The 72,089-nt window shown below is 34.7% G+C and overlaps 2 protein-coding genes, 1 long non-coding RNA gene and 1 pseudogene across 6 annotated transcripts; 2 read left to right on the top strand and 2 right to left on the bottom strand.

Moving 5' to 3' along the window:
- Positions 1-17,192: 17,192 nt before the first annotated feature.
- LOC142556904 (uncharacterized) lies at positions 17,193-20,247 on the bottom strand. Its single transcript, XM_075668396.1, has 3 exons — positions 19,399-20,247; positions 17,468-18,521; positions 17,193-17,362 (listed from the first exon to the last, which is right to left on the bottom strand). The coding sequence occupies exons 1-3, from the start codon at positions 20,245-20,247 to the stop codon at positions 17,193-17,195; spliced, it is 2,073 nt and encodes a 690-aa protein (XP_075524511.1).
- Positions 20,248-34,054: 13,807 nt separating this feature from the next.
- Positions 34,055-47,419, bottom strand: LOC142504576 (uncharacterized protein C227.17c). 4 transcript variants are annotated; one of them, XM_075617442.1, is made up of 5 exons: positions 38,402-38,592; positions 38,044-38,114; positions 35,993-36,121; positions 35,734-35,852; positions 34,055-34,469 (listed from the first exon to the last, which is right to left on the bottom strand). In XM_075617442.1, the coding sequence occupies exons 3-5, from the start codon at positions 36,075-36,077 to the stop codon at positions 34,356-34,358; spliced, it is 318 nt and encodes a 105-aa protein (XP_075473557.1). In that variant the 5' UTR covers positions 36,078-36,121; positions 38,044-38,114; positions 38,402-38,592; the 3' UTR covers positions 34,055-34,355. The 4 variants fall into 4 exon arrangements, with proteins under 4 accessions (XP_075473557.1, XP_075473559.1, XP_075473558.1 ...); XM_075617444.1 differs by lacking the exon at positions 38,044-38,114 and adding an exon at positions 37,532-37,609; XM_075617443.1 differs by lacking the exons at positions 38,044-38,114; positions 38,402-38,592 and adding an exon at positions 47,182-47,419.
- Positions 40,500-47,175, top strand: LOC142504577 (uncharacterized). Its single transcript, XR_012804247.1, has 4 exons — positions 40,500-41,011; positions 41,128-41,173; positions 43,667-44,752; positions 44,826-47,175. It is a non-coding gene; the product is annotated as an uncharacterized LOC142504577 (long non-coding RNA).
- A 23,808-nt stretch (positions 47,420-71,227) lies between the features above and the next one.
- The window catches only part of LOC142556902 (prefoldin subunit 2-like), a 1,215-nt pseudogene continuing 353 nt past the window's right edge, over positions 71,228-72,089 (top strand).

Genomic DNA, 72,089 nt, shown 5'->3' with positions numbered 1-72,089 from the left:
TGGATATAATCAGAACTCAATCTAATTCTGTTTCGACGGCATAACAGCACAATCTCGATATACCCCAGCAATACAATATCAGCAGATACAAATCATAACTCATAATCAATCGATAAACACTATCTGATACCAAATCTGAAAATTATAACAATTTCATACGGTATCCGTTCTTCGATCCGGTTTCGATTATACAATTACAACAATCTCAGGAACAGATAATATCAGTCATATCATAATTCCTTCAATATCAGATTTTCAAATCATACAAGAACATAATAAAACTTACGTCCAGTTGAAATTTTTGTCGAGAGGAACACAGTACTCAACTCAAATTGAAAATCAGACGGTTAGATTTTGCACAAGATTTAAATTCCTAAGATGAAAAGCTTGAACCTTTCATGGAATTCTCTCGGTCTTCTTTCTCAATTCTGAAGGAAATGAAAGTCTTAACATATATAAAACCCCGGAATAGTTGGAGCCTTGTGAAATTTTCACCGAATGTATAAATTCTAACATCTCATGTATGTTTCAATATAATAAACCATATGAGTGCCCAAAACAAATATATTTTGATTGTCAAAATAAAATAAAAATTTTAAAACTTCCGCTGCGTTTGGGCACGAGAAAACCGAGATCCAACATATTTCCCATTCAAAGGGTAGCTCAAGTCTGTAACTCATAATCACAGGAATGCACTGGCTCACAATGGCAAAAAGTGACGGCAAGATGATGGAGTATCACCCGCAGGGTGTAAACAGAATTTTGATGTCATTGTAAATTCAAGCATTGTTTGTGTTGACCTGTTAATAATTTTTTTGCTTGGAGTGTCATCCCTCAAAGCTAATGTTTTGTGATGCATATTATCTATTCAAAACAGAATTAATTTTATGTGATAGAGTGTGGAGTATGCATTTCTATATTTGACTTCTAATCAGTGAAGATGCAAGTGACCTTTGGTAATTTTGCTTTGATTAGTTAAATCCCACCGGAACACAGCAAAGTATTTGGGGGTTCTCGCTTTCTGCCAGTGATTCAGTTATCAGAATGAACCATAGGTTGGCACATAAGCTTTTGAAGGAATCTGAGATTCCTTCTTCTTTAGATTGGAGGAGCAAAGGGGCTGTCACTGGAGTTAAATTATTTTAAAATGTATATATATTTATTTTATTATGCAATTTGAGATGTTTTCTCGAGTTTTAATTTTTTAGACGAATGTTCGATACCGAACCGGGAAAGGAGACCGGAGACGATTAAGATGTTAAAAATTTAAGATAGTTTTATTTTATTTTAAGTCGAGAAATTGTATATGTTAAAAGATTTTTAAATTTTAGCATTTTAGGGCTATATTTAATTTATCGAGTGAAGTAGAGACATTAAGCATTTAATTAGTAAATTTCGAAAAGTAAGGAATTTATAAACATCCACTAAAGACATAACATTCTTAATAATTATTTTATGACTTAATTAATTTAAAATTAGTTAGTATTTAATTTATGGGTAGAGTTTAAGATTTTAAGAACTCTTAATTTAACAAATTTTAAAAGTTGGAGGGCTTAAATTAGTAATTTAAAAGCTTGATTAATTAACCTAAACACCTAATAATATTCTAAGCAATATGTAAACGAGTCCTAGCCTTAATTCCTACATATCACACACATACTAGAACACCTACTTGGCCGAAAGTTTTCAAAGCTAGGGCTTGGAATTTTCAATTTTTCTTCCATCAGCAAGCTTAGCCAATCATCACACTACAATCTTTGATAAATTTAGTCACTTTTCAAGCCATAAACGCAACAAACCATCTCCGTTCGGCCTCCATTTTTTCTCGCAACGGTTATTGATATTTCATGCGTTTTTAACGCATAGGCATGTTTAAACCCTTCTTCTATGCATTGATATTGTTATATACTGTATTTTGATACAAATTATGCATGAAAACTTGTTGGTTTGATTATATGGATGCTAGAATTTGATTAAAACTCGTTTCGATATATATATGTATATTGCATGAACTTCTATGTTTTCTTTGAGTTTTGATCGACGCCTTCTTTGAGCAGTACCTATGGCTTGCTGCTACATATGGTCATGTTATGGGATGTGTTTAGATGTCTTTAAGTGGTCTGGGATGGGCCAATAGGCCGCTGGACAGCAAGAAAAGAAACAAGAACACAACCGTGCATATAGGGGCTAGATCACGGGTTTTCACGCCGGTTGGGTTTTAGGCTGGACCAGGGCTCGTGGCTAGGGTCTAGGTGGGATCTAGGGTCTCGGGGGTAGGCCTGATATGGGTTGGTTAGGGTCCGGTTGGAAGGAAATGACTGCTGGAGTCGTGAATACCTGCTTGTGCACGTAGGAGAGGGCGCGACTAGGGCCATGGCTTTGTAGGTTATAGTGGGCTGTGGTGTGTTAGGGGCTGGAACGGGTTGGACCAGAGTTTTAAGTTATGTCTAAGGGTCAAGTCTAGGGCTTGGTTTGGGTTTGTTTCGAGTTGGAATCAATAAGAATTCGTACGGAACGCATAAGTGCCAAAGTGTCATTTTTTGGGCAGCTAGTGTCTAAATTGTTCGTTGAGCATGGTACGGGGTTTGGTTATGGTTTGGGGCTAGTTTAGGGCCTTGGACAGTAGGTTAGGATGTTTTTTATGCATAGTTCAAGTCCCGAGTCGATTGGTATGTTCTAAGAGGTTTTATTTAATTCGGGATTTGTACGTGTCTGAATGCAACTTAGGCCATCTCCAACCAGAAAATTTATTTTGGAGTAATTTTACACTAAAATAGTGCGATTTCTGCACCAAATACAATACTCATCTTCGGCCCATTTACTTCAAATATTATACCAAAAATAATATTCTCGAAATATTCTTTTTATTTTACATATATTAATTATTATCTTTTATGCATTTGTATTTGAATTATGTGTTTCAAGTTGCATTTGTAAAATCCAAGAATTTTAAGGTTTATCATTTAAGTTTTATCACGATAGTATATTTTGGATACCAGGATTTATCTCATTTGAGGATGTGAGATTTGTAAGATTTTACCAAGATTGAGTGAATAATAATATCGTGTATATTATTATTTGAAATTTCGCAGATAAATGCCTAAAATTTGAGTTGATATGAAGATACCGGGATAAAAATCAGGCAAAGGATAATAAAATCCCTAGAATTCAAAATTTACAGTGTATATATTTGGGAATTTCGAAAATTGAGAGATAAAAGATTTAGAGTTCGAATTTATATCACGGATAGATCACGATTCTCGGTAAAGATTTGATTCAGATTCAAACGCGATATCACTCGATCACGATAGCAGCCAACCCCTATAAATAGGAGGGCCCTGTAGACTCGAAAATCACACCACATATCACACCAAATTTTCGAAAATTTGTGCTCTAGTCTCCTTAGGAGTTTTCGAGCGCAGCGAAGCTCTGCCGCCGTCCAACCAGTGAAGTAGGAATTTCGAAGAACCCTAGCCTTTTTGCGTTTTTCATCAAGAATTTAAGGTAAGTGGGCTTGTTTTAAATTATTGAATTTCGATGCATATATTTTCGGTTTTATAAAAATTCGGGCGAGTACAATTCTTCTTCTACACCCTTCTGGTTACGATATTTTGCATGAATAAATGTTTTGACACTGTGAGAATTCAATTTGATATGGGTGGGAATCCCAACCATACGTACCCTTACGCGGTGGGGGAGATAACCGCTATACGGCCTCGTCCCCTTAGAGGAGTAAAAATTAGGGACTGATATCAGTAAACCATTGAAAGTAGATGAATCTCAGTGTCGGGTTAATGATGCTCACGTGATAAGAATTATGTTTGCATGGTATGTATATTTCGAAAATTGCATGTTGTTTTGTTGAACTCGAACGGCCTCCACTTGCTGAGTATTTCCAAAAATATTCACCCCTTACAATCTTCCCAGATAAATCCGAAAAGCAGATTGAAGAAGAAGAATCGGAACAATTTTGGGGCTGGTGAATTGTTTTAATCTCGAGAGTTGCTAGTAAAGAGGTTTCTGAATTTTGGTACTCAAGTTTTATGTAAAAACGTTTCCGCATTTATTTCATTAGTTATTTCAGTTGTAAAGACTTTGGTTTTTGAGATTATGATTAATAAACTGGTATTTCGGTTTATACTATGCTACGAGGCTGGTTGTTTCAATTGTGTGATTGTTAAACGATGTCGGTGTCAAATCCCGAGTTTCAGGGCGTGACATTTTAGTGGTATTAGAGCCGTCAGGTTCATAATCCGAGTGGGAAAAATCGAGTTTCAAAAAAAAATTAAATTTCGAAAAAAAAAAATTCGGCCAAACAGCCCCTACGCGCGCCGCCGCGTTTTTCGCCAATTCCGGCCGCTTCCGGTAGTGTTTCTTTGATCGGAGACCAGATCTAGAACCGTCTCGATGAGACGAACAAAAGCCCTCAAACAATTTCATATTTCGCGTTCGGATGAAACGGGAATTTCAGATCTACGAATTTGGCGTATGAACCCTAACCCGAAAATTATTTTGTCCAATTACCCTACCAATCCTACTCCGATTTTCAATTCCTTATAGCCAACCAATCTATGATCCATGGGTAACTTTTACCAACAATCAATTTTGAGTTTGGATCAACCAATCAGGAAATGCCCAATTTCATGGAGTTAACCGAGTTGCGCGAGTTCCCCGCCAAATTAGGTAGTTTTCCTACCGATTCCTGCCGTGCCACCACCGGTTCTGTGATCCTGACCCCTTCGCCGTCATAAGCATTTGCTCCGACCATACTCCGACGAGTCAACCCGGAGAGTCAACCCGGCCGAGTCAGCGAGTCAACCCGCCAGCATACGTCCTTCGATTTTTTTTTTTGTAGGAAACTCCGAATTCGGTTCTGTCAACTGTTCTGAAACCCTCTCGACGAATTCTTTCAATCCATATGTTTATCTCTAGACTTTCCATTTTTGGAAAATATCTCGAAAAATCTCGTTAAACGCGTTTTTTGTAGTGCTTATCGGATTTTTATGGAATTTTATTAAGGAAACAATTAATATTGACCTATATTGTTGGGATTGTACTTATCTGATATAAGTTGACTTAAGCTTCTGATTTAAGGTGAAATATTTGATTTGGGGACAATAAATTATTTATGGGAAGAAAAATAAAAAACTAGTATGTGAAAATCTGAGATAAGAGTTATAATAAGTTTTGGATATTCCAATATGGAAGTTGATTTTGGGCAATAGTTAAATGTGTAAACATTAATTTGGGTTCTTAAAGAATGCTAAGCGTTAACTTTAAATATGTATAATTTTGGGTTACCTTGTCTGAAAGAAAGTTGGGAAACAATATCTTAAGGTTTAAGTAATTTATATTATTTTGGGATAACTCGTAGATTACGATCTTATATGAATAAAATAAATTATGAGATTATTGCTGGATATTGAGGAAAGTAAGGTTTAGTGCAAGTAAGATTTAACAAAAGCATTAATTGATTATTAATTTCATTTATACAAGGTTGAATAAGATTTTATTTTCTGACGATTGAGTTATAATTTTTGGGATTTAAATCAATAGGGTATAGATTGATATTGAATTAAGTTCCAAGATTTTATATGGGTTTTTAGTTTTGAGATAGTAATCGTGATAATTTCAAGATAGAATAAAATCATCGTCTATTCGTATATATTCAGTGCCGACTTGATTCAAAGCACTTTGATAAGATTTCGACGTAATCATATGGATGGATTGGTTATCTAAGAGCAGTGCAATAGCAGATTGCCGGAGTAAAAGAAAAAAAAAATTCAAACTTCGAAACGCGAACCAAGAAGAAATAAGGTATCATGGCAATGCCAAGAGACAGAAATACATTCTTTCTGCTTCCCAGACTTGGAAAGCCATTAAATCAGGCAAAAAAAAAAATTTACATAGCAATGGTGAACGAAGTGCAGGAAAAAAATTGAGCTCAAGCTGGAAGATACCCTAATAATGCGAGAATTTCCGAACGTTTTTCTAGAAGAACTCTCGGGGATAGTCCCGGACCGCGAAGTTGAGTTCGAAATTAATCTGGTCCCTGGTGCAGCACCAATTTCGAAAGCACCTTACCGAATGACGCCAACTGAACTCCACGAGCCAAAGGAACAACTCCAAGAATTGCCAGACAAGAAGCAATTTCAACTGGGTACGTCTCCATAAGGAACTCCAGTACTGATTGTGAATAAGGAAGACAGAAGTATGAGATTGTGTATAGATTATAGAGAACTCAATAAGATCACAATCGAGAATAAATATCTTCTTCCAACGATAGACGATTCTTTTCGATCAACTTAAAGAAGTTACAACATTTTCCAAGCTTGACCTGAGAAGATGCTACTACCAATGGAAGGTCAGGGCTGAAGATATTCTCAAAACAGCTTTTCGGACAAGATATGGGCATTATGAGTTCATAGTGATGCCTTTTGGACTGACCAACGCGCCTGCAACCTTCATGGACCTAATGAATAGAGTTTTCAAGCCATTCCTGGATCAATTCATAGTAGTATTTATTGACGACATCCTCGTCTATTCTTCCAACGAACATGATCACGAAGAGCATCTCCGCATTGCACTTCAGACCTTGAGAGAGAAGGAACTCTACGCTAAGTTTAAGAAATGTGAGTTCTGGTTAAAGAGTGTATCCTTTTTAGGACACGTAATCTCTGAAGCAAGAGTATCAGTGGATCCCAAGAAAGTCGAGGCAATTACAGAGTGGCCAAAACCTAAGAACGCCACAGACATCAGGAGCTTTCTTGGACTGGCAGGTTATTACAGAAAGTTTGTCGAAGGTTTTTCCTCAATCGCCATACCATTGACTAAACTCATTCAGAAGAACTCCAAGTTCATCTGGGACGAAGGTTGCGAGAAAAGTTTTCAGACATTAAAAGAAAAGCTCGCATACACACCAGTACTAATCTTACCCACTGAAGATAAGGAATTCACCATCTACAGCGACGCATCTAAGGAAGGTTTGGGATGTGTACTCATGCAAGAGGGAAGAGTAATAGCCTACGCATCAAGGCAGTTGAAACCGCACGAGCAGAACTACCCTACGCATGATCTGGAGCTAGCAGCAGTTGTATTTGCCTTAAAAATTTGGAGGCACTATCTCTATGGCGCCAAGTGCGGAATTTTCACAGATCACCAGAGCCTCAAATAGCTGTTCACCCAAAAGGAACTTAACATGAGGCAAAGACGGTGGATCGAACTCCTGAAGGATTACGACCTGACAATCAGTTACCACCCGGGTAAAGCGAACAAGGTGGCCGATGCTCTGAGTCGGAAAAATGAGAGCAAAATTACTCTGGCTTCACTCTCCACGAGACCATGTCTGCAAGAGACCGTCAAGTTAAACCAGGATCGAGACCCTGAGCTAAAGAAACTTAGGGGACAAGTCGAAAGCGGGAAGTCTCAAGATCTACAAACTGATGACAAAGGAGTCCTGTGGATGAAAGGGCGACTGTGTGTACCAGAATGCGATAACCTTCGCCAAGAAATACTGTCAGAAGCACACAAATCCAAGTTTTCAGTCCATCCAGGGAGTACAAAGATGTACAGAGATCTTAAAAGCAATTTTTGGTGGAATGGAATGAAAAGAGACGTGGCAGAATTTGTCTCTAAATGCCAAGTGTGTCAACAGGTCAAAGCAGAGCACCAACAACCTGGAGGATTATTGCAACCGTTGGAGATACCTGAGTGGAAGTGGGAACACATCTCCATGGACTTTGTGGTGGGGTTACCAAAGTCGAGGCAAGGTCAAGACGGAATATGGGTAATTGTAGATAGACTTACAAAATCTGCACACTTCCTACCCGTCCGTATGAACTATAATCTGGACAAGTTGGCTACACTGTATATGGATAATATTGTGCGAATTCATGGAGTACCAGTGAGCATCCTGTCTGACAGAGACCCAAGATTCGTCTCACGTTTTTGGAAGAGCTTTCAGGGGGCCATGGGAACTAAAGTGACTCTTAGTACGGCCTATCACCCACAAACCGATGGCCAAACCGAGAGAACAATTCAAACCCTGGAAGACATGCTGCAAGCCTGCGCTCTAGAGTTCAGTAGCAATTGGAGCAATCAGCTACCATTGATCGAGTTTGCTTATAATAACAGCTATCACAGCAGTATTGGGATGGCTCCATACGAAGCCCTGTATGGGAGAAAATGCCGATCACCCTTATATTGGGATGAAGTGGGAGAAAAAGCAATAGTAGGACCCAAACTCGTACAGATAACAATAGGCAAGGTTACAGTAGTCCGAGAGAAACTCAAGGCAAGCTCAAGATCGACAAAAGAGTTGGGCAGATCTGAAAAGAAGGCCAGTGGAATTCAATATCGGCGAGAAGGCCTACGTAAAAGTCTCGCCTATGAAAGGAGTGGTCTGATTCAGTAAAGCCGGGAAGCTGAACCCTCGTTATGTGGGACCCTTTGAGATTTTGGAAAAAGTGGGCACATTAGCATACAGATTGGCGCTGCCACCAAACATGCCTAGAATTCACAACGTTTTCCACGTGTCCCAACTACGGAAATACATCTCGGACCCAAGCCACGTGTTGGAAGCAGAACCGCTCATGATCGAAAGTAACTTGGGAGAAGAGCTGAAGTACGAAGAAGTTCCCATCAGAATTGTGGACACCAAGGACCAAGTACTAAGGCGACGTATCATTCCCTACGTCAAGGTACAATGGTCTAACCACACGGAAAGAGAAGCCACGTAGGAGCTAGAAGAAAGGATGAGGGACCAATACCCGTACCTCTTCGGAGACCAAGCCAACCCAAGTTTCGAGGACGAAACTTCCCATAAGGAGGGAGGGATGTAAAATCCAAGAATTTTAAGTTTTATCATTTAAGTTTTATCACGATAGTATATTTTGGATACCAGGATTTATCTCATTTGAGAATGTGAGATTTGTAAGATTTTACCAAAATTGAGTGAATAATAATATCGTGTATATTATTATTTGAAATTTCGCAGATAAATGCCTAAGATTTGAGTTGATATGGAGATACCGGGATAAAAATCAGGCAAAGGACAATAAAATCCCTAGAATTCGAAATTTACAGTGTATATATTTGGGAATTTCGAAAATTGAGAGATAAAAGATTTAGAGTTCGAATTTATATCACGGATAGATCACGATTCTCGATAAAGATTTGATTCAGATTCAAACGCGATATCACTCGATCACGATAGCAGCCAACCCCTATAAATAGGAGGGTCCTGTAGACTCGAAAATCACACCACATATCACACCAAATTTTCGAAAATTTGTGCTCTAGTCTCCTTAGGATTTTTCGAGCGCAGCGAAGCTCTGCCGCCGTCCAACCTGTGAAGTAGGAATTTCGAAGAACCCTAGCCTTTTTACGTTTTTCATCAAGAATTTAAGGTAAGTGGGCTTGTTTTAAATTATTGAATTTCGATGCATATATTTTCGGTTTTATAAAAATTCGGGCGAGTACAATTCTTCTTCTACACCCTTCTGGTTACGATATTTTGCATGAATAAATGTTTTGACACTGTGAGAATTCAATTTGATATGGGTGGGAATCCCAACCATACGTACGTACCCTTACGCGGTGGGGGAGATAACCGCTATATGGCCTCGTCCCCTTAGAGGAGTAAAAATTAGGGACTGATATCAGTAAACCATTGAAAGTAGATGAATCTCAGTGTCGGGTTAATGATGCGCACGTGATAAGAATTATGTTTGCATGGTATGTATATTTCGAAAATTGCATGTTGTTTTGTTGTACTCGAACGGCTCCCACTTGCTGAGTATTTCCCAAAATACTCACCCCTTACAACCTTCCCAGATAAATCCGAAGAGCAGATTGAAGAAGAAGAATCGGAACAATTTTGGGGCTGGTGAATTGTTTTAATCTCGAGAGTTGCTAGTAAAGAGGTTTCTGAATTTTGGTACTCAAGTTTTATGTAAAAACGTTTCCGCATTTATTTCATTAGTTATTTCAGTTGTAAAGACTTTGGTTTTTGAGATTATGATTAATAAACTGGTATTTCGGTTTATACTATGCTACGAGGCTGGTTGTTTCAATTGTGTGATTGTTAACGACGCCGGTGTCAAATCCCGAGTTTCGGGGCGTAACAACATTTGTATTTCAATTATGTATTTCAATTTAGTTACGAATTGTATTGTTATATTAATTTTTTACATTTGCATTAAATTACATTATTTATAAATCATTAAATCAAATTATTCCTTAATCATTAATAAGTAACATAAATAAATATTTAAAAATCAATAATTATTATTCTTTAATTTTTATGATTAAATATCTAATTATTAAAATAATAAAATAAATATTATACTATTGTTTAAATAATATTTATAATTTTTAGTACAAATATTAATAATAAATAAAAACAAAAAAAATTTAAAAATGGACCTCTGCGTAGGAAGGGGCCTGCGCTATTTTGCCCATTGGAAAAAGATTGGCTGCACCAAAATGGTGTAAAGGAGATGCCCTTAAGGGCTGTTTTGGATATAAATTTTAGTATGGTAGGGCAGCATATTCAAGGACGATTCAACGAGGTTCACGGTGTGCGTAAGTATTTATGACGTGAAAAATAATTATTTTTGAGGTATATAATTTGTCTTGTGGCCAAATTATGTCACGGGTTTGGAAGACGAAGAATTTGTCTGGGGACCTCTCCAACCTCTTCGTAAGAACTATGTTATGTTAGGGAGCGGACAACCAATTCAAGGGCCATGGTGATCCCCGCATGCCCAATACTGTGGTTTTGTTTTATGAAACGATTTATGTTATGGGCTACTTGCATTGAACATTGTTAGAAATCGTGTTCAACAGATGTGTGTAAATATATCAACAGTAGTGTAAACTCGTAAATTTGTGTTTTATCAGAATTAAGTTTTGTGTCAAATATTATAACATTTAAGACAACATACAGCGGAATATTAAAGTTTATAACACAAATTCACTTTAAATAAATAGATGAACGAGATTAAATATGCACAAGTATAAATACTTGTGTGCGGTGCAAATCACTAGAAAACCAAAACGTTTACAAAAACCTATCACTAGTGATTTTCACAAAAATCAATTTCCTCAACAAGTTGAGAAAATAAACGCTTTCTAAAACAACCAGCAATAATAAAGCATCAACTAAGAAAGCAAAAACGTGATGCCAAAAGAGGAGCCACGAAAACGATCTTCAGCCAACTTCGTTACGGATGTTATCTGCAGATGTCCTCAATATTCAAGGCAACACGCGATCACCATTTTTCAAAACAGCACGATCCTTGATGAATTATTTCTCTGATATTCACGGCGTGCACAAGTGCATATATGTGTGTTTGTATGTCTAGAGAGAGAGAGAGCTTCTTAGTTCCTTGATCTCTTATTTGTAGCTGTAGACTTTTTCTCCACAAAAAAACTTATTACACAAGGAAAGTAAGAGTTTTATTAGAAATAAACTCGCAATACCATATCTCTTTAAATCATTATCATAAATAGCATATCTAACATATATTTGCTTAATTATCTCATTATCTTAGAAAGGCAAAATCTCACAAGATATTATATGAAATCAAATTTAACAAGGAAAAGATATTGTTAGGGAATTAATTTAAATCAAGATATTTTATCAATTAAATTCGGAAATGTTATTTCCCTTCAATCTCCCCCTTTTTGCCTCTCTTGGACAAAATAAGATCAAACCATTTTATCCTTATTTAGCTCAAATCATCTCCCCCTGAGTTAGAGAATTTTTCTCCCACTGAATAAAATAAGGTTAGCACGGATGTTGTTAGAATTGTTGGCAACACTTGGGACAACACCTGCATCATTTCATTAAAATTTTACTAAGTAAGTACAGGTGAATACATCAGGCGCAGAGAGAGAAAAAAATGGAAACAACAGCAAAAATAAGTCGGCACAAAATAAAGAACAGATCAACCCTCCTTCTCTTCATCAGAATCCTTGGTCCCTGATGGACCAGAAATTGTTTGATCATTACCACCTCCCCCTTTTTGTCTTGGAAAGACGGCGACCTCCAAGAGAAGCCGAAAGTTTGCAGCCCCAGCTTGATAGTAGGCAATATCAGCTTGAGCTTGCTCAACCTTAGCCATAGCATGATCAAGATCAGCCTTGGCTTGCTCTACCTTGGCCATAGCGTGAGAAATGTGAGCGTTCGCTTCCGGTACAGAGATCATGATGTAGTCAGTGGTATGTGGAGGAGCTGGAGGGCTTGGCGGTGGCCTTGAAACAAGTGGTGCTCTGGGAGATTCAGTCCATGATAGGTCAATTCGTCGATTTCATTTGAAAAATGCAGGGGCAATCTTGAATGGTTCACCAAGGTCAGATAATTGCTCATTTATATCACGAACAAAACCTTGGGATATCAGCACCCCGTAGATGAGGCTTGGAAAAGGAAGTTGAGACCTCCGTCCGCATACTGAAGCACAGTGTTGAAAACCAGTTGGCCAAAATTAAACACTCCATCTGTCCCGATGGAGTACAAAACCAGGGCTTGGTGTCTTGTGACTGTGGTGGTGTTGGTGGAAGGGGTCCAATTTCGAATAGCCATTTTATGGAGTACCGAGTAGAATGAGGTTAGGTTGGAAGCTAGGAGCTTCTTTGGATGACTCGGAAATTGAGTAACAATGCCCCCAGTGAGTGTGGATGTGACTAGATGAATGTCCGGGGCAATTCCATCAACATCCCTCGTGGGGGTCTGGTACAGATTATTGATAACCGACGGATTGAAATTATAGATCCTACTTCTGACGAACACCTTCCCGTACTTCAATGAGCGTTCATCAGCAACTCTTGGTAACAGATTGGCGTAGAATTCCAAAACAGGACGGCGAGTAAAAGGCATGACTGCTGATACCGTGGAGTAGAGATTGCAATTTTTGAGGAACGTCACCAAATTGTGTTGCTCAAAAACATCAAACTCTATATTCCTTTCCTCAAGAAAAACTCGGTTTGCATATAGGTACCACTGAGATACCATATGTTCAGTGTAGAACTGAGTGCTGAAAGCACTATTAAGATCATAGTCAGCAAGGTCTATGTTGTCCGGAATGTGGGCAACATTGTCAGAAACATCCTCAGCAGCAGAGGAAACTTCATGATTCACAGCATCAGATGTGGCAACCTTATCCGGCACATCATGAGAAAGGTGAGAGGACGTACCAGAGGCAATGCTAATGGAGAGATCTTCTGAAGAGTCCCTCATCTCTTCATCACTGGAGTCACTAGAAGGAACGCTTTGTGTGGGCTCTGAGGTGGACGCGGCATACTTCTTGTCCTTCTTCAGGTTGGCCATAAATTGGGCCAAAGAGATTTCATCTTCACTTTCCTCAAAAAAAGATTGAGTTGCCTGTGTAGTGACAGGTACAGTATCCGAGGGAGACGCGTCATCCTTACCAGAGGATGAGGATGAAGATTTAGCAACACTCCGAGGTGAGGGTTTTTTACGAGCGACCAACTCGAAGTCCTCATCATTTTAATCGTCCCCAGAGGTGTCAGCAGGATCAATGAGAGATGGGCGAGTGGATGGTTGTCCCTTGAATCGGAATCGTTTGCCCGGCTTGAGGTCTGGGTTATACCAAGCCTGTCGTTTTGAACGTCTCTTTGGTGGTTGTGGTCGATTGGGAAACCTGAACAGAGGTGGATTTTCAAGGTCTGCAGGGTTACCTGGTTCTCCGGGCTCAATAACCTCCAAAGGTTCAAGCGTTAGGACGGGGGTATGATCTGGAGATTCTGAGGAGTGGGTGTTACTTCAGATGTTGCGGGCGTTGAGCCAACATCCTCTGTGTGACCCATTTCACTTCGAAAATCGTGACGATCAAAACCTTTTCCTGCCATTGATTAGCTTATCAGTAAGAACGAGAATCAAGTAGAGTGCAGAGAGAGAGAGCAATTTCACTAAGAGAGATATGCAAGTGGAAATTTCAGATAACAGAGTCTGCACAGAAATTTTTCGAGGGTTTGCTAGGAGAAAGAAATGTCGAGGATGGGGATTGTGAATAAAATAAATGAATTAAAGAATAATCAAGCACAATCAGTACAACGGTAACAAAGTGATCTGAAACTGCCGAATTCTAACGGTAAAAAAGAGGAACGGTGAAATCTATCATTTAAACTTATCAGGCAATTACTGAGATTATTTTCGCACAAAATTATTTAAAAAATTCCAGAAATAAACCCTCATCGAGTTTAACTCCACTATACATCGAAGATCACATAATTCGATTTTTCGCAAAGTCTGAATATGCATCGAATTTTACTTTGTTGAATTACTCATGTCCTTATGGCACACCAATATTCACGATGATATGTTTATGCATGACCTAATTATGCCTAATAACATAATGTAACAAAAATATAAACATGAAAACAAATATGAGATATGTTTACAGATGAAGTATTGTCATGAATGTTGGCAACATCCTCCGACGACACGCACAATTCCAAAAACATTTTGATTTTTCTCCACTCTTGGTGACTTTAGCAGCTATTGATCATAGAAGTGGTAGCTCCCACACTAGAAGAACAGTCTTCTTTTGGACTCCTCTAGGTAGCTTTTTCCATTTTCTTCTATTTTGATTTCTGTATTAAATTCAGAAGAGGTAGCTTCCACACTAAAAGTACAGTCTTCTTTGGACTCTTTTAGGTAGCTTTTTTCAATCTTTTCTTCTGATACAGAGCATGTTTTATAAGTATTTTCAGTTTAATCAAATCACCTTTCACATGGGACAAACTCATGATATACATGATTATCCTTCACTACTTAGTGACTCAATTCAAATATTTTTCATGTCCAAGTGTAATAAACAAGATCGATTAGGGAATTGTAAGTGTAACAGAAGATTAAGCAACATCAATCCAACACCTCATATCACAGTATGCATGAAAAATGCAGAATGTCTAATGTTTAAAGAAGCATATGCATGTTAAGTGTTGTCCGAGATGTTGTAACATCTGCGACAACATTTATGAATGATCAGGCAGAACACATGCTGAGAGATTTCCTAAGGTTGGAGAATCTCTCAAAGTCTAGTGCTTTTGTGAATATGTCAGCCAATTGGTTGTTTTTATTAACAAATTTCATCCGAATCAATCCTTTCTCTACTAGATCACGAATAAAGTGGTGTCGAATGTCAATGTGTTTAGTAAGAGAGTGTTGTACTGGGTTTTTTGAAATATTTATTGCACTAGAATTGTCACAGTACACAACTAAGGGTTCACTCTTAAGTCCATAGTCTTCTATCATTTGATTCATCCACAAGAGTCGAGTGCAACCACTTCCTGCTGCCACATATTCGGATTCAGTAGTTGAAAGTGAAACACAATTCTGTTTTCTACTATGCCATGATATCAAGTTATTTCCAAGGTAAAAACAGCCTCCAGAGGTACTCTTTCTATCATCCAAATCCCCTGCCCAATCAGCATCTGTCAACCCTACCAAATTTGAGTTGGTGTCGTGAGTATATCATAATCCTAGGTCAATGGTTCCAGCTAGGGATGTAATCGAGTCGAGCCGAACTCTTGAATGTTTGAGCTTGGTTCGTTTATAATCGAGCCGAGCTCGAACTTTATTTAACGAATATATGCATGACTCACGAGCTTATTCAAGCCTTTATCGAGCCTAAACAAGCTTAATAAATATGAATTATACATTTAAATTTTCATTAAATTAATTAAAAAGTAAATTATATATTTAAAGAAAAATATATTATTCTTATTAAAATTTGTAAATTTATTATAATAAATAAATTTAATAGATTTTTCTATATATCTCATAAATAATATGCAAAATCAATAAATCAAATATCAAAACTATTATTTTTTCATCTAAAAGATTACTCATGAACTTACCAACGAATTTGTTCACGAGCTAACGAGCCGAATACTGTAAAGCTTGAGTTTGGTTTGTTTATCTTAACGAGCCTCATTAAACGAGCTCAAACGAGCTTTTATCGAATCGAGCTTCGAATATCTCACAAACGGTTTGGTTCGTTTACATCCCTAGTTCCAGCTATGTATCGAAGGATACGTTTTACGGCTTTTAAATGAGAAATCATAGGATTAGATTGGTATCTAGCACACAAGCAAACGCTAAACATTAAGTCAGTGCGACTAGCAGTCAAGTACAGGAGATTTCCTATGATGCTGCGGTATAAGGTGTTGTCAACATTTTCGGCAGCATCATCTTTGGATAATTTTTCATTTGAGCCCATAGGTGTCTTCTGTGCTTGGTGTTCCCATTAGTAAATTTCTTTATCAAGTTTTTTACATACTTACCTTGACACAAAAAGATGCCATCATGCATTTGTTTGATTTGTAAACCAAAAAAGAAACTTAGCTCACCAACCATGCTCATTTCGAATGTGGATGACATGCACTCAACAAAATTATCAGCATGCTTTTGAGATGAGGAAACAAAGATTATATCATCAACATAAACATTGACAAATAAGGATTTCACCTTTGGATTTCTGAATAAAAAGGGTATTGCCTACTTCACCTCGTTTGAAGCCAATTTCAAGAAGATATTCTGTTAGTCTGTCATTCCATGCACGTGGTGCTTGCTTCAAACCATAGAGAGCCTTTTTTAACTTGTACACATGATTCAAATTATGTGGATCTTCAAATCCTTTAGGCTGTCTTACATATACTTCCTCACACAAGGTACCATTCAAGAATGCACCTTTAACGTCCATTTGAAACAATTTGATTTTCATGTAGCATGCAATGGCTAGCAATAGTCGGACTGACTCAATGCGGGCAACAGGAGCAAAGGTCTCATCAAAATCAACCCCCTCAACCTGTGTGTACTTGTTTCGAATGATGTTCCCTGACTCATCAGTTTTATTTTTAAAAATCCACTTTGTTCCAATTATATTGACGTGGTCAAGAGGTGGAACTAGATCCCAAACATCATTTCGAACGAATTCATCAAGCTCATCATGCATAGCATTGATCCAAAACTCGTCTTTTAAGGCTTCATCAACATTTTTAGGTTCACATTGAGATACAAAGCATGAAAATCTGACATGTGATTAAGCTGATCTCATGCATATAAGTCCAGCCATCTTTCGGTAATCGACTTTCTCTTTCTTTCGAGTTGGACTTCACCTTGCACACTTCCAATTATTTGAGATGATGGATGATTTCTCTGGATCTTAGTCTGCTGTGTCATCATCACTATTTGCTTTGTCCTCAAATTCAGTGACTTCAGTATCACATGTTGCGCTAGGTGTTGCAACATCTGGGGCAAGACCTGTATTTTCCAGTATGGTCGGGGTTTCCAGAAGATCATCAACGTCATCCTCAGCAGTTTTCTTCTTGAGATCTGCACAATCATTAAAAACAACATTAATCGATTCCATAATAGTCCTAGTTCTTAAATTAAACATGTGATAGGCTCGACTATTAGTGGCATATCCTAAAAACAGACACTTATCACTCTTTGAATCGAATTTAGCAAGTTGATCCCTGTCATTTAAAGTGTAACAAACACATCCAAAAATATGAAAATATTTGAGATTAGGCTTCTTTCCCATGATTATTTCATAAGATGTCATGGTTGAGACACTTCTCAAATACACTTTGTTTGAGATATGACAAGCCGTATTTAGGGCCTCTGCCCAAAAACGCTTTGAGATATTTTTTGAGGTCAGCATCACCCTTGCCATTTCTTGAAGTGTTCTGTTCTTGCGTTCGGCAATCCCATTCTGTTGTGGAGTTTTTGGTGCCATAAACTCGTGTGAAATACCTTTCCTGTCACAAAATGATGAGAACGAAGAATTCTCAAATTCCTTACCATGGTCCGTCCTGATTCTTCTCACCTTCAAACTATGAAAGTTTGTGATTCTTGTGACCAATTGTTTAAACACACTGAAGGTGTCTGATTTCTCCCTAATAAAACTAACCCATGAAAACCGTGAGAAATCATCAACACATACAAAAGAATATTTCTTACCTCCACAGCTTTTGACTTCCATAGGACCCATAAGATCCATGTGAAGTAACTCCAGACAGCGTGTTGTCCCAGATGTTGCCAACACCGGGTGTGACACGCGAGCCTGTTTTCCTTTTTGACACTCACCACACACATAAGGTATTCCAGATGAAAGATTGGGCATACCTCGCACTGCCTCATATTTACTCAGATTTTTCAAGGTTTTGAAGTTCATATGGCCGAGTTTCTGATGCCAAAGGTCAAGTTCAGTAATTTGTGCATGTTTGCATGAATGTTCTTCACCAATTTGGTAGCAATTGTCTGAAGACCTTGTATCTATCATGATGCATATGTTAGATTCATCAAAAACTTCACACGCATGCTTATTAAACTTTACATGTAAATTATCATCGCATAATTGACTTATGCTTATCAAATTTGAGTTTAGTCCTTCAACATGGAGCACATTGTGGAGCTTTGGTAGTCCTTCGACATTCAAAGTTCCCTTTCCAACAATTTTTCCTTTAGCTCCCCCTCCATATAGGTTACTCTGCCACAATTTTGTTCAATATAATCGATGAGATATTCTCGTGACCCTGTCATATGGCGTGAGCTTCCACTATCAAAGTACCAGTAACCTGCAGTGTTAGTTTTTAATGAGGTATAAACAATATTACAGTGAATTTTTGCCTTTGGTACCCAAACTTGCCTTACTGTAGGTCGATTCTTGGAGGTGTTGCGGAAAGTGTTGTGCAACATTTGAGGCAACATCCGGATTGACTTTTGGTTCATGCGGTCATCGCTGAGTTTAAAAAAATATGGCCTGATATGTCCAGGCTTAAAGCAGTAATGGCAGACATACATGCGTTTTCTTTTCTTAGAGACAGGTGCAGTGGATTGTCTTTTTGGTGGAGAGCTTTTGGTTGAAAGTGTAGGTTGTGGCGGTGTGAATGTCTCAGTTTTTCCTTTCACAAAAACAGTAGATTTTGAAGATTCACAAGTTTCATGTACACTGTCTTTGAATCCTAACCCTTCTTGTCATCTCTTCCCTTTGAAAGTATGGATTCAAGCTTTGATGTGCTCGAATTAAACTTGGACAAGGTTTCAGTTGCCTTTTGAAGTTCTTTTTTGGTCTTTCCCAGTTCTAAGTCCTTTTTGCTCAGAATTACTTCAAGTTTGGCAACCACAGCTTTTAGATCAGTGTTTTCCTTTATAAGAGTGGAGTTAAGCTTGTTTCTTTTGGTCCAATCCTCAAACAACTCTTCATAAAGCTTTTGAACACTCTCAAGAGTCATCTCTTCATCATCAGCTTCCAATTCATCATCTACACTCGAATTTCCAAAAGTTGTGGATTTTAAAAACACTGATTTTTTGCAGATGTTGCGGTCAGGTGTGGCAACACCTAGGGCAACACCTAAAGGATTCACCTGTAGCCTGCGATTTTTTGTCAATAATGCAGTCAAGGAGGTCTGATTATCTTCATCATTGGGTTTCTCCTCCTCGTCAGATTCTTCATGGCTTAGAGACTCATTATAGCCTTTGTTCTTTTGCAGTCTGTTGACACATTCATTTGCATAGTGTCCGAACCCCTTGCACTCTCTACACTGCACTGAATCATACTTCTTTGAGTTAAATTGTTCTCTGCCTTCATTCCTTGGTTGAGATTGTTGCTTGGCAGGAAATCTTTGTGATCTTTCAGGAGCAAGAAGACATGGAAATTTAGAGGGTTGTGCATCCTTCTTCTTGTCTCTGATTCTTTTCAAGTAATCCCTTAATTTCTTAGTGATAAAGAAGATAGAGTCCTCACAAAGGTCTGATTCACTGACTTCTTGGGATATTTGAAGAAGGTCATTGTGGGTGTCATTTGAAGCTTGGAATGCAATTGTTTTCCCTTTATCCTTCTTCTGCATGTCTATGTTCATCTCAAAAGTTCGAAGTGAGCTGATAAGGTCTTCCAAAGCCATTTGCTTTGTGTCCATAGCCTCATCTATCGCACAAATTTTTATGTTGAATCTTTCGGGCAAAGAACGGAGAAACTTACTAACTAATCGTTCATTAGAGATAGGGTCTCCAAGACTGAACACCTCATTAGAAATTTCCCGTAGGCGACGATCATATTTCAGTATGTTCTCAGATTCTTCCATCCTCATCATCTCGAACTTGGAAGTAACCATCCTTAGTCTTGTTCGTCGCACACTCTCAGAACCTTCACAGTGTCTTTGGAGAATGTCCCATGCATCCTTGGCCGAGACACAATTAGTAATAAGCCCGAACATGTTTGTATCAACTGAAGAAAAAATTGCGTTCAGTGCCTTTGAGTTGTAATTTGAAATCTGCACTTCATCAGCAGTCCAGTCACTTTTCGGTTTTATCAGACTATCACCATCTTCGTCTATTCTCCTTGGTGGAGTCCAACCGCTTAGAACATGTTGTCATGCTCTCTCATCTATGGATTTTATATGAAACTGGATTTTGACCTTCCATAGACTGTAGTTGGTTCCATCTAAGACTGGTGGCCGAAGTACGGTGTTTGCGAGTGATGGATCCATTTGATATTTCTGTCAAACAAAACAAAAACCAGAATCAACACTTAGTATATCAAGAGTAGGCTCTGATACCACTTGTTAGAAATCGTGTTCGACAGATGTGTGTAAATATATCAATAGTAGTGTAAACTCGTAAATTTGTGTTTTATCAGAATTAAGTGTTGTGTCAAATGTTACAACATTTAAGACAACATGCAGCGGAATATTAAAAGTTTATAACACAAATTCACTTTAAATAAATAGATGGACGAGATTAAATATGCACAAGTATAAATACTTGTGCGGTGCCTCATGGCAAAAATTAATCACTAGAAAACCAAAACGTTTACAAAAACCTATCACTAGTGCTTTTCAAAAAATTCAATTTCCTCAACAAGTTGAGAAAATAAACGCTTTCTAAAACAACCAGCAATAATAAAACATCAACTAAGAAAGCAAAAACGTGATTCCAAAAGAAGAGGCACGAAAACGATCTTCAGCCAACTTCGTTACGGATGTTGTCTGCAGATGTCCTCAACATTCAAGGCAACACACGATCACCACTCTTCAAAACAGCACGATCCTTGATGAATTATTTCTCTGATATTCACGGCGTGAACAAGTGCGTATATGTGTGTTTATGTCGAGAGAGAGAGAGAGAGCTTCTTAGTTCCTTGATCTCTTATTTGTAGTTGTAGACTTTTTCTCCACAAGGAAAACCTATTACACAAGGAAAATAAGAGTTTTATTAGAAATAAACTCTTAATATTATATCTCTTTAAATCATTATCATAAATAGCATATCTAACATATATTTGCTTAATTATCTCATTATCTTAAAAAGGTAAAATCTCACAAGATATTATATGAAATCAAATTTAGCAAGGAAAAGATATTGTTAGGGAAATAATTTAAATCAAGATATTTTATCAATTAAATTCGGAAATATTATTTCCCTTCAAACATAACTCTACGCAAAATGATTTACGATTCCGATTACTATGACGAGCATGAAAATATGATTTATGAAAATGTTTATGCAAGAAAGTCATGTTATGCACATTTATGTTTATATTATGCTATGTTTAAAATTGCATGGATTTTTATTACGTATTACTTGTTATTCACGGTTTATGCATGTTGAATCATTAGACTCACAAGACTTGATCGATGCAGATGATGTAGTTGAGGAGACGGGTGTCACCAGTGAGCAGGCTCGGGGACTAGCGGCAGTGCAAACTCGATGAACTTGTAGTTCACAAGAGTGTTTATTATGCACGTATAAAACTATTTTATCTAATTTTATGTCTTAGTATTTGTGAATAGTAAGTTGAGACTTTTTATATTATGTTGGATTTTTCAAATTATGGTGGATGTTATAACTTGGGATTTTTTTTTTTTGGATGTGAAAATTAAAATGCTGAAGTTTTTATAAATGTATTTTTAGTACAAGTGGTGACCGTTATTTTATTTTATGAGTTATATTTATAATAAATTATTTATTAAGAAAATTTTAAATTTTTCTGCAAATATGAGAGTAGTAATATTTTAAGACACGGTTCGTCACAAAAGTAGTCTTGCTCTATGATAAATTATTTAGTAAAAAATTAACAATTTATGACTTTGATGGGTTTCTCGTTGCTTATCATTTACCAATGCCATCAATTTTTATGTGAATTATTGTTTGTCGGATTAGAGGAGGTATAACGTACCGAAATTTTGGATACCGTATACCGTACCGAAATACTGATATGAGAAAAATGATACCGTTACCGTTACCGTATCGACTTTTCGGATCGGTATACTGAAGTTTCGGTACGGTATTGGTAAAATACATTCATAACGAAAGTATATATAAAAATATTCATTCTCTTGTAATTCCAAGGCCAGTGAGCATCAATACTAAATAAATCCCTCAAGACAGTCAAAGAGACCAAGATAGATATATATAAAAAAAATCCATCAAGACAATAAACATCAACCGCAACATGTGTCTGGAAATCCAAAACATCAATGAACACCAATAAATTTCAACCGCAACATGTGCGACTTCTTCATCCGCTATCTTTGCAACAATGTCTGAGGTCCTGTGATTTTTGAAGCATGTCAACTTTTTAACAAGTCGAGGTCCATCATCTAGTCCTCTAGCTAGCTGTAAGGTTAGGCGACAAAGATAAGACAATCTCAACAGTTTAAATTCTCAACTATGAGTCGATGACCGACGATTTCGGTTGGGAATAAATCTAGCAAGCGGACTAGGTCAAGTAATAGTATTTGGAGATGAGTCCAGGTATCGTACCCAAAGAGATCGATGTTTAATTACTAGAATATGAATTATTTTTCCTAATTCAGGCTAATAAAATTCAAATGATGGGAGATAAATTAATTAAAACTAAATAACACGATTTAAATAAATTAACTAAAGCAAAAAAATATCCAAATTATTAAACTAGACGAAAATTCAAATTATTTAAAAACGACTAAGGCGCACAACGGTACCGAGACAATTTATAATCTACGTGTCAAATTCATATTCAATAAATTAATTATTTAATTCACGACGGAATTCCCAAAATTATTTATTAAACGATTCCTCGAATTAATAAACCTAATTAAATCTAACAGTCCAATTATTTCTAACTGAATTTAATTAGATTCAACCGCATTAGATTGCTGTGAAATTCCAGTTTTTCAACCTAAAGTCGCACACTGAAATCGAATACTATTTCTAGTCAATTTAACCATGTGTTGATTGATGTGTGAAGCAAATATTAATCTATCGCCTTCCGGTTTTAGATTAACCAACAAATATTCTATTTAATTGGCCAGATTAAAAGAACACGTGATAAACGACATCAATCAATGAATAAAATAAATAATCTAATTGAATCAAACTCAAAACATCAAAAAATAATATGTCTCGGCCCTATCATGGCCTTAGTCTATAAAAATCTACTCCATAAACTTAAAATAAAATTGCAATTCACTGTTTAAATTCAATGCAGAAAACATGATTAAGAAGGAATGGGAAGAAATTCTCAGTAATTTGTAGCGTGTGAGGAATTCCTCGCTGGTTTTGCCTTCCTTCTTCCTCCTTTTTTTTCTTCTTCCGCGCTGTTCTCTATTCCGTCTCCTTCAGTACTTCTGTTCTCGGCTCCTTTCTTCTCTTGTACGCTTCTGCCCTTTTATTCTCCTCAATGGGCCTCTCCTTTTTTTTCTTTTTAAGCCCATATCAAGTAAAGAAAATGTAGATAAGATATTTGTCAAGATTTACATAGATTTCTCCAAAAATTCAATATCATCAAGGAACAAGAATATTTTATTTCCTTTGAAATCTAGCAAATTTATTTTATCTCCTAATTTAAACACTTTTCACTTTTTATTCAAATCTACAATTATTAATTAAATTAAGCACATAATTAGGATAAAAAGTCTAGATAAGGGCAAATATTATCAAATCAAATCCCTAAAATCTTTGTAAGATTTGGCCTTATCAATCCCCCCACACTTAAGCCTTTGTTCGTCCTCGAGCAAATCATAGAATAAAAATATAACCGAGGAATATTCAATGATTCACCACAACAAATGACACAATCAACACTTTTCAACCTACCAAATTCCGTCAAACTCAATCAAAAGATCACACTTCGAAAATCGTAAAATTCACTTTCGTTGCAACTTTAAAACTCAAGCATTCACTAGAAAAGATCAAGATAATGAGACGTGTGTAGTGTGGAAGTCAAAACTCATATTCATCAAAGGTGTTTTAGTTCAAGGAATGCTCATATTTTCTGGATTTTTTTTTTTTTTGAATAAATAAAGAAACTCTCCATAAGTTTATCTTTCATATCTTTCTCCACTAAATGTTGGAGGAATATGACCCGGTCAATAGGTCTTTTTAAGCTTATAACCTTAGGCCACGGCTCACGGCTACAATAAAGGTAGGGAGATTCAAAATGAGAGAAAATAAACAATTTAATCATACAGCGCACTCCTTCATCTCTTATCTTCCTTTCCTTATGGAATTTCACCATTCATCCACCTAATTTTTTCATCTTCCTTGTACTTTCATTCATATTCCCCCATATTTTCTTTCTCTTCCTCCAGTTTTTTTTTTCGATCTTCAACAACATTCCCTTTTAGGTTTTTCAATCATCACATCAATATTCCTCCTTCCTTTCTTTTTCATTATGTATCTTTTCATCAATCCCTTTCTCATTCTTCATGATTTTTTTTTTTCAAAGTCCTCCAACTTTTTCTTATCAATTATCAACACATGGGAGTTATTGAAAATTTTAAAGCGCTAAAGGGGTTTATTTCTCTCAAAATTAAGGTAGAGGAATAGTGTATGAGCTAAAATTGGGTAGTTGATGTGGGATTTTGAAAGAATACGAATGGGGGCTAATTGTATGTCTTTGACACACTCCATTCGATTTTTTATAGGCTCAAAAGAGGATACTAGGGATATAAATGATGCATTGGGTAGGCTCGAAAGGCTCAAACGGTCCAAGGATCGCCTAAATCATCCCTAATTCATTCTCCTCCGTATTTTCGCCTCGAAAGTTAATCAGACAAGTTCTAGATTGTTTCTTTTCTTTCTATTTTTTTTTTCATTTTTTTTTTCATTTTTTTTTTCATGAGCTCGCCTCCTGCTAATTCACAATAATTCATATAAGTATGACCCAAAGTGCATAGATGATGTCTCAAAACATGATACAAAACTAGTTTGTGCTCAAATCCTTCGGGTACAACTAAAGATCATCTCAATCAATTCTAGGTGTGATGTAATTTCTTGAGTGTTCAAAAATCTAGAAAGTCAATTAGTGTGTCATGTAATCACAAATGCGGTTTCTCAAAGAATAACCAAAAAAAAAAAAATTTCATGCTCGAGGATTAAACATTGAAGCACATGCTAAGTGTGGTGACGTAAAACAAACACAAATCAAATCCCCCCCCCCCCCCCCCCACACACACTTTAGATTTACACTACCCTCAGTGTCATGCCATTCAAAAAGAATATAAAAGTTGGATGCAGAATAGCAAGAGAACACTTCCCTAACAGTGTTTCTTTAAATTCCATGGACTGTTACATGGGGATGGTAGAATTCCTCAGTGCTGGAAATTTTTATTTCAACAGTTTAGCTTTTCCAGAATCTAAATCATATTCCTTCATTCCAATATTCCCTACACACATCAAAATCACAGAGAATTAATCTAATAGAGTAAAAAATAAAAAAAATAAAATGAAACGAAATAAAATAAATCACTGGGTTGCCTCCCAGCAAGCGCTAAATTTCTTGTCTATAGCTAGACAACTCCCTTTATGGATTAGGTTGGATCGTGCAAAGGAGTACTCGGCTCCTCTTGCTCCACAATTCCTTCATGAAAAATTTTCAGTCGATGTCCATTCACCTTAAAGGGATTTCCAGAATCTCCACGGATTTCTACAACACCAAAGGGAAAAACTTCAGTAACAGTAAAAGGCCCGGACCATTTGGAACGAAGTTTACCTGGCGTGAGTTTTAAACGAGAGTTATAAAGAAGAAATTTTTGTCCAGACTCAAATTCCCTGTGCACAATCCTTGCATCATGCCACTTCTTTGTCTTTTCCTTGTAGATTTTTGCATTCTCTTATGCATCAAGACGAAATTCCTCCAGCTCATTGAGTTGTAGAAGACGCTGATAACCTGTAGCTTGCACATCAAAGTTCAAAAATTTAGTAGCTCATAATGCCCTATGCTCTAATTCAACATGAAGGTGACAAGCTTTTCCATAGACCAAACGAAAAGGGGAAGTTCCTATAGGGGTTTTGGATGCTGTTCTATATGCCCACAACGCATCATCCAATTTACTAGCCCATTCCTTCCTCGAAGATCCAACGGTCTTCTCAAGAATTTTCTTAATCTCCCTATTTGACACTTCTACTTGACCACTAGTTTGAGGATGATAAGGTGTGGCCACCTTGTGCGTGACCCCATATTTATCCAAAAGAGATTCAAAATTGCGATTACAAAAATGTGTTCCCCCATCGCTAATAATGGCTCTAGGTGTGCCAAATCTTGCAAAAATATTTTTCTTTAAAAATTGGATCACAACCTTAGAGTCATTGGTTCTACAAGCACTTGCTTCCACCCACTTGGATACGTAATCCACAGCCACCAAAATATATTTATTTCCTAAGGAATCTGGAAATGGCCCCATGAAATCAATTCCCCGCACATCAAACAATTCACAGACTAAAATATTATTCAATGGCATTTCGTGTCTCCTTGAAATATTACCAACACGTTGGCATTCATTGCAATTCAAAACATAAGTGTGTGCATCCTTGAACAGTGTAGGCCAGTAGAATCCAGCTTGAAGGATTTTTGTGGCCGTTTTACTTGCCCCAAAATGTCCTCCAGTTGGACCACTATGACAATGAGAAAGTATAGAACTTACCTCTTCCGCTGGAATACACCTACGAATAATGTCATCTGCACAAATTCTAAACAAAAGAGGATCTTCCCAAATATAATATTTTAAATCTGAAAAGAACTTCTTTTTCTGCTGATATGTAAGATGAGAAGGAATAAATTTGCATGACAAATAATTGACAAAATCAGCATACCATGATAAATTAGAGATGCCATAAAGTTTCTCGTCAGGGAATTCATCTCTAATTACATACTTACCTTCCTTGGGCTTCTCCAATCTCGATAGATGATCAGCAACTTGGTTTTCAGTCCCCTTGCGATCCACGATCTCTATGTCAAATTCTTGCAGTAGAAGGATCCATCTTATCAATCTTGGCTTGGCATCCTTCTTGTTTAAGAGATACTTCAAAGCTGAATGATCCGTGTGGACTATCACTTTACTCCCTACAAGGTATGGCCGAAACTTGTCCAAAGAAAAAACAACAGCCAGCAACTCTTTTTCTGTGGTGGAGTAGTTCAATTGAGCTCCTGAAAGTGTCATGCTTGCATAGTAGATTACATGCAAGAATTTGTCTCTCTTTTGCCCCAAAACAGCCCCTAAAGCAATATCACTTGCGTCACACATGAGTTCAAAAGGTAGATTCCAATCTGGTGCGACAATGATTGGCGTGGTGGTCAACTTTTGCTTTAATACCTGAAAAGCTTGTAAACAATCCTCAGAAAAAACAAAAGGAACATCTTTCATTAGCAAATTAGTTAAAGGCTTAGTAATACTCGAGAAATCCTTGATAAATCGCCTATAAAAACCTGCATGCCCAATAAAGCTACGAATTCCTTTGACATTAGTGGGAGGAGAAAGCTTTTCTATGATCTCTACCTTAGCTCTATCCACTTCAATACCTTTTTCAGAAATTTTGTGACCAAGGACAATTCCTTCCTTTACCATGAAATGACATTTCTCCCAGTTAAGTACAAGATTCGTTTCTTCACATCTCTTTAGCACTTTTGACAAATTAATCAAACAAGAGTCGAAGGAAGAACCAAAAACAGAAAAGTCATCCATGAAGACCTCAATAAGCTTTTCAACCATATCATGAAAAATCGACATCATACAACGTTGAAAAGTAGCGGGAGCAGTACACAAACCAAATGGCATTCTTTTATAAGCAAATGTACCATAGGGACAAGTAAAAGTGGTCTTATCTTGATCTTCGGGGTCTATGGGGATTTGCATATATCCAGAATAACCATCTAAAAAACAATAGAAAGCATGACCTGCCAAACGCTCAAACATTTGATCAACAAAAGGTAAGGGGAAGTGATCTTTTCTTGTGGCATCATTCAATTTGCGATAATCAATACAAACACGCCACCCAGTCACAGTTCTAGTGGGGATTAATTCGTTATTTTCATTTTCAACAACAGTGATTCCCCCTTTCTTAGGAACAACATGCACAGGACTTACCCACTTGCTATCGGATATAGGAAAGATCATACCTGCATCAAGGAGTTTGATTACCTCCTTTTTGACGACCTCTTGCATAGCTGGATTCAATCTCCTTTGAGGTTGAGTGGTGAGAGAGTGCTCCTTCTCCATTAAAATTTTGTGCATGCACATGGATGGATTTATTCCCTTAATGTCAGCTATGCTCCATCCAATGGCATATATGTGATCCTTCAGCACTCTCAAGAGCTTATCTTCCTCATCACCTGTCAAGGAAGAAGAAACAATTACTGGCAGTTTATGTTCTTCCTTCAAAAATAAATATTTTAAATGAGGAGGAAGTGGTTTGAGTTCGAGGAATGGGGGTTCTTCTATGGAAGGTTTAAGTGATTTTGGAATATGTCCAAGCTCCTCAATCTTCGAATTCACCGATCTTGGCAAAGGCTTTGATCCCTCCAAGTAGTTCATACATTCCTCCACTTCTTCTCTGCTGGATTCCGTGGACTTTGGGCTAACCAAAAGCTTTTCCAGTGGGTCTTCAATCAAAGTATCCTGCACACTACACTCAACAATATCATCAATAGCATCTATTCTATAACAATCAGAAGATCCAGGATATTTCATACTACGAAAGACATTAAAAGTTACCTTCTCATCATTCAACCTCAAAACTAACTCACCTTTTTGCACATCTATGAGAGCTCTTCCAGTAGCTAAGAAAGTACGACCTAAAATTAGGGGGATCTCACGATCCTCCTCCATGTCTAGCACAACAAAGTCAACTGGAAATATAAATTTATCAACCTTAACCAAAACATCCTCTATAACCCCTCTAGGATATTTAATAGACCTATCAGCAAGTTGAAGGGAAATAGTGGTTGGTTTAACTTCTCCAATCCCCAATTTCTCAAAACAAGAATAAGGCATAAGATTTATGCTAGCACCAAGATCACACAATGCCTTGTTAAAATTAGAATTTCCTATAGTGCAAGGAATGGAGAAACTACCTGGATCCTTAAGCTTTGGAGGTAATTTATTTTGCAAAATAGCTGAACATTCCTCAGAAAGCTTAACAGTTTCAAAATCAACAAGTTTCCTCTTTTTAGTCAAAATATCTTTCAAGAATTTAGCATAAGAAGGCATTTGAGCCAAAGCCTCTACAAAAGGAATATTTATGTGCAATTTCTTAAAAACTTCAAGGAATTTTGAAAATTGTTGGTCCAATTGTAGTTGCCTTGCTCTTTGAGGAAAAGGAAGTGTATTAATATCAATATTATCATTAGAATCAAATTCCTTACCTTTCTTACCTGTCTTCCGTGTAGTCTGAGTGTTCTGTTCCTTAGCATCTTCCATTTTTGGTTTCATTCCTCCATCATTCTTTGCCTCCATATCTGTAGAATTCTGCCTCTTTGGTTCCTCTTCCTCGGCCTTGATCACTGTACTCACTGCATTCACTCCTTTCGGATTTTTCTCAGTATCACTTGGTAGTGTTCCAAGGGGTCGATTTGCTAATTGATTGGCTATTTGACCCATTTGAGCATCCAACCTTCGTAAGATAGCATCATGATTCTGCAGTCTCGTCTCCATTCCCACAACATGTTTCATCATAAAATCCTCATAAATTGGTCTTTGATCTTCTTGCTTGAATCCTGGAGGTGCTGCAGGTACCAATAATCCTTGTTGTCTCACTTGTTGAGGAATGGGCAGTGGAGGAATATGTGTTGGATTAAGGGAATTCTCCGTATTCTTTCAAGATAAATTAGGGTGATTCCTCCATCCTGGATTATACGTGGAACTGTATGGATTTGATTGTTGTCTCCATTGATTCCCCACAAAATTCACTGCTTCTTCATCAAAAATGGGTTGTTCCTCGATGACTATTCCTTGGACCTGATTTGCTTGATTTGATTTCAGCTGAGAGAATTGATGGGCCAACCCATCAATCTTAGCAGTAAGTGCATTCAACACATCCATTTCAAGAACTCCAGCCTTCTTTTCTCGTTTAATATATGTCCAACCCGCACTATTTTCAGCCATATTTGAAATTATTTCAAGTGCAACTCGTGGAGTCTTCCTGTATAAGTTACCATTGGCTGCTGCATCTAGCATGGAACGCACAGAAGGATCTACTCCGTTATAGAAAATCTGAACTTGTTCAGATGAAGAGAAACCATGTTGAGGACACCTCCTCAACATCTTTCTAAATCTTCCCCAAGCTGTATGTAATGTCTCCCCATCCTTCTGGCGAAAAGATGATATATCCATACGCAGTTGTGCTAGCTTGGTGGGTGAAAAATATTGATTCATGAACATTTCCACCAAACCATTCCATGTAGTAATAGAACAAGCTGGTAGATCTCTAAGCCATTCTGCTGCTTCACCATGCAAAGAGAAGGGGAATAGTCTCGATCTTATGGCATCCGTGCTCACTCCATTGAACTTGATTGTGTCACAGATAGATAGAAATCCCTCCAGATGTGCATTAGGATCCTCGGTCTGCGATCCTCCAAATCTCACTTGATATTGTATCATTTGAATGATGGATGGCTTCAACTCAAAATTATTTGCTTCCACAGTAGGGCGAGTGATGCTAGAACCATAACCTCCAGTGGTTTGTCTAGTGAGATCATAGACAGTGCGATCATCTTCCTCGTTGTCCATTACTTCCATCCCTGCTGTTTCAACTTTCTCCTCTTGTTTTAATTGTTCTTCCACGTCAAAGTCTGAGGATTTCTCCCTTTGTGCTCTACGTCTCCGTCGAAAAGTATTCTCAATCTCTGGATCAAACGGCTCTAATTCCGTCTCTCCTCTAACACGGGTCATGCACAGTAAGATAATCCCTGAAAATAAATAAACAAACTTTAAACGTACGCATATGCGTAGAATCAACAAAGTTAAATAAAAACCTGATAAATAATAAATCCTAATATTAAACAATTCAATCCCCGGCAACGGCGTCAAAAACTTGACCGACGATTTCGGTTGGGAATAAATCTAGCAAGCGGACTAGGTCAAGTAATAGTATTTGGAGATGAGTCCAGGTATCGTACCCAAAGAGATCGATGTTTAATTACTAGAATATGAATTATTTTTCCTAATTCAGGCTAATAAAATTCAAATGATGGGAGATAAATTAATTAAAACTAAATAACACGATTTAAATAAATTAACTAAAGCAAAAAAATATCCAAATTATTAAACTAGACGAAAATTCAAATTATTTAAAAACGACTAAGGCGCACAACGGTACCGAGACAATTTATAATCTACGTGTCAAATTCATATTCAATAAATTAATTATTTAATTCACGACGGAATTCCCAAAATTATTTATTAAACGATTCCTCGAATTAATAAACCTAATTAAATCTAACAGTCCAATTATTTCTAACTGAATTTAATTAGATTCAACCGCATTAGATTGCTGTGAAATTCCAGTTTTTCTACCTAAAGTCGCACACTGAAATCGAATATTATTTCTAGTCAATTTAACCATGTGTTGATTGATGTGTGAAGCAAATATTAATCTATCACCTTCCGGTTTTAGATTAACCAACAAATATTCTATTTAATTGGCCAGATTAAAAGAACACCTGATAAACGACATCAATCAATGAATAAAATAAATAATCTAATTGAATCAAACTCAAAACATCAAAAAATAATATGTCTCGGCCCTATCATGGCCTTAGTCTATAAAAATCTACTCCATAAACTTAAAATAAAATTGCAATTCACTGTTTAAATTCAATGCAGAAAACATGATTAAGAAGGAATAGGAAGAGATTCTCAGTAATTTGTAGCGTGTGAGGAATTCCTCGCTGGTTTTGCCTTCCTTCTTCCTCCCTTTTTTTCTTCTTCCGCGCTGTTCTCCTATTCCGTCTCCTTCAGTACTTCTGTTCTCGGCTCCTTTCTTCTCTTGTACGCTTCTACCCTTTTATTCTCCTCAATGGGCCTCTCCTTTTTTTTCTTTTTAAGCCCATATCAAGTAAAGAAAGTGTAGATAAGATATTTGTCAAGATTTACATAGATTTCTCCAAAAATTCAATATCATCAAGGAATAAGAATATTTTATTTCCTTTGAAATCTAGCAAATTTATTTTATCTCCTAATTTAAACACTTTTCACTTTTTATTCAAATCTACAATTATTAATTAAATTAAGCACATAATTAGGATAAAAAGTCTAGATAAGGGCAAATATTATCAAATCAAATCCCTAAAATCTTTGTAAGATTTGGCCTTATCAGTCGACTTGTTTCATTCAACTTTGATTTGGATTATTCCAACATGATGAGTCTAAACAGAAGTTAAATTCTTTATTTTGATATGGTATCGATATATATCGTTTTATATCAAAAAATATCTTATATTTTAAAAAATTAAATTTATTATTTCAAAATATTATTTTTTTTAAATTTATATATATTATTTCGATATTTCGGTATATACCTAAAATTTCAAATTTTATACCGTTAGTATCGTATCGAAAATTTCGGTATACCAAAAATTTCGATAAATTCGTTATTTTTCGGTACGGTAACCTCGATATACCGAAAATTTGATATTTTTTCTCACCCCTAGGTTGGATATTCCAAAGATTCGTTCTCTTTGAAATAAAATCTGACTAGTAAAAATATAACTCCAACATAAATAGATTTGAAAAACAATAATTCAATGGATTTGATGCATACCTAATTTCATTATATCATATAATTAATTTAAAATATTAGTTGCTTATGGTTAACCAAGAAAAAATGTGTAATAATTACACTAAAATAAATATAAATAACATAAAAACTCGTACGAAACTGTCACGAATCAATTTTATGAGGTAGATTTTCTATCCAATTCATGAAATTAATTTTTTTTATTTTAAAAGTATTTATTTTCATGAGTCGAATCAATCGTCTTAGGAGATAAATTTGTAATATCCTCTCACAAAATAAATAAAACTTGAATTTTGATTAGAGTTCATTAGTGTTTAATTTTCAGCATATTATAATATATTATGTATATTAAAGTTCGTGAACGCTAAACGAAATAATTATAACTCGATTACGACCCAAATACATATTCACAAATATTCGAGCTCAGTACAAAGTCGATGGTCTTAAATACAAATCAAATAATATTTCATTTGGCTTTATTTATTCGCAATTATAAATTCAATAGTGTCGCTCCCTAGGAGCCTGATCCTACTACTATACAATTAACTAACTATCTCACCCATCAAAATATCTTTGTATCATTTAGGTTATTCTTGGATCGAAAGATAATTTCAAATCCGATGAATTTTTATTGAAATTCACTGTACTGTTAATCCATGTAAAAGACCTATAAGACTTTTGATCCAATGGTTAAAAGTTGAGATCCTAAGACTTGTTGATATCAAGTTCGAGTCTCGTTGATTGTAAGTAATTTTCTTAATTTATTTAGGTAAATTTAGTTGTTTCTTTATACCGTCTTTGCACGAGATAAGCAAATCTCGGGTTCACGCTCAAGTCCCGTCAGCAGTGCAGATAGTTGTATCTTTGTAGTCTAGAACAATATCATATTTGTACTCTAAAAAAATCCATAAAAATGCAATGTTAATGATGATGAATTTGAAATACACCCAATATGGCTCTCATTCCAAATTCATTGTTGAAATCTCTCTCCAAATCAAATCAAATCATTAAATCCAAAATCAACGTCAGATATGTGAAATTACATTGCATTAAACCAACCAAAACGCCTTTAAAAAATAAATTTTTTATTTAAAATCTATGTTACAGTGCCTGAAATAGAAGTCCTGCGCTTCAAAGCACTCTGAAGCACAAATGGTGTACTCGCTGCGTTTTGCGCCTAAGCACGTTTTTAACAATAGTGAATAAAAGATACTGGATTGTTCCATACAGAGGGGAAAAAACCTCGAGGCTATAATTATAAATTTGAGATATTCCATCAATGGCCGAAACAAAAAATTGAAACAAGAAACGTACACTTAAGAAGAAAATTCTATTCTAGCTCATCCAGATGTCCAAAGACTTTTTTCCAATTTGATGCCGCTTCCTCTGGAGACCGATATGACCAGATATGAGGCTTGGATTTCTCGCGCGCATCCAAAATCGCCTTCATTCACAGTTACTTATTATCAATCAAAATTCAGATTAACAGCGTAGGACAGCATACATATACCATGTAATTAACTGCCTGCAGTTAATCGCTTCAAAATCTAACGAAGATGATAAGAAAATGTAACATAGTTTTATATTACTAACAGACTCTTACAAAATTAATGTTTGAGAGTTTTAAGTGAGAGTGAGCAATGTGAGGAGAAAACAGGTGCTAAAACCTAATCGTAGCGCATTCATTAAATGCACCATCTGGATTTTTATTTCACACAATCATTCACTTGGGGTGACACGAACTCAAGATCTGAATTCGAAGAAACAAATTACATCACCTCTAATTAAATAGATCGGCGGGTAAGAATAATATTTTTAATGGATGAAAAGTCATATTTTCCAGAAAACCACACAAGAAACACGACTCAAGTGAGGAAGATAAATCAAATCACAATGGGAAATCATAAAGAGGAAGATGGGTTTTATATGAAGTTCTTTACTCAACAATAGTTGCAGTTAACTATTCACTAAAGCAATTAAATACAGAAGCAATCATAGAGAAATTTTTCACCTAATAGCATTAGCTATCCTGGAAATCCTTACAATTTGGAGTATCATAGGCTGAAGGGATACAGTGCTAGATTTGTGTATGATTTAAGACCATGCGTTTGTCGTTATATCAAAATCTAACTCTTATCTGTTTAACCTCTTAGTGGCTCAAGTATTACATCCTCATCATTAAATCAAAAAACAACTCTAATTTTTGAACGTGTAGCAATTCAAGCATCACATCTCAAATACCATTCGAGTAGGAACTATTATTTAATTTCGACAATTTTCAACCAATAATTACCATAACTAGCCAATCATAAGAATTGAACACAAGATACCAATTATTGCGCCAAATTCTTGTCATACGGGTAGTTGTCATTGGTGCAAATAGTTTCATTCAAATATTTTACATCGTACATTAGTATAGTCACCATATTTTGATTGTGGCGCCAGCATAATCAATTCTTGCTCTATATCATATTGCAAACTAGAAGATAGCATGAGATTTCAAACCAGTAGTTTATGCCAAAAGATACAGTACTTGAGATGGGCGCGCCCTAACAGCAATGCATACAATACTCGACTCTCGAGACTCTCTTTGACTATGACACCCTAAGTTATGATAGAAGTACCAAGAAAATTGTACCACAACCAACCCTGTTGAAAGAGCATTACAAACTATCTAATAAAAAACAAATATTCAGCTAACCACACACCTCTACTTGAGCGGGAGTTTTGGTTTTGAGACTCAAACAATCAAAAAGGTCCGCCCACTTTGCCATACAATTGTCTAATGCACCGAGCCGATAGTACTGTTGCATTTGAGAGACTGGAGCTGTCACAGAAACAAACTTCATCAATTCGAAAGATCACAAAATCTCCCGAAGATATTCAAGTTAACACAATCTCAAACAACTGGTGCGAAGTTCAGTGCCAAATCAAACTAAAAGAACAAACGAGAGAGTGGTGGCGTACAATAGCAAAACCACATAGCGTCAAAACGTTTGACGCACGACTGTTGCGACCGCTTTGCGGCGGAATCTTCCTTCCTCAGGCTCATGCGATCCGATACTCTACACCTACTCCGAGGTTTCAGCAGATTTACTGTAGATTGAAATAAATATTATTTTATTATACAATATTTATTGTCTTAAAAAAAATATCACAACACATTATGCTAAGAATGGGACATGATCAGGATGACATGGTTTTTTTTACATGATCGCCTAAATTAAATATAGATTATAAGTTTTTTAATAAAAAATAATTGTGAAAAAGATAATGCATGAATACTAAAAAAAATTGGCATGTAGGACAGGTATTTTACAACTGATTAAACCAGTGTTTTTAAACCAGACCGGCCGGTTCAACCAAGATGTCCGGTCCGGACTTGGTGTAAAAACCATTTTAACAATCAAACTGGTTAGAACCGATCAAAATCCATTAATACCCGGTCGGACCGACGGTAAACCGATTAAAAACCGGTCCGACTGGTATACCAATTTTTTTTTAATTTTTTTTGTAGAATTTGATTATTTTCTTCAATTTTTAAATTATATGTTTAGTTATATATATGGTTATTTGAATTTTGTTAAAAAAATTATTTTATCATTATTAGTGCTTATTTTATTTTTATTTTTGTATAAATATAAGTATATTTGATTATATACATGTTTTTAGATTTAAACTTTGAAAAATATATATATTTTTTATTTATATATATATTTCAGATCTTTGTTATTTAAAATATATTATTTATTATATTATATTATTATTTTATATATATAACAGTTTTCGGTCTGAATGTCCGGTGGAACGATATGAATGGTTGAACTGTTTTTACAAGATAGGCTGGTTCGATCACTGGTCCGATTAAGAAAACATTGTTTATTATATCAATTTCAGTTTTTTTTTTTAAATAAAATTATTCTATCAATTTAACCAAACAAACAGTGCTAAAAAACATAGACGCCTCAATCTTTCCTCCTCCAACTATTTATCATGCAAATCCGTGACTATCAAACTGCTTGTGCAGCTAGGACAGCAGGACACAAAGGAAAGACACAAGCACATATTTTCCATACAAACGAAGGTGTATTTTGTTTCAGTTCTCCTAGAAGATCAGAGAGAAATCTACCTATCAGACTACCATCTTCAGTGAATCATTTGAAGTTCTCCCAGAAAATCAGAGAGAAGTCTATTTACTACACAACCATCATCAGCGAATATCCATAAAGAGTAGTTTACTGGGACAAATCCACTAGATCCATAAGCCCGTAACGGAAGATGAATAGTTTATGTAGGTGCATGAGTGCATGTATCACTAAATAGTTACTAGCCAAGACCACAGAATGGGTAAAATGGTGAAGGAGTCTCCATTTACCAAGTTGGGAATAATACAGGGTAACAAACTAGCACTAAAGATAAACAATCACTTGAACATTTAAATAATGCTTTAAACCGACACTGCACTAAGCATGATCGAATAAAAATTTTAAACACTCAACAGTTTACCAACTAGAATCTAATGAGAATCCATCATTCAACAGGTTCGAAGGAACTGTCTATCACCATTGTGATCATGAAATCATCCTACATGTCAGATCATCAATTACACAATAATACATGAGCACCAGTGTGGTAACAAAGTCCTAAATGTTGGAACAAATGACTCTAGGTTGCCCCAGCCGGTTCAATAATGGCACTCAAGTAGATCTCAATCAGCAAAATCAGATATTCATACGTCCATAACTCTGCCAGAGTGGGATCATCGAAAAACAATTCAAAATCGCAACTATATAATCGAATTTTGGCAGCCAGTATGACACAAACCTAGAAAAATTTCCATCTTTTCACAAAAACTGCCCGTAGCATCAGAAACCACAGACCATAGTATAGCTGAATTACAGCAATAGATTGAAAATTCAGGTTTTAATGGATGGTTCTATGAAGGAAAATCAATCCCTCGTTTGCATTTGAAAAATTTGGGGAAAGTACACAGAATCAATATGAAAAGGATAAAATACCAGAAAGATTCAATCAAGGCGACGATTCCTGAACAGCCGTCCGGTCAACGCCGACGAAGTCTTCTTGGCAGCTATATCAGAAAAAAAACCACCACTTCATACTCGCACAAAATAAAAAAATTCCTCAGGAAACCCTTTATCCCCCCCTCCCCAAATTAAAAACACCACAATCAACTCAGTCACTGATGGTTCTTTTTAAGAAACCAAGATTCAAATAAACAAAGCACTCAGATTGAAGAATGAAATTTCATTTACAGATTTTTCTTATGCATTAATTCAATTCAATTGATGCAAACAAAGAAAAAAGAAATCTCCGGGTTGATGTTTCGATATTCGTAAATATGATGCTGAAACTTACAGAGAGAGCTTTCCAAATATGTGGTCGATTACAAATTTCGGAGACCGACAACGGCGAATCGGTCGATTAAAGTGGTGGCAAGGGTTTAGCAAATACTTTTGAGTAAAAACGGGAGAGAGTAGCTGTGGAAATCGGATTTGCAGGAAGTGGAGACTGTGATTCGTTGAATGGCCTGCTGTGGAAATCCACAGCTAGAAGGCCCGTTCCCAAGGCCCAGAAGTCCAATAACACGACAACAAAGCAAGCCACTAGGCCTGCTCCCACTAGGGCCTGCATTGTCTGAGAGAAGTGTGATAAATCGTAGGGCTCAATGAAAAAAGACATTACGAATTTATTTATTTTTTTAATTTAGGTGGGACTATAGCCGCCCTTGGGCTATATGGAAAATCGAGTTGGCAGTTCCAACCTAATGGTGTACTTATTACGTAACTACTAAGGCGTTGTTTGTTTCGTTAAATTAGTATAATAATTTTTTAAAAGAAAACTGAAATTGATATAATTAGAAGTGTTTTATAATCGAACCTATAATTCTACTGGTCTACCTTATAAAAACGGTTCAATCGGTCGTATCATTCTACTGGACGGTCGGACCAAAAAACTATTATATTATATAAAAAAATATAGTAAATAATATATTTTAAATTTTAAAGTTCTTAAATAAAGCTTAAAATCTAAACAACATACCTATAATCAAATATAATTAGATTTTATTTTTTAGACAAAAATTTAAATTAAAATAAGTTCTAATAATACTAAAATAATATTTTTAACAAAATTAAAAATCCAAATAATCATATAAATAATTAAAAATAAAAGTTAAAATGTAAGAAAATAATCAAATTATAAAAAAATTAAAAAGTCGTGAACCGGTAGGATCGGTTATTAATCGATTCACCGGTTCACAGCTGGTCCAACTAGTTCTTACTGGTAAAAAGGTTGTGAGTGATTCTGACCGGTGATGAGGAATGTAAAATTATATTTACGCAATAAATTCTATGTTAAGATAAATTTTGAACTTAAGTTTTTTTTATTACAAAGTAAACTAATCTGACTTGGTTAAATTGACAAATGCAGATCACTCAAGAAGTTTATTAGACAAAAATGAACTAACAAGACTATCAGAAATTATAACTAAAATGATATGACAATCACACTCGCTTTAACGCCAGCTGACTTACTCCGTGTTGATCAACACTTGAGCTGAATTAAACAAGGACAGGTCACACTGTTCCACAGACTTATCTGAAGAAATTCTCTGTGTTCCATAGTCAGTTAGCATATGAGCTTATCAGCAAGATAGTAAAAGTATATGTTGGATATTTCTTTCAGCTATAATCCAAAGGAATTTAATTAGTAAGTACTATTTTTGGATAAAGAACAAGGACATGTTGCACTCTCTGTATAATTATCGGGTATTCAGTACATCTGTGAGTATCGTCTTTATTTATTAACATCAGTGACCAATATCTATAAAATGGGATGCTTCAGAGTTAAAAGAAGACTATTGTTTCATTGATAATAATTTCAGCATCTCTTCAAAGATACATTATGAGCTTATATTGCACATGCTGCAAAGTTTAATTAGATCATTTTAAGGATCATTTTGTGCACACTTTGTTCTCAATTATTTTTGTATGCAATAGAATTATTATTGAGTGATAATTATTGTAAATATCACAAGGTTGTTTTTGAACAAATTGAACTTTATTGAAGTAGTTGCTAGAGTTTCAACTTAATAGGTGTAATGACCATGGGATATCCTGATATTGAGCTCGCTCTGGAGCCTTTTTTTGTAAACAGACTCCCTCTGAGGCCTTCTCCATCAAAGGATATCTCATGCGCCGTCATTCGCAGAATATCTAACCCCTTAAAATTGATTTCTTTCGCCCGCCCCCCCCCCCCCCCTTTCCCTCTAGGTATTTAAGCCTTGAGGTACAGGGTTCGAGTGTTGGTGGAGACGAAAGAAACTACTTTTCAGCGGTGAGATATTCTAATAGTGATGGCACATGCGTAAGCCCGTGAGGGAGAAAGCCCAGAGGAGTCACGTTTACGAGAGAAGATCCCAAATGGATCCCTTGATAAGGATAAAAAAAATGTTTTTTCAACGACCATATGCTATCCCGATCTTGGGCTCTCTATGGGGCCTTATCCCATAAACGAGCTACCTCTAATGCTTTCTCCCTTACAGGCTTTCTCATACACCTTCACTCATAGAATATCCAACTTCTGAAAAGTAAAACATTTTCTGAAAAATGTTAGGCGTCTTATCATCAACGTAGCAATATCACAATGCCACCAACATAGCAAGCGGTGCCTCAGCGCCATAGTATTGGTGCCTAAGCGCCATCCAACCTGAACAAAGCTGTAGGTACGGAGCTTGAGCGCCAAAAGGTTGGAACATGAGCGTCATTTGACAAAAGTGTGACTTTTAAATACGTTTTAGGCATTTAAAGGCATGGAAATCAGATAACTCCATTTCTTCATTTCTAACACCTAATAATCGAGAAACGGGCTTAGGGTTCTTCAAATTTACCTCCAAGATGGCTCACAAATCACATATTTCATCAAATTGAAACTAGATCCAAGATTTACGCATGAAACTCTTTGTAGGTATGTCCTTTATGCAAATAATCCTCGGAATATGTAGTTTAGATGCATGGGTATGTTAAATTGTGAATAAACTTGGGAATTATGTACATTGATGAAGGATCTCCTCACTTTTGCAGCTTAATAGAGGTTCATCTATCGTTTAGGCCGATTCGAAGTTGTATTGTAAGTAAACTCATTTCTTGCTACTCGTAAAAGAGATTGTATCTATGATATGATTAGAATTCCATTTAAATATTTTAGATAATAAGAAAATTCATGTTGATGTACATATATGTTTATCATGTTGAAAAGAAACGGGAATATAATGGAATGCATGCCAAGTGGTTGAAAGAATGTCTCATCCAAATGCTTGATAGAGTATTTGAATGTTTTGTAATAATCAAAGGCTTGCAAGAGATTCCCAAGGTCAAGAGTTTCAATCGTACACCAACATTAGGCAAGATTTTCCAAGTTTCTTGAATGCACCTTTCAATATAATTAATGTATTTGATGCTTGAGAACTTTTAATTCATTTTATTGATTGTTTGCAAGGTTTAAGTTTTTCACTCATGCATATATTTTTACTATTGTTCATATTTTATGAAAAATTATGAACATGTGTTACTTCCATGTAATTAATAATTTTATTAGCATGAATTAAATTTTATACCCTGTGTGTGATGTTAAAATATTTTAGATATTTGATAAGTTTCTTGGTCGCGTAAAAACTCTCAGAGACGTAGTTATCAGACGAACATAACTCTGACATTAGTTGACACATGTCATTGTAATTTCGCTCGGACATGTTGTGTTAATGTTTCATCTTCAATAACCGAGCGAGCACAGACAACACAGAATGACCATGGGGATTTCCATCCCAAATTTCTTTCTCGGCTGATTTAATGCTTTCATACAATGATTTAATAATACTGTTTGGACTTTCAAGAACTTCGGGAAAAGTATTTATTGTAGGATTTTCTTCACCAAAATTATCATTCTCATTTTCAGGGTTCTCTTCAAAGTTAACATTTTCTTCAATAGTATCAAAAAAACCCGGAAATGGAGTATGATCAATTCGTGGTGCAACACGATACGAAGATGACGAAGGAGCATCCATATTAAAATTAGGATAGAATGGATGAATGTATTCCTCTTCATGAAAAAACCAATTGTAGTAATTAGGTACAAATCCATAACGACCGAGATGTACCTTAACGGTATCTTCATCTAAATATATTTTGTTCTGACATTTTTTTCGACTGCAAGGACAATGTATATTTCAATTTAATACACACTCAGGATGACAAAGTGCAAATGTTACAAACGACTCTACACCAACACAATATTCATTCGTTAGAAATCCATTCTCCAACCGACGATACATCCAATTTCTATCGTTATCCATTTTATCCTACAAAAAAATAAATAAGATGTATTTTACTGAATCGCTATCATTTACTCATTAATTAATAAATTAATACATAAGTAGGCAGATTTAATAATTTTAATGTTGAAAATTAATTGAATATTTAAATTATATAATATAATATTTTAATAATAAACATGTAATGTATAGATTTAATTCCTAAATAACATGCAATAAAAACAAACTAAACTATGTATAAATCTACAACAAACTTACAATCTGACTGTAGAAGACCCCAGAGCACTGTGCACGCGCAAAAAAATCAGCCGGAAAACGACATGCACTACAAGCTAACAAACTTCATAATCTTAACCAACACTCATAAATTTACCAAGAATTAAAGCTTAAAAATTTACCTCAAATCGAAACTAAAATCGCCTAACAGAGAGAAAAATATCACAGATGTGAAGCGGTGCAGAGAAAATGGACCACATAGTATTTATAGACAATTTGCGACGATTTTTGAGAAAACTGTCGCTATCGGCGAAAGTTTTGAAATCGTCGCCGATCTAAGGCTGCACTTCTGGAAAGGAGAAGGGGCTGGTTTTATAAATTGTCTGCTAATTAACGACAGTTTATATAGAAACGTCGCTAATTAGCGACAAATAGCAATGGCTTTTCAGAAAACCGTCGCTATTAGCGACAGTTTTAAAACCGTCGCCGATCTAATAGCGACGGTTTTAGCGACGGTTTATATAAAAACGTCGCTAATTAGCGACAGTTTTATTAAAACCGTCGCAATTTTTTAAATGACGACGGTTTAAACAAAAACCGTCGCAAGTTTTTAAATGACGACAGTTTTTGTAGTGTTAGCCATGGGAGTAAGAACCCTCGGGATGAGCTCCAAAATGGACTACTCTAATGTTGACGATGTGGGTGCCGGCTCTGGTTAATGCGGCTGCGTATTATGTTTATGTAAGGGTTGTACAACTTAGCATGATCATTCCACTCATGTTTATGTGTGCTCGATGTGTTGTCCACTTGTTCCACTATATATCATCCCTATATAAAAGTGAAGATGTCATATTTGAGTTACGAATGTTATGTTTTAGTTAAAATTATGAAAATGGATGCTATAGTTATGTTCCTCTTCTATTAAATTTATGGCTAATTACACATGTTCCTACCTCTGCAGTTTTAAACTCCTAATGTCATTTCCTACGAATGTTTACGCCTTTAGTGCACTGTACTCGTTCATATTCCTTATAAGCTTGTTGAGTCATTAGATACACTATACTTGTCTGGTGCAGGTGAGCCAGAAATTGATGTAGTTGTTGGTGACTTCGTGTTGGAGTAATCGACAAGATGTAGAGGTGTGGTGGAGCATGGACCTCGCGGTCCATAAGAGATCCATTTATTATGTTGATGTTCAAAACCTTTTTTTTATTTGCGTGATGATTATTGTTTTTGATTTATGTTGTATTGAGAGAACTAATTTGGTGCATATTAGATAATTGATAGATTTAAGAAATATAGTTGAATATTGTGATGTTTTGTTTTTGTTTTTGTTTTTTTTTTTTATTGTTCTTGTTTTCTTCTGTGGAGCCCGATAAACGATTAGGGCAAAAATTTCTATTGAATTATTGTATTAGTGAATTTTCAAGATGTTTAGGATCATATACATGTATAATCATACATATATAATCACTTAGAATAATTAGAATAATTTTTTTAAGAAAAATTTTATTTCTTTGCATTTTCACGCACAAGTTGCACGAAATGAAATGTTTAGACGCCTTGGGCGTTACAATAGGGTTGGTGAACCGAGTATTTAATATTCACTTTGTATCTGAGTTATACCGATCAAATCTTCTAGTGGAAATTTTCTGGAAATAGAAGGAGAGATATAAAAGCTTAATATTTGAACTTCCATAAACAAATTCATATCCCTTCCCTACTTACTTATAGTCATTTGTTCTTATCTTATATGATTTATCGGATTATTTAAAATATTCACTTTGTATTTGAGTTTTTTCCAAACTGATATGTTTATTTTCCGAGTAATAAAAAAATATCAGTTAATTTAAAAAGAGCTTATTCATCTCCTTCTAAACTCCTTCTCGATCCGAGTAATGATGTCAGAAAATTTCCGATATCTGAATATTTAATATACTCTTATGTCCTCATTTAACAAAACCCAACTATTTTCTTAGGAATAATATGACGACTAGAAAATTTGAATGCAAGCACATCTTTCAGCACAAGATGATGATATGTGATATGTCATCACAGAAGAAACTATGAAGATCATAAAGCAAACACAACTATTGCTATCACAGAAGGTACTCCCCATAGGCCCATATTTATAGACAATTTGCGACGGTTTTTGAAAAATGGTTGTGTGTGCTGAGAAAAATGGACCGCATAGCCCCATATTTATAGACAATTTGCGACGGTTTTTGACATAAGGATTGGCCAATGTTATTATCAGAAACGCTGTGGGCATATAGAACATCTAAAAGGACTACCACTAGGGTTAGTCCATTTTCCTTTACCTTCGGTCATGATGCGGTGCTACCATTGGAGATTATGGTGCCATCAATTCGAGTGGAAAAACATAACGAACTCTCCCTGAACATTACAGTGAGGCAATGATCATGGAGTTAGAAGAAGTAAATGAACTAAGAATCCAAGCATATAATAATGCCTTAGTGTTACAGAAGCAGAAAGTGACAATGATTTATAATAGGAGGATCAATAAAAAGAGCTTCCATGAAGGAGAGATTGGTTGGAAAACCATACTGTCCTTGGGAACAAAGGACATCGATTTAGGCAAATGGTTCCCAAACTAGGAAGGACCATTCAAGGTGCATAAAGTCTTGTAAAGAAATGCATATTGGCTATCATGTTTAGATGGTCAACCACATAAAAGATGCATAAATGGCAAGCATCTAGAGTCATACTTTCGAAGTATGAGGGAAGAAAACGAACGAGAGAGAGTAAAGAGAGCAGAGGACCTTGTATCCAGTGAGGAGCTGGTCTTTTGGCTACTTTGGCATATATCTTTGTTTTTATTATTTGAATATTTCAAAATATGATGGAAAAAGTTGGCTCTACGGCTACTTTCGGGAATCAAGCTTCTGTTCGAACAATAATGATTCGACTCCACAGTATGCTTCTGGTTACATGGAAAGAGATTTGGTACGTGGGGAGTCGGTCTTACGGCCACTTGTGCATACATTTGATTGATTTTTCTGTTATTCTTATTGAATATTACGAAAAATCATTGATAAAGTAGGTTATAGAGCAGCTTGCGTAAAATGGTTGTTTGCGTGTGCAGTAATATTCCATGAGGTAGGCCTCTGGGCCACCTAAAAAGTGTGGCATATAAAGATAGAGAGCAGAGAGTTAAGCTCATCTGGATAGACAACGAAGAATAAAGAAAGAACATAGCATAATGAGAGCGCTATACAAACCAGAAAAGGACCTAAAAGTTTTATTTTGTTATAAGAGTAGGCTTACTAGCCACTTTTATATATATTGTGTTCTTTGTTTTAAGACTTCATTTGAAGTAGGCCTTAGGGCCACTGGTGTAAATATTTGTTGTTCAATAATGAAAATGATTGAATGAAGTTGTCCAGTAGACAACTTTTATCATATTGGATAGTTTTGTTTTACTAGAGAATCAATTGAGAAAAAATAATGAGTGGGGAGTTTTTAAGCCAACCTATTGTTTTACTGGAAATTGGTGTAATGAGTAAGATTAATTGGATAAGGGTATAAGAACCAATGGGAAACTCCTTTCCAGCACCAACATCCAAATCACATTCAACTCCTCTTCATTTCCCAGCCAACATCCAAAATCACATTCAACTCATTTTCATTTCTCAACCAACATCCAACAACCAAAATGCCAAATCAACAATCACCAAATATAAAGGGGAGTCACCACATGCAAGAACAATAAGTAAATGTGTACGCGGAAAAGGGACCCGACTTAAGTGCAATGCATAGACGTGCATGCGGAAAAGAAATCCATCTGAAGTGCAATGTACAGACGTGAATATGGGAAAGGGGTCCGACAGAAGTGCAATGCATAAATGTGTTATTAAACAAATTCTTAAAAATTGGGTATGCTATGGATGGAAGATGGTGTTTTGAATAAATGCAGTACATAATTTTCACGTATGGGTTCAGATTTACCAGTTTTGCACGATGCTGCAAATTAACACAAATGTGTAGATGTCAAGCTCACAAGGGAGTTGAGGCCAACCTATGGCCAACTCTCAGTCAAGTGTTACCTCTCATCAATAAGTTTACCAACACCGACATATAAAAGCAGGACTCATTCAAGGATAAAAAGCCACATACAAAGGCCAACCAATGGCCTAAGGCCCCAATATCATCTAATGTCTTCTAGTTACGACTGAATTCTTACACATAAGATGGCCAAAGCAGTGGCAGGTTCTCATGAACCCATGTGACCATATCAGCTGAATTTCTCGGACAATACAAACGGGTCCAAGATTGTCAAAATACGTCATAAAATGAAAATGGCTAAGATGACATCGAAAAGCTATTCCAGAAGACAACTATCGGGAAATCATATTATTCGAATAAGCTTGAAATTGCATTTTGATGTAGGAATTAAGCCTGATGTTGAGAAAGAAAGATAAAACCCAAGGGTAGAAGGTTACCCATCCGGATGGTAGGCATGACATTAGACAAAGGGATAGATGCATCTTTTGTCACTTAACCATCAAAACACACCAAATTCCAGTGAAACAACGATGGGATCGAGCGAGTACTAGGGATAACGACATACCTGTTGCAGTCGAGCGACACCAGAGAAGAACTAGGTGAGGAGAGCAGACACTTTCCGTCAAAAGTAGAAACCGTCGACCGACCTGTGATGGAGGGAAGAAGAGATGGCCGAGCGCAAGATGATTAGACAGTGGCAGAGGCGAGAAGAAGTGATCGGAGCGTGGAAACGATGCAAGGGTTTACAGGGGAAGTCCAGGATGGATTTGGGGCTAGGGTTCCTGATCTTAAAATCTGGGATGTGGATGGTGAGTTTTTAAGAAGATATATGAGATTGGGAATGATAATGGAAGTCTTCACAGGAGAAGCAACAGAACTTTTTGGTTAATTAAAAGAAAGCAGGCTTATGGATTTTGAATGTGGCATTTGGGAATTTGACTTACACGGCTGTTTGTCAAAAGCAGGCCCAAGTTTGCTGTTGAACTTGGGTTTTTTGTTGAGCTCTATTAACGATAAAAAGAATTGGGCTGAGAAGTTTATATACAAGCGTTTCGGCTCATTGGGTGCCTGCGAAGGCATTTGTTGGAGCTCAACTTTAATTAAGGCCGAAGTGAATTGGACCCAAAGACCAAGAAGAAGAGGAGAAATAAGATGCAATAAGATAGCCATCAAGAATACAAACTGGTTTGAAAAATTCAACTGCGACATGTAAGGAGATTATGGAACAGATCGTAGGAAGATCGTGAATAATGGATTAATGGAGGCGCTGCTCTTCATTTTTGGAAAAAATGATCTCATTGGCAGAATGGAATAAACAGACATATCTCGCACAAATGCTAAAAAACTCTGCAGAAATTTCATAATTCTAGTCAAGCATTTTTATTTCACTAGTTCAAGTCACTTTCTTTCAAATTTCAGCAACGTTATTTTATATATGTTAATATTTTATAAATTTCTTACATTTTATTAAAAATATAAATCATATTATGAGTTTATCTCTCAATTTACAGTAGTTTTTCTTTATTTTTCTTCGTTTCTGATATTATATTTGCTTATGAAATTAGAACACGTGATCAAATTAGGAATTCATTCTTTTTTGAATTTTAGAAGTTAGATTTTTCATTATTTTGCACAAGTTGGTGTATCTTTGCACTTGGCACGCCCGCATCACAAAAATATTGTGCAAACATAGACATTTGGTAGAGTTGTCGAGATCGTGTACTGCGTGAAGACGAAATTAAAATTATCATTTTTCTCCATGTAGTTTGAGCGACGACAGCTGATTATTGGGATGGAAAGGAGAGCGAGATAAAAAAAAAGGTTGCGGGTAGGAGATGTGAGTGGCCCATTTACCACGACTTGATTCAGTATTTGTTTGACTGTTTTTTTACCTACGTTGTTTTTCCAAAAAAACATTAAAAAAATAAATTGTTCTTTAAAAATTATATTTAAATAAAAAATTTATAAACTTTTATGTTTCAATTAATTAAGATTTATTGAGCTCAATTTAACTAAATTGAGTATGCCCAATTGCTCTTATGCTTGGAAGCCCAAAACCCAAGCCCATTATCATGCAAATTAAAATCTATAAATAAGATACCTAGACTTAGGAACACACACATCAGCCGATTTTTACACACACAACACACACAAAATTCGAAAGTTATCAAGGAGGAAAAGCTATGGTTCTTCATCGCCCGTTCGTCCTTTCTCATGCCCCTTGCCGACGATCGCGTATTCGAGCGTTTTAAAACGCAATGCATGTTTTCTAAACCCTTTGGCGCATCATTAAAACCATAATATGCATGTTTCAATTGTTTTTGCATGAAAAATATTTATGTTCGATGGTTTAACGGTATGACGATTATTTTCAAAAGTTTTGAATGTTTTTACGTATATATGAACGTATTATGATTCCCAACAAGTACGCTGCCAGCATAGGGTGAAATATGGTTAGAACATGAATGAAATTAAGAGGAAACGAGGATTGGATAGTAAGCTAAGGGATGCACGTGAGTTGCAAGGAGAATCCTAGGGTTTTGGAATGGTTCACACATGATTCAAGGGGCGGCTCGGTACATGGCTATGCAGAGTTCGGCTAGGTGGCTGGGCTGGACGTGGTTAGGTGTAGGGAAGAGTCCTAGCATGGCTAGGACTCCTTGGTCGCAGCCTAGGAGGAGTCCCTTGGGGTGAGGACTCCTCGCGCGAGAGCTGTGTGCTGCGCACGGCTGCAAGGGGGCTCGTGGCACAGGTCTGGTTCAGTTCAAGGTGGTCCATGAGGGTCTAGGCAGGGAGTGATCCGTGCTAGCTCGAGTGTGACGCAGGTTTAGGGGTTGTGTGTATATATTTATATGCTATGACTCCTACCTAGACTAGGAAAGAACTCGCGTGTCTATGTCTCGATCAAGGGGCTAGGTGCGTGGGTTAGGATGAGTCCAGAGGGTTCAGTAGGGTCCATGAGAGGTCTTGTCAGGTTTTGCCTCGAGGTGGCTCGACCATGGTCCAAGAAAAATGAGAGTTGGCTCGGTGAGTTTAGCTTAGGGGTTCGAATTTAGTTTTTTTTTTTAAAAAAAAAGAGGGGCTAAACAATGGTCCACGGTGGTTGGTTCATGGTTCACAAAGGTAGTTTAGGTAATAAGAAGTCTATGTTTAAAATTTAGGAAGAAAATATTAAAGTTTGAATTAATTCGAAAATTAAACGCCTCACGAATTAGTAAATAGAAAATTAAAATGAAAACCTCGAATTTAAGCTAAATAAAAATGTTAAAAATTAGATTTAAGCTTAAATAATTATTTGGTATAAGCCCATGTCAATAAAAGTAAGAAAAATTCAAAATCGAGAAATTTTACGTCTAGGGGCAAAACGGTCATTTACACTTGGATACTACGAAAAAGGTTGGAAGCGTCCCAAAGGGTCATAACGCATGTTAAATGATATAATATGATGAATTGGATGAAAATATGATATTTTATGATTTATGTTAAAGCTGTGCAATTTTTACTGTTAAAATGCTATTTTTGAAAGTCATGATATTTTATAATTTAAAATGAAAAGAAAAAAAATATTTTGAGGGATGTGAATTAACTGTGACAAATGATAGATGATATGTGGGGGATCTGTTTTAAGAAGTAACGATGAACTTACAATTTTAATGGGAAGTCGTGAGGGAGAAAGTTTTAGAGGGATCCCGTTTACGGGAAAAGGCCCCAGAGGGAGCCCGACGATCGTATTTTTATGGTGGTGTCTAGTGTCCGTCCCCATGGCCCATGTGGAGCTGAAGACTGATCAGTCGACCAGAGTATAAAATGCTAATCACTTTCAAGGATCAAACTTCACCCAAAATGATAAATGATGCAAAGCTTTACGATTAAATGATTTTACGATTTTATGATAAATGATTTCTTTATGCTTAAAATTATTTTAAATAAAAGTATGATTTTAATCATGTGTTTGTATATGTATTATTTGCTAGTCATGTTTAGAACGTGCTGAGTCATTAGACTCACTAGGTTTGAATGTTGCAGGACTTAATGATATGAGAGAGGCGCTGATGCTTGAGTAGATCGAGTGCGATGGTACACCCCCAGGGGACATTTATTTTCCGCATTAGCTTGATAGATAAAATGATTTAAAAGATTATTGTTAAAGAATTTATTAGAGATTTTTGTGCTTTATTTTGATGTTAGTTGATCTTTTTAAAGGCCGACGTAAGATTTTTGGTTATTTGTCAATTTATGGATTTTTATGCACTTGAGATTCGATTTGTTAAACTATTATGATTTATGGAAAGGTTAAGTGGTTTTATTTGTTAATTTTTGAGTTTATGATTTATAAAAAAAATAAACAATTTAGTAGTGGACGTTTCAGTTGCGCTCGACATCACGGGAACAAATTATATGTCATGGACTCTCGATGTAGAAATGCATCTCGATTCCTTGGGTCTAATAAAGAAAATTGTATATCATCATCACAAGAAAAAGCAAAAGCTATGATATTTTTGCGTCTACATCTTGATTAAGGATTAACACGTGAATATCTAATTGAAAAAGATCTCATGGCTTTATGGAAAGAATTAAAAGAAATATTTGAATATATAATGGAAGTTATACCTCCGACCACTCGTGATGAATGGAATATGTTAAGATTCCAAGATTTTAAGAAAGTCAGTTATTACAATTCATCGATGTATTGAATAATCTCACAATTAAAATTTTGTGGACATGAGGTTACAGAATCGAAAATGCTTGAAAATTTTTTTTTCCACTTTTCACACATCAAATATAACTCTACAACAACAATTTAGAGTACGTGAATTTGCGAGATATTCTGAACTTATCACATGTCTTCTAGTGGCGGAAAAGAAGAACGAGCTGCTAATGAGAAATCATCAGTCTCAACCCACTGGATCTATTGCATTTCCAAAAGTAAATGTTGTAAAAAAAATGAATTTAAACCTGGAAACCAAAATAAATTCAGAGACAAGGTCGAGGTCGAGGTCGTGGTCGTGGTCGTGGTCGTGGAAGTGGTCGTGGACGTGGTCGCGACCGTTGTTTTGAAAACAATCGAGATAGTTACTTCTATAACTCATCTCAAAAAGGCGTCACGAACCACCTACTAAAAATTCATCATGAGAACATGAGTGTTTATGAAAATCACTCAAAATGATTTGAAAGTTCTTGTTTTAGATGTGGCACTCCAATACATTGGTCTCGTATTTGTCGAGCCCCCGAGAACCTTCGTAAGCTCTATAAAAAATCGATAAAGGTGAAAGAAAAAGAGACCAACTTCATTGAACACAGTGACCGTTTGAGTGATTAAACTCATTTTGATGCTGCCGATTTTCTAAATGATTTCTCTGAAAATGATCAAAATATTGGTGGAATAAAAATGTAAAATATTTTATTTTTCATGTGCTCATATGTTAGTTTTTTATTGTTCAATGTCAAAATCAAAACAAGCTAATATGGCTTGCCATCTAGCAAATATTTGTTTAGATGATATAACTTTAACATCTTTTAAAAGAATATCTTTGGCAGATTTGCAATCAACTCTTAATAAAAATTTCTTATTTAAGAGATCACTTTCGAATTTCGTAATACATTTAACAATTGAAAGAATTTCTTTCTTTATTGTAGAATAATTTTTCTATGTATTATTCCAGGTTCCAGAGGTATATCTGACAAGAATTTCTTTAGATATATTATCTATTTTTTGTTTAAGTATTCCTCCATATCCAATATCAGAGGCGTCTGTTTCAACTATTTTAAATGCTTCAGGATTAGCAATAGATAAACAAGGGAGTTCTTTAACTCTTTCTTTTATTTTTTGTACTGCCCAAGTATGACTATTAGTCAATGGTTGAGGATTTTTCTTTAACCTTTGAAATAATAATTTACAATCTTGTGCGAGATCTTTATAAAAATCTCCTATATAATTAAGACTTCCAAGAAATCTCTGTAGTTGATTTACATCAGTGATTTTATATGGAAATTTATCAGCAAAAACAATTGCTCTTTCAATAGGAATCATTATTCCATTTTCTATATAATGTCCTAAAAATTTTATCTTAGTTTGAAAAAGTTTTACTTTTTTCTGATTTACTGCTAATCCAGCTTTTTTAGTAACTTGAATAAAAATATTAAGATGTTTAAAATGCTGATCAATATTATCAGAATAAATAAGAACATCATCTATGTAAACTATGTTATAATCAATATATGAATTATAAATTTCATTCATTATATTTTGAAATTTCATTGGAGCATTTTTTAATCCAAATGGCATTACATTCCATTCATAATGTCCAAATGGTACAGTAAAAGCTGTTTTGTATTTACCTTCTTCTTTTAAAAGAATTTGATAAAATCCTGATTTTAAATCGAATGAAGAGAATATTTTTCCTTTAAATAATCTATTTAATAGATCTCTTTTATTTGGTAATGGATGCTTTATCCATTTTAATGCTTTATTAAGCGGTTTATAATTAATAACAAGTCTATGAGCTCCTCTTTCTATTTCAGCTGCATTTTCTACATAGAAAGCTGGACAACTCTAAGGACTATTACTTGGTCTAATTAATTCTTTTTTAAGGAGACTATCAATTTCTTCTTTGCAATAATTTAAAAGTTTAACGGTGAGGCTATTACTGAATGAAACATAGATGGTAAATCTGAATATCAGATTAAAACTGTTATTAAACAAATGTTAATATACTCTTCTGCCGCGAAAATAAAAGGTAATAATGATAGGAAAATTGCTCAAGCCATTATTACTGGTTTTACTGGCCAACTTCAAAGTTGGTGGGATTTTTATCTCTCAAAAGAAGCAAAAAATAAAATTATTAACTCTTCTATAATTGATCTTAATGGACGAGAAGAGTCTGAAGCAGTTAATACACTGATTTATACCATTCTATCTAATTTTATTTCCAAATTTTAAAGATGAGTCTTTTATAAATACTCTTGAATCAACATATAAATTATATGTTCATGAAACAGGAGAAGAATCCTTTGAGATTCATCTTCCATTTACTACTCTACAAATTAAAAAGGGCAACAAAGAAATATTTGTTGCTCCTATAAAATTCGAGTTAGGAAATGGTAATTTTGACCATATAATTCAGCAAAATAATTTATCAATTTAACTTTACATTTTTTAAGAAATCAAACTACAAGAATAGAAGAGATTTTATCTAAATCTAAACAAGAAATTTCTTGTGAAAAAAGTTCAAAAACTTTGATGATAAAACCTCCTCCTAATCTTAAACAAGAAAAATTTCTTTTAAGTTCTAAAAAAGACGAAAATTTTATGGAAAGTCTAATAGACAGATTACAAAAAATAAATATAAAAGAAAAGGGTTCTATTTCGGTTATTACCAAAGATGAACAACTTGAAAATTCTTCAAGTTCCTCTGAAGATGAAATGCAGATTAATAAAATGCATAAATTATCAATTGTAAAACATTTTTATAAAAAGGCAACACCTATTGATCTTCAAATTGAAGAAAAGTATAGTTCAATATGTAGACGGTGATGTTGAAATAAAATTCATATCCCAAAGATATTTAAGAATTAAACTCCCAGAAGAAAGTAGAAATTCTACTTCTTCTATATCTGATTTTGAAAAAATCAGTATATCTGGTCTTCAAAAGACTAAGGATAATATATCTCAACCAGAATATAAAGTTGATCTTCCTGAATCTAGCACTTCTCGTTTTCAAAGAAGTTATTCTGTTAATAATAGAAAATCAGATTCTCCTACTTTTTCTGATATGTGTTATAATGTTATTGTTATTAATAATAACAATTCTATTCAAAAAAGTTTAGAAAAGATTAAAAATCTAAATAAGAAAAAATGGTTTTTAAGTTGTTTAAATTCAAAACAACAAAATCTATATTTTGCAAGATATACAGAATGGGTTGAAGAAACTAAATTAAATTGGATTTCTTCAAATGGATGGAAAAATTATATTTTCCAGCTAGAAATAAAATATTTCCAAATTTTAAAGATGAGTATTTTATAAATACTCTTGAATCAAAATATAAATTATATGTTCATGAAACAGGAGAAGAATCCTTTGAGATTCATCTTCCATTTACTACTCTACAAATTAAAAAGGGCAACAAAGAAATATTTGCTGCTCCTATAAAATCCGAGTTAGGAAATGGTAATTTTGACCATATAATTCAGCAAAATAATTTTACCAATTTAACTTTACATTCTTTAAGAAATCAAACTACAAGAATAGAAGAGATTTTATCTAAATCTAAACAAGAAATTTCTTGTGGAGAAAGTTCAAAAACTTTGATGATAAAACCTCCTCCTAATCTTAAACAAGAAAAATTTCTTTTAAGTTCTAAAAAAGACGAAAATTTTATGGAAGGTCTAATAGACAGATTACAAAAAATAAATATAAAAGAAAAGGGTTCTATTTCGGTTATTACCAAAGATGAACAACTTGAAAATTCTTCAAGTTCCTCTGAAGATGAAATGCAGATTAATAAAATGCATAAATTATCAATTGTAAAACATTTTTATAAAAAGGCAATACCTATTGATCTTCAAATTGAAGAAAAGTATAGTTCAATATGTAGATGGTGATGTTGAAATAAAATTCATATCCCAAAGATATTTAAGAATTAAACTCCCAGAAGAAAGTAGAAATTCTACTTCTTCTATATCTGATTTTGAAAAAATCAGTATATCTGGTCTTCAAAAGACTAAGGATAATATATCTCAACCAGAATATAAAGTTGATCTTCCTGAATCTAGCACTTCTCGTTTTCAAAGAAGTTATTCTGTTAATAATAGAAAATCAGATTCTCCTACTTTTTCTGATATGTGTTATAATGTTATGGTTATTAATAATAACAATTCTATTCAAAAAAGTTTAGAAAAGATTAAAAATCTAAATAAGAAAAAATGGTTTTTAAGTTGTTTAAATTCAAAACAACAAAATCTATATTTTTCAAGATATACAGAATGGGTTGAAGAAACTAAATTAAATTTGGATTTCTTCAAATGGATGGAAAAATTATATTTTCCAGCTAGAAATAAAATATTTCCAAATTTTAAAGATGAGTATTTTATAAATACTCTTGAATCAAAATATAAATTATATGTTCATGAAACATGAGAAGAATCCTTTGAGATTCATCTTCCATTTACTACTCTACAAATTAAAAAGGGCAACAAAGAAATATTTGCTGCTCCTATAAAATCCGAGTTAGGAAATGGTAATTTTGACCATATAATTCAGCAAAATAATTTTACCAATTTAACTTTATATTCTTTAAGAAATCAAACTACAAGAATAGAAGAGATTTTATCTAAATCTAAACAAGAAATTTCTTGTGGAGAAAGTTCAAAAACTTTGATGATAAAACCTTCTCCTAATCTTAAACAAGAAAATTTTCTTTTATGTTCTAAAAAAGACGAAAATTTTATGGAAGGTCTAATAGACAGATTACAAAAAATAAATATAAAAGAAAAGGGTTCTATATCGGTTATTACCAATGATGAACAACTTGAAAATTCTTCAAGTTCCTCTGAAGATGAAATGCAGATTAATTAAATGCATAAAGTATCAATTGTAAAATCTTTTTATAAAAAGGCAACACCTATTGATCTTCAAATTGAAGAAAAGAAAGATTATGTTCAGTTTAACGGTGAGGCTATTACTGAATGGAACATAGATGGTAAATCTTAATATCAGATTAAAACTGTTATTAAACAAATGTTAATATACTCTTCTGCCGCGAAAATAAAAGGTAATAATGATAGGCAAATTGCTCAAGCCATTATTACTGGTTTTACTGGCCAACTTCAAGGTTGGTGGGATTTTTATCTCTCAAAAGAAGCAAAAAATAAAATTATTAACTCTTCTATAATTGATCTTAATGGACGAGAAGAGTATGATGCAGTTAATACACTGATTTATACCATTCTATCTAATTTTATTGGAGCTAATGAACTTCAATTAGATAGCTCTCAAGAACAATTAATGAATTTGAGATGCCCAACACTATCTGAATTTAGATGGTATAAGGATGTGTTTATGACAAAGGTTTTAACTAGAAATGATTGCAATGCAAATTTGTGGAAAGAAAAATTTATTTTTGGGCTTCCAGTTCTTTTTGCTGAAAGAGTTAAAAATAGATTAAAATCTAAATCTCCAACAAACTCTATAGATTGGAGTATTCTTACTTATGGAGATTTATCTGCAGAAATAACTGCAGAAGGAATAACTCTTTGTAATGATATCAAGCTAAAAAGGGAGCTTGATATGCAAAAAGAAGAAAACCGAAATATTATTGGTGACTTTTGTGAGCAAATAGGCTTTCAACCAATACAATATCCTAAAAGAGATAAGAAAAGAAAAAGATTTCCTTTTAAAAAGAAGAAACATTATCTAAAAGATAAAAGAAAAATCTAAAAAATATTCAAAGAAAAGATTTAAAAAACCTATAAAAAATGATTCTACTAAAGTTCCAGTATGCTGGAAATGTGGAAAAATTGGACATAAGGCTAATAAGTGTTATGTCAAGAAAAATATTAATAATCTTAATATAAATAATGATTTAAAAGAATCATTAATAAATATTCTTCTTAATAAAGAAGAAAATCTAAAAAAAAAAATTATATCAATATTATTGATAATGAATTCTCGGAATATTCTAACAATAGTTCAGATAATGATTCTGAAATATCAGAAGAAAAAATCTGTGAACCAGATTGTGATTGTGATACATGTCTCATAAATTTTATGGGATTAGAGATAAATGTTATATCAAATGAAGAAACTTTCATTTTAGATCTTATAGATCAAATAAAAGACCCTTTAGAAAAAAGAAAATCTATAGAACATTATTTAAATATGGCAAATCATAAGCCAACTAAACTTGTACAAAATACTATACAAGAATATGAATTATATTCTTATAATAAAATATTAGAAAAGGCTAAACTAAAAGAAAGAGAACCTACAATATCCGAATTAAAAGGAGAAATAGATCAGATAAAATCTGATATCAAATATTTAAAAGAAAGAGTAAATACTCTTAGTATTAATAATAATCATATTTGGGAAAAAGATTCCACTTCTGATGAAGAAGAAGAAGAAATTTTATCCAAAGATGACAATAATAATGAAATAAATCAAATGATTTGGATCAATAAAATTGATCAGATTATTTCTCAAAAATGGTACTCAAAAATAACATTAATTATTAATAAAAAATTTAAAATTACGATTGAAGCATTATTAGATACAGGAGCTGATGTAAATTGCATCAGTGAAGGAATTGTTTCTTCTAAATATTATAAAAAGACCACTCAATTCATAACAGCTGCTAATAAGCAACCTCTCATAGTAAATTACAAATTGTCCGATGTGGCAATATGTAATTCTGGAGTTTGTTTAAATACTACTTTTATTCTTATTAAAAATATATGTACTCCTGTTATTTTAGGAACACCATTTTTCCAAATGTTGTTTCTCATTAATAAAATTAATGAAAAATGGTTATATACCAACATCAAAGGAAATGATTTATTTTTTCCATTTACAACAATACCAGTTTCAAAATCGATCAATATTTTGCAAAAAATTGTGACTAATAAAGAAAATTTTGTTACTTCATTAAGAGATGAAGTTCTTTTTAAAAATATTAAAGAAAAAATAAATTCTGATAAAATCCAAAAAAAAATAAAAATTATTTCAAAAACCATATCTAAAGAGATATGTGCAGATGTTCCTAATGCCTTTTGGAATAGGAAAAAACATCAAGTTAGTCTTCCTTATACAGATGATTTTTCTGAGGATAAAATTCCTACAAAAGCCAGGCCTATTGCAATGGGGCCTAAACTTTTAAATTATTGCAAAGAAGAAATTGATAGTCTCCTTAAAAAAGAATTAATTAGACCAAGTAATAGTCCTTAGAGTTGTCCAGCTTTCTATGTAGAAAATGCAGCTGAAATAGAAAGAGGAGCTCATAGACTTGTTATTAATTATAAACCGCTTAATAAAGCATTAAAATGGATAAAGCATCCATTACCAAATAAAAGAGATCTATTAAATAGATTATTTAAAGGAAAAATATTCTCTTCATTCGATTTAAAATCAGGATTTTATCAAATTCTTTTAAAAGAAGAAGGTAAATACAAAACAGCTTTTACTGTACCATTTGGACATTATGAATGGAATGTAATGCCATTTGGATTAAAAAATGCTCCAATGAAATTTCAAAATATAATGAATGAAATTTATAATTCATGTATTGATTATATCATAGTTTACATAGATGATGTTCTTATTTATTCTGATAATATTGATCAGCATTTTAAACATCTTAATATTTTTATTCAAGTTTCTAAAAAAGCTGGATTAGCAGTAAATCAGAAAAAAGTAAAACTTTTTCAAACTAAGATAAAATTTTTAGGACATTATATAGAAAATGGAATAATGATTCCTATTGAAAGAGCAATTGTTTTTGCTGATAAATTTCCATATAAAATCACTGATGTAAATCAACTACAGAGATTTCTTGGAAGTCTTAATTATATAGGAGATTTTTATAAAGATCTCGCACAAGATTGTAAATTATTATTTCAAAGGTTAAAGAAAAATCCTCAACCATTGACTAATAGTCATACTTGGGCAATACAAAAAATAAAAGAAAGAGTTAAAGAACTCCCTTGTTTATCTATTGCTAATCCTGAAGCATTTAAAATAGTTGAAACAGACGCCTCTGATATTGGATATGGAGGAATACTTAAACAAAAAATAGATAATATATCTAAAGAAATTCTTGTCAGATATACCTCTGGAACCTGGAATAATACATAGAAAAATTATTCTACAATAAAGAAAGAAATTCTTTCAATTGTTAAATGTATTACGAAATTCGAAAGTGATCTCTTAAATAAGAAATTTTTATTAAGAGTTGATTGCAAATCTGCCAAAGATATTCTTTTAAAAGATGTTAAAGTTATAGCATCTACACAAATATTTGCTAGATGGCAAGCCATATTAGCTTGTTTTGATTTTGACATTGAACATATATCTGGAAAATCTAATTCTTTACCAGACTTTCTAACTAGAGAATTCTTGCAGGGATCAGCCTTGGAAGACAGTCTTAAAAAGACCAGCCACCGGGAAGAAGCCGATGAATAAACCACCTTTTAAAAGAGGTGCCACTATTCCTCAGCTTAATATGGCTACCACAGAAGAAGAAAAATTTGATCAAATTAAAGAATTCGTAGAAGATCCTACTGCGTATGAAATACATTATTATAATAATGCCATATTTGCCTTAAAGGGATCAAAAGAAGAATTAAAATATCCCTATTTAATTTCAGGATGCCTTAACTGTTGTCCTGTTGATAAAGACCTTAAAGGTCTATCACCTATCCATATAGCTCAAAGCTATTTAATTAAAGATTTACAACCCATATTGGGCAGAAAAACCAGAGACTACTTTGAAACAATTTTAGTAGAAACTGGATCAGTTGAAATTCAACATATGGATCGCAATCGTGATTATGCATTTTCTAAAATGATAATAAAAAAGATTATCTCAGCGGCTAATTGGGGTTTACCCCTTAGTCAAGCCAGACAATTAAACACTTTTCAGGCAATGCCTAATATGTTTAATTATCATGATTATATCATGGCTTGGGATACAATTGTATTATATGAAAATTCTCAAAGAAAACACTCTTGGTAGATGAAATTCCAATTAGATGATATTCATCAATTCATACCCACATGGTTCAAAACTTTTTTCTTTTCATGGGGGGTAATGCCCTCGATCCTTCCAAGAAATGTTAAGAACATATGGATTAAGTTCCAAAATGCCAATACCCAATTCGATGGTTTAACAGCCATGATTCAATTTGCCATTAATTATAATGTTCCCTGGATTATTCGATGGGAATATGGACTGCAAGACCTGGCTAAAGAAAAGTTTGAAATTAAATTTGCCCCTACTGTATTAATTAGGAAAATTCTTATAAAATGGTGGGGAAAAGAAGACTTCTTTGAAGAAGGCAAAGTTTATGATCGACAGGGAGTAATAGCTTTGGGAGTTGCTAGAGAAACTATGAAGAATTTGAATCATGACACCCCAACACAAACCACATTGTTAAAAGAACTTTTTCAACATGTGGACAATGATACCATTACTTCTATGTTTACAGAAGTTTTTGGTGAAAAATCAAATTTATCTACTCAAGAATCAACCTCCTCAAAAGGAAAGGAAAAAATGGAAGATGATACACAGATGACCGATCAAGATGATCTACAAGATGCTCAGACCCATATGAGGAAGAAGAAATATTTGCATTATTGAATGCATGAGACAGTGGGATGTGTGAGCTGGAAGTCACGAGCTTTGTCTCGACTAAAAGTCATACATTATTGTTGTGTATTATTAAAGTTTGTAATTTTTACTTTTATGTGGCAAGTTTTTATTCGTGATTGTACTGTAGCTAGTAGTGGTATTGCTCTATTTAAGGAGTGGACTCCCTTTGTGATAAACACACCAAAATATTCTCTGCTACTCTCTCTCTGATAATAAAAGTTCCGAAGTTTTCTCCAGTACTTCAGTTTCAAATTTCATCATTTCATCAAGATTTATGTAAGTTTATGTCATACGATTATATTTATGATCCTCCATTTGATTATATCATGCCGTCTGCAAATTATTTGAAAATCTTAAAAAAGAAAATTAAATTAATCAAAACTCAAATTGAAGAACTTGAAAATCGATTAAAAGATCCAGAGATAAATCCTGTTTATAAACAGTGGTTTGTTTATCCACATTTGGAGAGATCCAAGATTACCTTAAAGGCATTCGAGAAGCAGAGCTCACAGCTTGCTGCTTAAAGCTGAAGATTACCTTTATTAAGGTTTTTTGTGATTTTTGTTGTAAAAGTGGATGTCTTGTATTCACCACAATCGAAAAGAAATTTGTTGAGTTTTAATGACATATATTCCCATTGGAGAAAATGAGAAATATATGTGTCTTACCACATATAAATCAGGAAAGAAATATGTAGTTGAAAAACTACTAATGCTCCCTATTGGATTGCATTATACATATATAATTCCAATTGAATCAAACATGGTAGTTGATAATTCTTCAATAATGATTAATTGACATGATCGATTAGGACATTGTGGTTTAACAATAGTGGAAAAATTATAGAAAATACACATGGTCATCCGCTGAAAGACCTGAAGACCTTTCAAAATAATAAGTTTCAATGCAAAGCATGTTCTTTTGGAAAACTTATTATAAGACCCTCACCGGCTAAAATCCAAACTGAATCACCCATGTTTCTTGAACGTATTCCGGGTGATATTTGTCGGCCAATCATCCATCATGTGGACCATTTAGATATTTTATGGTATTGATCGATGCCTTCGGCAAATGGTCACATGTATGTTTATTATCAACTCGTAATGTGGTATTTGCAATATTATTTGCTCAAATAATAAAATTGCGGAATCAATTTCCCGATCATACAATCAAGAAAATTAGACTTGATAATGCTGGTGAATTTACTTCCCCGACTTTCAATGATTATTGTATGTCAGTGGGAATCATTGTTGAGCATCTTGTTGCTCATTTACATATACACGAAATGGATTAGCTGAATCATTTATTAAACGTCTACAATTGATTGCTAGACCAATGATTATGAAAACAAAACTCTCTGTTTCTATATGGGGACACAATTTTACATACTGCTGCATTAATTCGCATTAGACCAATTGCATATCATAAAATTCCCCATTGCAGCTTGCCTTTGGTAAAGAACCAGACATTTCTCATCTGAGAATTTTTGAACGTATGGTATATGTGCCTATTGCACCGCCTCAACGATAAAAAATGAGACATCAAAGAAAGATCAGAATTTATATCGGTTATGATAGCTCATCAATCATTCGATATCTTGAGCCTCAGACAGGCGATGTGTTTACAATACGTTTTTCTGATTGTCATTTTAATGAGGAAATCTTCCGATGTTAGGCGGAGAAAAGAAACACATCGAAGAGGAAATTACATGGTATATGTTATCATTGTTACATCAGAATTCAAGAACTAAACAATGTGAAAAGATGTACATCAAATTGTGCACTTGCAAAGAATAGCAAATTAAATACCAGATGCATTTGTAGACACAAAAAGGGTAACTAAATCATATATACATGCTGTAAATGCCCCTACTCGAATTGAAATTCCAAAGAAACAAATTTAAGACACTCATGATGTCATAAAACGATTGAAGCGTGGAAGGCCAATCGGTTCTAAGGATAAAAATCCTCGAAAAAGCAAAAGCATAGAGAAACACGATGATCACAAAATAGAGAATGATATTATGGCAGAAATACATGATGATGAAAATGTTCTGTCAGAACCACAAACTGATGAGAATCGTGAAATCTTTATCAATTATATTAATACTAAAAGAACTAAGGAACCAGAAATATATAAAAGAAATTGATGAGATATTTTCTTACAATAAGGCATTTGACATCATAAATGACAATGAAGATCATGAACCAAAATCTTTTGTTGAATGTAAAAATCGACAGGATTGGATAAAACGAAAAGATGTTGTTGGGTGCAATAATTGTCCTTGCCTAGTAGAGCAATCGAACCGTGGTGCTTGAGCTGTTGTGCGGTTTAAAAGATTTGAATTGTACTATTACAACCAGCTATAGTTTTTGGTAAACCGACAAGCGCTCGGTCTTACAATTGGTATCAGAATCAAAGTCATGGGTTCGATGCCCATTGATTGCAAGGAGTGCAATTATTGGGAGGGATATTGTTGGGTGCAATAATTGTCCTTGCCTGGTAGAGCGATCGAACCGTGGTGCTTGATCTGCTGTGCGGTTTAAAAGATTTGAGTTGCACCATCACTACTAGCTATAGTCCTTACATCTGAAGGTGTAAAACCTGTTAGGTACAAATGGGTCTTTATTCGAAATCGAAATGAGAAAAATGAAATAGTAAGATATAAAGCTTGACTTGTTGCACAAGGTTTTTCACAAAGGTCTGGAATTGATTATGAAAAAATTTATTCTCCTGTTATAGATGCAATTATATTTCAGTATTTTATTAGTTTGTCGGTATCTGAAAATTTAGAAACATGTTTTATGGATGTTGTCACATTTTACTTGTATGGATCACTCGGATATATATATATATGAAAATCCCTGAAAGATTTAAGATGCCTGATGCACAAAGTTCAAAGCTCAGAGAATGTTATTATGTGAAATTGCAAAAATCATTATATGAGTTAAAGCAATCTGGCCGAATGTGGTATAATCGACTAAGTGGACACTTAATGAAAAAAGATATGTAAACAATTCAATATATCCTTGCGTTTTCATTAAGAAAACAATATCCGGATACGTAATTATTGTTGTATATGTTGATGATTTAAACATCATTGGAACGAATAAAGAAATTCAAGAAGTGGTGTTGTACTTAAAGGAAGAATTTGAAATGAAAGACATTGAAAAAACAAAGTATTGTCTAAGTTTGCAAATTGAACAAAAAGAACAGTCAAATTATACAGAAATGGTCCTTAAACGTTTTAATATGGATAAATCAAATCATTTAAGTACTCCAATGGTTGTTAGATCGTTAAACATAGAAAAGGATCCATTCCGTCCATGTGAAGATGATGAAGTTATTCTTAGTCTAAAAGTACCATATATAAGTGCTATTGATGCCCTTATGTATCTTGCAAATTGCACAAGTCCTGATATATATTTTGCCGTAAATTTATTGGCAAGACTTAACTCATATCCAAAAAAAAGACACTGGAACGAAATTAAACATATATTCCGTTATCTACGAGTAACGACAAACTTGGGACTTTTGTATTCAAAAGATACCAATCAAAGCATAATTGGTTCTGCTGATGCTGGGTATTTATCTGATCTACACAAGGCACGTTCCCAAACCGAATATGTTTTACTCGTGGATGCACTGCAATTTCTTGGTTTTCACATAAACAAACACTTATAACAACTTCATCAAATCACGCCGAGATTATTGCACAACATGAAGCAAGTCGTGAATGTGTGTGGCTAAAATCAATGACCGAACATATCCAAATCTCATGCGGATTATCATTCGACAAGAAGCCTTTGATACTATATGAAGATAATGATGCATGTGTTACTCAAATGAAAAAGGGATACATAAAAAGTGTCAGAACTAAACATATTCCCCCTAAGTTCTTCGCATTCACCTAAGAGCTTGAGAAGAATAAAGATATTGATATTCGTTACATTCAATCAAGTAAAAACTCATCAGATCTCTTCACAAAGGCACTTCCTACGAAAATATTCAGAAAACATATATATAACATTGGGATGCGCAATCTACGAAATTTGTGAAGAATCGTTCGTGTTAACATAAGGGAGAGTTTATGTGACTGTACTCTTTTTCCCTTACTATGGTTTTTATCCCAATGTGTTTTTCCTAGTAATGTTTTTAATGAGACAATATAAAAACACATAATGAAGACAATTATTGTATCATGATCATCATCACAAGGAGGAATGTTGAAAATAAAGAGTTGAAATTATTGAATGTTGAAAATAAAATTTGTAAATATTGAAAATTGTTGTGTGATGATTTATTTATTTTTCGATTATTTCCAAAGAAATTTTATAAATAGGTCTCTCAATTTGTGAAGAAGAACACAATTGAGTAGACAAAATTTTATAAAGTGTGTAGTTTAATATATTTTGTAAGTTCGATATTTTTAATTTTTACCGTAAATTTTTACTTTTAACATATACATAATTTTAAATTCTTTTCTTGGAAAAAGTGTAAAATTTCCACTAAATTCTCATTATAAGTTGTAGAATTTATTGTGTAAATATAATTTGGCATTGCTTATCACCCGTCAGATCGATCATAACTGTTTTAATGATTAAATTGGTCAAAATTGTTCAAAAATTAGCCTTTCCGACCATGAATCGGTGAAACGATTAAAAATCGGCTGACCGTTCATCACTTTTTAAATTTTTTAGAATTTTTTTTATATTATATTATCATTTATATAATATGATAGTTTTTCGGTCCAATAGTTTAGTAGAACAGTCAGATTAACAGATTTTATATAATAGGTCGATTCAATCATCTATCTCATTCCGGTTATGAAAACATTTCTTATTATATCAATTAATTTTTTTTTAAAATTTTATTATATCAATTCAACCAAACACACAGTGCCTAGTGGTTATGTGATATGTACATCACTAGGCCGGAACTGCGAACTCGATCTTCCACATAGCTGCCGGGAAGACTTTGCCGGCGACGACCGGATGGCTAGTTCAGGAATTGTTTCCTTGATTGAATCTCTCTGGTATTTTATGCTTTTCATAATGATTATGTGTACTTTCCCCAATTTTGTCAAATGCAAAAGAGGGATTGGTTTTCCTTCATAGAACTAGCCATTAAAACCTGAATTTTCAATCTATTACTGTAATTCAGCTATATTATGGTCTGAGGTTTCTGATGCTACGTGCAATTTTTGCGAAAAGATGGAATTTTTCTAGGTTTGTGTCGTAATGGCTGCGAAAATTCGATTATGTAGTGGCGATTTTGACTTGTTTTTCGATGATCCTACTCTGGCGGAGTTATGGACGTATGAATATCTGATTTGCTTATTGAGATCTACTTGAGTGCCATTATCGAATCGGCTGGGGCAAGTTAAGAGTCATTTGTTCCAACATTTAGGAGTTAGTTACCACACTGATGCCAATGTATCATAGTGTAATTGATGATCTGACATGTAGGATGGTTTCATGATCACAATGGTGACAGACTGTTCCTTCGAACCTGTTGAATGATGGGTTCTAATTAGATTCTAGTTGGTGAGTCGAGGCTTTAAATTTTTTTATTAGATCATGCTTAGTGCAGTGTCGAGTTTAAAGCATCATTTAAATGTTCAAGTGGTTGTTTATCTTTAGTGCTAGTTTGTTGCCCTGTATTATTGCCAACTTGGTAAATGAGAGACTCCTTAACTGTTTTGCACATTCTGTGGTCTTGGCTACTAACTATTTAATGATACATGCACTCATGCACCTACATAAACTATTCTTAAGTAATCGCTGATGATGGTTGTGTAGTGAGAAGACTTCTCTCTGATTTTCTGGGAGAACTTCAAATGATTCACTGAAAATGGTAATCTGATTGGTAGACTTCTCTCTGATCTTTTGGGAGAACAGACACAAAATACACATTGGTTTGTATGGAAAATCTGTGCTTATGTCTTTCCCTTGCGTCCTAGCTGCACAAGCTGTTTGATAGATCACAGATTTGCATGATAAATATTTGGTGGAGGGAAGATTGAGGCGTTTATGTTATTTAGCTGAGCTTGGAATTTGGTGCTGAGTGTATATGAAGTATTTCGCAACGTGTTTTGACCAGCACTGAACCCTCTAAAAAACTGCGCAAGTTATGGATGATCATATGATTGATACAGAACCGTTGATAATATGAGCCTAACTCTGATATTTTGAAACCTATCTTTTTTTTTATATATATAAGAAACGATATTTTATTAATAATTTAATAGATATTAATTACAATAAGTGGACCAGTGATCTATTGTTGACAAAAGCTACATAAGATCGATACTCTATCAATGATACACATAAGCTCAATCTCTCAATACATCTGAGATTGACATATTTTTAAATTCTTCACGAGTAACAATCCACATAACAACTTTGATCTTGATTTTATTCCAGCACTCGCCACTGTTGTCTTCCGTATTCTCAAAAATTCTTCGATTTCTCTCTAGCCACACAGATCAACATATGCCGTGAACCACCATGTAACGCCCCGAAAATTTAAAGGTCCACGCAAACCACATGCATGCAATTATTAAATTCTCTTGTATTTTAATTAAATGATTTAATTGCATTAATTAATTATGTGGTGCATTTTTACATGTTTAAAATATATTTTTCTACATTGTTGCATTAAAATGTAATTTTTTTAAAAGATATTCGAGTCGCGATCGAGGAACGGGGACCGAGGGCTTAAAATGTAAAATGTTTTTATTAAATAATTATTTTTAATTATTTAAAATATGGCCGATGCTTTTTAGTATTTTTGAAAATAAGGGTTTTGAGGTGATTTTATACGTCGGGACGTAAATTTTATCGGTGTTGGATTTTCAACAAAAATACGAACTTTTTGGCAACCCGGCTATTAAATTCACAAACTATTTTTACAAAAACTATTTTAATATTTTAATTAAATTCTAATTAAGCATTAATGGGCCTAAATTTATGCTTAATGGGCCTAAGCTTAATTAAGGAATTATTAACTATAAAATAAGCTAAACCCACACCAAACCCTCACACAATCACACGCCACTTTCTGAATTTTCTTCCCAAACTTCCTCCAAATACAGCGAAACCATGCACACACATATCAATTGAAGAAAAAATCGTAAGCTTCAAGGGTTGGCAAGCCTTGGTCCTCCGCGTCATCGTTCTTCATCGTCAACGTTTATTCGTGCGTTTAAAACGCAAAGGCACACCCTAATCTCCCTTTTCTCATCCATCATATCATATTAATGTTTAAATTATTGGATGCATGAAAAAGATGAAAGAAAAACAAGTGCCACTTTTCTAAATTTTCGTTTTGGATCATAGCATGATATGTTAAGCAAGGTTTTTGATTCTTAAATCATGATTGTATGTTGTTTAAGGACTGCCATGATCTAGGCCATGATTTACAAGGGTTTACACGTGAGTTAGGGTCCTGTAAGCGTACCATACACGCTGGAAATTGAAGAGCACCAAATAAAACGTAAGTTGCTGTCATGGGAAGAACATGGGTTCGGTTAGGGGTCCTCACGGCCGGGCTTGGTGCGGCTCTTGTCCAGGGGCTAGCCAGGGGCGTGGGGGAGACCAGGGAAGAGTCCTAGCCATGCTAGGACTCGAGTTGAGAGGCGGCGAGGAGTCCTTTGCATGAGGGACTCCTACCCGAGAATCCAGGAAATCGCGTGCAGGGTTCTGCACTTCGCACCAGCTTGGGCGCGCGATTCAGGGGGTCTGGGCTGGGTCAGGTCTGGTCCTTAGGGTCCTTAGGGGGTGCACATCAGGTTGGTTTGTGACTAGAGTCATCGGCTAGGTCCCTGCATGCGTAAATCTTAGAATCCATGCATACCCAAATTCTCGGCCAGCATAGGTGTGTGTAGAGGGTCCACGTTTTTGGCATTAGAATGGTTTCCTTGATGAAGTTAGGGTCCAGTAAGTTAATTTAAGATGTTGGTCAAGTTTCGGACCAACATGGTTCGGGGGTAACTCGTGAAAATCGGAAGTTGGCTCGGGGTCGAAGTTTAGGTGTCAAATAGGGATTTTTAAAAAGTAGAAAATTGGAAAACGACTCACGGGGGTCGAGTCGTGGTCCATAAGGGCTAAAATAATATAAAAAGACTAAATTTAGAATTTAGGAATTTTATATTAAATTGGTATTTTTCGGGATTAAAACACCGTTAAAACAATTAAGTAAAGATAATTGAAAAAGTCTAAGTTTTAAGCCAAATAAAATTATGGAAAAAATTCATGTAGGCTTAAATAATTATTTGGGACGTGTTAGAGTCAATGAATTAAGAAAAAGTCAAATTCGAGGAATTTTACGTCTAGGGGTAAAACTGATCTTTTCCCACCTAGAAATTAGTAAAGGTCATGGCAGTGCCCTAAATACTGTTTTTATGATATTATGATTATTTTAATGTTTATGAAATGTTTATGATTAAATTATGATTTTAAAGTGTCTATTTGATTTTTATGATTTATGGAAGACATTTAAAAGACATGTTGCATGCTTGGTTTCAAAAACAAAATGTTATGTTATGCATGATTTTTATAAAGTGATGAGAATGTAAATGTTGAAGGAAGTGAAGTGATTGTGACTAATTCGTTAATGTTGGCAACGTCGTGAGGGTTATGGTCCCAGTGGGAGCCCGACGATCGTGTTTCCATCATTGCGAATATGTGGTAACGGTCATGTGGTAACGGTAAGGATGGGAATGTCGTGAGGGGAAAAGGCCCCAGAGGGAACCCATTTATGGGAAAAGGCTCCCGAGGGAACCCCGACGAGCGTATTTCTATTCGATCATGATAGGCCAGGGACCAGTTGACTGGTGAGAGTGTTGCTGGTGTCCCCCGCCGGCCAGTACTGAGGTTTCACGTAGATGGATCCATCGTCATGTCATGTCATGTCAGGAAAGTCACAATTAACGATCTGAATTCAACAAAGGAAAAAAAGGAAATGTTCATGATTATGTTTAAGGTTTTATGTCATGTCATGTTGAGGAAAAGGAAATTCATGTTTGCATGTTATGAAAATGTTTATGTTTAAAGTTTTATGCATCATGAAAATGTTTACGAAAATGTTTATGTTTATGCATCTTCATGAAAACGATATTTTAAGTACAAATATTTTTCACCGTTATATGTTGACTGTATTACGTATTACTCGTTATAAAGATTATGGTGTGTTGAGTCTTTAGACTCACTAGGTGTGATGGATGCAGGTGGTATTGAGGGAGGACTTGATGAGTGATTTGACTGGACTGAAGGCGCACACAACCCGAGGACCAGCGCTTCTACTTTTTCCGCATTATGACTTTTGACTCATGCTTTATGATTAAAGAATTTTAAGTTTATTTATTTATGCTTTTGAGAGATTTTTGAGATGTTTAGTATGAGCTATTCTTTTCAAATTATTGCTTTTTAGGTTTGGTAAAATGTTTGACGATTTTATGCTTTAAAATATTTTCCTTTGGATTTTTAAATAGCAGTTGGATGATTATTTTTAAAATGATGTCAAAAATATTTTATGGTTCAGCCGATGCTAAGTGAGGTTTAAAAAAAAAAATTTCTAGTACTTTTAAGCAATAAAAAGGGCAGGACGTTTCACACCACTTGCCAAAAAATTCTTCCCCTCTTGCCAACTAGCCGTCCCAGATCCATAGCGAATAAACCTTTCGTTGACTTTGGCACCACCCGAACCAAATCCAATTCTTTCAAAGCTCTAGCTATATTTTGAAAACTATCTTTTCAGAGTATTATGCTTCCCAACCCCTTAAGTCTCGTTGTCGTTGCAGATTGCCTACTTACTTATCAATTGAACCTTCTCACAATATCACCTAATATACAATATGCTTGGAAAAACCGAAGTCTGATCCTATTATAGCCAATCTATTTCTACTAACTGAGCTGAGAACTTGGTTGTAAATTAATTACTATCTGAAATATAGTTTGGATCTGGTTTGTGACAACAATGTACATCCGCATGCTGTGTTTGGGAAGCAATACAACCATAATGAAGATACAAGCAAGACTTGGTGAAAGCCTCGCGATTCTACACACGTACAGTAGTAGAAAAATGTAAGCTTGAAATATACCTACACCATTACTTTGAAACTAAGAACAGAGAAAACTTTGCCCGTTCACATCACTCGCCATTCTTTGAAGTATTGGAATGTTCATATTAAAGAACTCCTATCACCTGTAACACTTTTACAGTGGGAATCGTTGAGCATTAAGTAAATGAGGCAGATTTTAGGCAACAACCATCAGTTGAGGAGTCTCCAATCAGAATTGAGTGTACGTAATGAGATGGGTAACATCACAGGATCAGACAATATGGACGAATTAATCCATTTGTGATAATCCATGCTTGAGTACTGACCTATGAGATCTCATCAATTCCTTGTGTGTAAGCTGATCAAAAGACTTATGGTTCATTGGAAATGTCTGTGTTCCTTGCTAGTTTATCTTTTAAAAACTCACTTCTTGTCAAAGAGGTCCAGAATAAAACCTGAAACAATCTATCAATTTAGCTTAGACTCTTACGAATGCTTAGTGATGTAAGCTAATAAAAGTGTAGGCTTAGATGTTTCTTATTAGTTTATTGTTGTAGGCATCAACTGTCGTAATAAAATATAATATGAGGGAGATTTTACTCCATTAGAATTCATAATCTTTTCATATGTGGTTGACCAGTAAAGTGAGGTGGTGACAAAACTTCTGTTCACATTGTTCGCTTCAGTCAAAATAAAATTATCTTCTTGATAGTATGAGACTGACAAAATTCATCTGTTTGCGTGGCTCAATACATACTTCTCCGTGAGCGTCATTTCGTAGTGATAGGTAAGCATGCACGGACAGGTCGTATCTTGATGTCAGCTTTAACATATTTGATTTTGTTTTCAGATCAATATGAAGGTGATAGGAAGGAACCAATGAACGAGCAAGCAGTTGCCAACATATACGGTGCTATGAGGACTGATAGAACCAAATCTACCCCAAAATCAATTAACTAGAAATGGAGGCCAGTGAGCATTCACTCGTGATCAATGCTATAGAGCCGCTTGATCCTTCGAGAAAATGCTACAGGATGGTAGGAGGC

Source organism: Primulina tabacum, chromosome 9 (assembly GCF_025594145.1).
Source record: "Primulina tabacum isolate GXHZ01 chromosome 9, ASM2559414v2, whole genome shotgun sequence".
Taxonomy (NCBI): Eukaryota; Viridiplantae; Streptophyta; class Magnoliopsida; order Lamiales; family Gesneriaceae; genus Primulina; species Primulina tabacum.
This window is presented reverse-complemented; position numbering and strand designations above follow the sequence as displayed.

Excerpts from the sequence above, each read along its gene's own strand:
- LOC142556904 (XM_075668396.1), bottom strand. The coding sequence starts at position 20,247 with ATGTTCGGGCTTATTACTAATTGTGTCTCGGCCAAGGATGCATGGGAC. Across the intron at positions 18,522-19,398 it reads CAAAAAATCGCAGGCTACAG|AGTAACCTATATGGAGGGGG; the intron begins GTGAATCCTTTA and ends AAATTGTGGCAG. Across the intron at positions 17,363-17,467 it reads CGATTCAAAGAGTGATAAGT|ATCTCAAGAAGAAAACTGCT; the intron begins GTCTGTTTTTAG and ends ATGATTGTGCAG.
- LOC142504576 (XM_075617443.1), bottom strand. The coding sequence starts at position 36,077 with ATGAGCCTGAGGAAGGAAGATTCCGCCGCAAAGCGGTCGCAACAGTCG. Across the intron at positions 35,853-35,992 it reads CGCTATGTGGTTTTGCTATT|CTCCAGTCTCTCAAATGCAA; the intron begins GTACGCCACCAC and ends TTTCTGTGACAG. Across the intron at positions 34,470-35,733 it reads AAACTCCCGCTCAAGTAGAG|GCGATTTTGGATGCGCGCGA; the intron begins GTGTGTGGTTAG and ends CTGTGAATGAAG.